The sequence below is a fragment of the Choloepus didactylus genome, chromosome 1, assembly GCF_015220235.1.
Source record: "Choloepus didactylus isolate mChoDid1 chromosome 1, mChoDid1.pri, whole genome shotgun sequence".
Lineage (NCBI taxonomy): Eukaryota > Metazoa > Chordata > Mammalia > Pilosa > Megalonychidae > Choloepus > Choloepus didactylus.
The window spans coordinates 144,593,244-144,665,332 of NC_051307.1; the positions used below are offsets into that span (position 1 = coordinate 144,593,244).

Below are 72,089 nucleotides of genomic sequence, written 5' to 3' on the forward strand. Positions count from 1 at the left end.
CGACAATAGTTTGTGACCTCAAAATTCCACTTTCAATAATGGATTGAAAAACTAGGCATCAGATAAATAAGGAAATAAAAGTCCCGAATAACACTATCAACAAACTAGACCTAACAGATACCAACAGAACACTCCAACCAACAAAAACAGAACACACATTCTTCTCAAATACACAAAAGAGCATTCTCTAAGCTAGACCATATGGCAGACCATAGTACAACTCCCCCCCAACACACACACAAAAGTAAAAGGATTGAAATCATACAAAGTTTGTTTACCAACAATGGAAGTAAATTAGAATAAAAAGAAATTTGGGGAACTTAAAAATATGTGGAAATTAAGCACACAATTCTAAATAAGCAATAGGTCAAAGAAATCACAAGGGAAATTAGAAAATACTTCCAAGATAAATGAAAATGAGAACACAACATACCAAAATTTATGAGATTCAACTAAAGCAGGGCTTAAAGGAAATTTTTAGCTATGAATGCCTATAATAGAAAAGAAAAAAGATCTTAAATAAACTAACCGCCATCTATAGAAACTAGAAGAAGGAAGAGCAAAGTAAATCCAAAGCAAGAAGATGGAAATAATATAATAAAGACTAAAGCAGAAATAAAGAAAACAGAAATGATTGAAAAAAAATTAATAAAACCAAAACTTAGTTCATTGAAAGGATCAACAAAATTGACAAACCTTAATAGATTGGCCAAAAAAAAAAAAAAACCAAGAAGACTCAAATTACTAAAATCGGGAATAAAAGAGGGAACATCACTATCAACCTTACAAAAATAAAAAAGAATTATAAGGAAATACTATGAATAATTTGTATACCAATAAATTAGACAACTTAGATGAAACAGGCACATTCTTTAAAAACAAAAATAAAGAGAATGGCTAAAGAAGAAAAAACTTTGCTAATTCCATCATCTTTGCCATTTCTGGTTTGGTTTCTATTTACTAATTTTTCTCCTGACTATATTTTCCTGCTTCTTTACATGTCTAGTAATTTTTTATTGGATCAACAATGCAAATTTTACATTGAGGAGTTTTTAACTGTTGTTTTCTCTCAAAGGATGTAGGACTTTGTTTGATGAGACAGAGATTACTTTTGGACCATTTTGAGCCATTCTAGGCTTGTTTTTAAGCTTGGTGGTGTGAGTTTAAGGTAGTTTTTATTCCGTGCTGGTTAAGCCCTACTGCCAAGGTGTCACCTTTCTGGAGCCTCTACTGAATGCTCACTGGCAGCTCAGAACACAAACGCCTCCTAGCCCTTTGTGAGCTCTGGGAATTGCTCAGCTTTTAATTCCCCAGTTATTCTTTGTCCAGCCTCATGGGACTTCAGCAATACACACCATATGCAGAATTGTAGAGCTCCTTCATTGCTTAAGTCCCTTCTTTATGGTTGTCTGCCTTACAAATTCCACCACCTCACTTCTCGAACCCTAATCTCTGCCTCCTCAACTCAGTGAGATGAATACACTGTGCTTGGGATTCCCCTGCCTGCACCTTAGTCTGGAAAGTAACTCTAAGCAGAAAGCCTGGACTAGAGTAGGTAGTTCCTTGTGTTTTCTTTCTCTCAGATTTGATATTCTTATCATATCAGGTCCTATGCTACCTATTTTCAAAGTTCTGAAAACAACTGTTTCATAGATTTTGTCCAGGTCTAACTGCTCCTATCAGTAAGGTTAGATGAGTCTCAGTGACTCCATCATAATCAGAAGTAGAAGTCCTTATAACCTTTAAACGATATTCAGATTTTTCTGGGGAGAAAAAGAATCACAAATACATCGAGAGGGACCCTTCTCCAAGAAAAAGGTAAACAAACCTATCAATATCAACTTGGTTGGGTAGGACTGATAATCATATATATACAGGCATCCAAGCACGTGCCTAGCAAGATTTCAGACAAGCCTTTCTAGGTCCTACTCGCACTTGTTTGAACATGAAAGTCCTCATTCAGTCCAGGAGGATAATCAGTTTAATTTCCATCATAAAATTTTCCTTGGAATTAATAATATATAGTGAACATATAGACCCAATGTCCTTCCTGAAATCAATACTCACAAGGACATATCGTGTATTATCCCTGGAGATTAAAGCCAAGACTATATCCTGGACTCAACGTTTAAAAGGGCAAGGACAATTTCTCAGAAAAACAATAAAGAATAATCACACTAAATATTAGGCACCTTAAGTGCAATGAATTTCATGTTCTCAGGGTAAGAACGGAGGGTCCTTAGCCAATGAGCAGAAAATAAATGCCAAAAGGAATTTAAATGATACCCACTCAAGAGTTAAAAGCAATTTAGTGTGAGATTTCTTATTTAAGGATAATTCTAAAGGAGTGTAAATTTCAGCACGATGCTGAACTCTAATGTAAAAGAAAACTCAAGAAGACAAAAAGGAATGTGAGAGACCACAAATAAGGTGGTACTGATAATTAAAAAAGAAAAGTGAAGGAATAACCACAAATTATAACCAAGGTCAATGCTATGAGGACGCCATAATAATGCTTTTGTTAGTGCCCAAAGAAAATTCAAGTCTCTTTACTGTATGCCCTGTCCCCTGTCCCTGGCCATCTCTTCTTCCTCCTCCTCCCACACACCCCACCCTCCTCACCTCATCCTCTCCACAGCCAGAATAATCTCTTAAAAACCAGGTCTGATCTCACCACTCATCGGCTCAAAACCTTTCCTCGACTCATCATACACAGAATGTAGCCCAGTTACTCAGCTCAGGCTCTCAAAGCTCTCAACCATCTATCTAGCCCCAATCTACTTTTCCAGCCTATCTCCCACCGCCCCCCATCCCTACACCCACTCCACATACTCCAGTTACCTTCCCCTACTGACCTTCTACCCTTGTGCTTCCTCATCTCTAAAATGCTTTGTCCCTCCTGTCCCCACCCCCATTTATTGAAAATTCTATCTTCAAGGGTCTAGATTCAATGCCCCCTCCTCCTACTCCTGTAGCACTGTTGGGCTTCTTTTGCCAGGACCTACCACATTCTGCAGTAACATTTTTGTGTGGTTGTCTCTTCTGCCAGACTATAAGCTCCTTGAAGGCAGAACATGTGTTACTCATCTTCACCACTGTGTTATCTCCCTTGTATCTGGCATATAGAAACCCATTAAAAAATGCTTGTTAAGCAAGAAACTAAATGGAAATGTTATTTTGGAGAAGTTGGAAAACTCCAAGAATAGTATTGACTTTCAAGTTGGGGATTTGCTTGGCTCTCAGTGCAGATCTCAAAACTACTTTTCCCACCGTCAGTCAGCCTAAGGAAAGGTGGATGCCCAGAGGGTTAAAACACAAATTATTTTAGTTGTCAGAAGAAATTTCTGGAGTCCACTGGTCTGAGATGTTAATCACCTCTGACTATTCAATTAATTAATACAAATGTCTTGAAAGAATATAACTCCTATACTAAAGCCTTTTTGTCATATCATTCAAAGATGCTTCTGACCACAGCTTCATTTTCCCACACAAATTCCAAGGAAACAGGAACTTCCTAAAAAACACACCAAAGCCTCTTCTTTCTACAGCCTTTTCTCTAGCGTGACCCATTACAACTTCAAGCCCCCAAAGCTTTCCTTTTTTCTTTAATCAAAAAGAGATGGATCAAATAAGAGCCATTTCCCATTGTTGGCTTGTTATTCTTAACCTTCCAGGGAGGCAAACCATACCTTTCAGGCTTGGCTAGGAAAGAACAGCTCCCAACTCCTAGCCCAGATATGATCATCCAGGGACTGATTGGACTGATCAGGGTAAGGCTGTTCCACAACAGGTCCCAGCTTAAGGCTGTGGTTAAGAGACTCCATTCCAGGACCCAGAGGTACACTGCATGAGAATGTGTCTGTTGACCAGTCTCTGTCTCCCATAGTCCTTTTCTCCCTTCCCATAACCTCTCTCCCACCTTTACCTCCTCTCTTGTTCTTAACCCAAGATTTCTCACAAGCAACTCTACTGACTTCTTGGACTGGATAATTCTTTGTTCTGAGAGGCTGTCCTAGGCACTGCAGGGTGTTTAGCAGCATTTCTGGCCTCTACATATTAGATGCCAACAACATACCATCACAACCCCCTCCTGCCCATGATAATTAAAAATGTCTCCAGATACTGCCAAATGTCCCCTGGAGAGAAAAATTCCCCCGGTTGTGAACCAGTGCCTTAACCAAACCCAATCATTCTTTCATTTATTCACAGGCAACATTTATTGAACACCATTTTTGCCCACCTCAAGATTCCCAGAGACCTATGTTTCAGTATCTCTGTCATTACTTTTTTTAGTCCAGTATTTATTTTTTTGGATTGTAACTCTCTTTATGTAACACTTTGAAACTCACAGCTGTGTTTTCCATATTATTTCTACTTCTGGATACAAAGTTCCTGGAACACATCCTCTTCAGTTACTGTAATAATTACTAAGCATGACGCTATACTGCAACTACTCTATAGTGTAGATAAATGGGAATACTTTGGACTTCCTAACTCTTCAGATTTACTATATCAATAGTAACAAAACGGATGCAGATCACCCTCTTTCTTAAGATGGAACACATACACATACACACACACACACACACACACACATACAAGCAAGGGGGATAAGAGGTAATGGCAGAGGGGTTACACAAAGCCTTTGGGGAAATACAACTTCCTAGAGTAACAATTTTGCTTAAAGATTTAAGGAAGAGGTAGATCAAATTTTTATATTAAAACCAACACAAACATTTTGGAGTGAAATGAATTTTTGCATGAGTTTTAAAATAGAAGATGCCAACAAAACTGTGATTTTTGCAGTATACTGAGTCAGGGCATAGACCCAGGAAGACCAATGCTTCAGCAGAAAGGTTTAGTGTGTCTAAAGAGAGCATTTTCATTGAACTAAAACTGCTAGTATCTTGGTAGATGTGCTCTAAACTCCAGCTCAGAGGCAGGTGTAATATTTTAAAACCCATTTTATGGATGAGTTAACTACCTTGCCTAGGACATCTAACCTGGTAATCTCTACAACAGGGTCCATATGCTTTGCAATTTTCATCATATACATTTGATGAGGATAAGTGGTGGGAAAAACAGCAATTTGTGACCCACTTCCTGGGGAACAGTCTTTCTATGTGGGGAAAGGGGTCCAGTCAATCTGCAGCTTGAATTTCACTGTTAGAATAAGAAATTACAATGTAAATTTGCCTTCTCTTCTATAGAAGCTCCAGCTCTCCATCCCAATCAAGGGGGATAAGAGGTAGTGGCACAGAGGGTTACAAAAAGCCTCAGGGGAAACACAATTTCCTGGAGTGTCAATTTTGCTTCAAGAATTAAGGAAGAGGTAGATCATTTTTTTTTTTTTTAATTCCAGCTCATCTTAGCTAAAGTGAGTAAATAAAATAAAAATAAAAATAAAAGTTGTGAAGTAAAATCCTGGTTGTAAATTTTAAGTTCGCTTTGTTACTGCCTCTTTTACCACCTGGAGTAATTCCAGGCAAAGTCCTCTGCTTATACTCCTGTTTCCCCTACTTCTCTTTTCTTTTGCTCGTTTTAGCACTGTCAGAAGCTATATAACCTGGGCAAGATACTCAGTATCTTAATATACTTAATAAAATGAGAATATTAAGAACTAGATAATTTCAAAATCTTTCATAATGGAGAATTTTACTGGAAAAATTACATACTTGTAGGTAACCAAAATGCTTATATATAACATATATTTCAATATTTTAAAAATAGTCACTCAAGTCTAGGTTTTAAATGGGCTATTAAAAGATAAAATTCAGCAGCACTTTCCAGTACATTTTTACAAGAAAAGTGTAGGGGAAAATGTCATAAACACGCTTTTACCTGCAAACAAAACTGCTCTCAGCAACTAGAGAATAACAATAAACAAAGTAGTAATTGCTTTTTCCCTAGTAAGAGTTGCCTATACAGGCAGCATATGAATAGTGTCAGTGGCCCAAGGGAATGTTGGTAGCAACCTGTTCTCCAAACGCCAACAATTTTCTTTAACAACCAGCGCTGGCTACATTTATTTCAGGTAACTTCCAATCAGGTTAAATAAATAGCTGAACACTTGATCTGAGCAGCTTAGAATTACAAAGCCATAAAATTGTCTTAACCAATTATGATCCTGAACAAGAAGGAAGTTGGGTGGGGGGAGAAAAGTCAATAAGAGGAAAGGAAAAGTTAACAGAAAACAAAAACGGTCAGGCTGTGGGTATCAAGTGAGAAAGGATCCAGAGAAATGTAAGAAATGAAGGGGAAGAGAGACATTTAGGGAAATAAAGCAGGATACAACAGATAAGGATTACAAGCAGGTACATGTTTAGCCAAATGTAAATATGAATTTAGATCACTGCAAATTTGGGAAAACTGTCTTCCAATAAAACTTGCCTTGCTTAATAAAGAAAAAAGTGTCAAAATATATCTACCGGTGACAACACCAACCTTCAAAGAGTAAATGTAAAACAGATATTTGAACCATTCACGCAAATCAATAACAGTTTTTGCCATTTTATCTGTCATAAGTCTACTGCACTGCACTGTAGAATTATGATTGTCTGACCATGTGTTAATACTGCCAGGGCTAAATATATTTTTAAGCAGTACTTTCCTAGCTCTCAAAGAAAAAGTAAAAATATAGCAATATCATAGAAAATGATTTACCAGTAAGCAGATCCACATCAAATTTTCCCTTCGAAAGTGAGTTAGTTTTAATAAAATACCATAATACCAGTTTTCATAACCTATTAATTAATCTCATCACATAAACCCTCAAAAGCTCTAAAAAAGACTTCAATGTATAGATCTGTACCAATATGTACAGACTGCTAAGTTATCTTCCCTCACAGTCAATATCCTTTCCTTTCTCCTGTAATAAAATAACTTTACCCAATTAAAGATATTTTCCAGTTTTCCTTACAATACATTTAACAATGTGACTTCTGGACAACAGCATATAAATGGAAGTAATGCATGAAACTTTCAGGTCTTGCCTTTAAAAAGAGCATCACCTCTGCTGCTTCCTGTCTGCTGGCAGCAATGTGGATCTGACAGGAATAGAGCAGCTATCTTGTACCAGTTTGGAAGCTACAAGTTGAAAATGACAGGAAAACAAGAACAAATTTGGGTTCCAACATCCAACACCACTATATCCACCTTGTACTCCACTGTTACTTGAGAAAAAGGAACTATCCTACGTAAGCCACTACTTTGGCCTTTGGTATAGCAACCAAACTGGTATCCCAATAAGCAGACTTTTAGAAAATAAAGACATTCTGAGGCATATTGTTCATTTGCTTAGCATGGTTTCTGAGGAAGAAACTGCCTCTTTCCTAGTACATGAAACTCACGTGCGGTATTAGTGAGCACCTAGAGTTAGAGAAGTAAACTAAGCCTAGACGATCAATTTTCTATTTCCTTGGCTTCAGTAACTGGCCCCAAGAGAAGCATATAACCCAAGTTAGACCAGAGTATTTCTCTGGAACTATATAAATGGATTGTAGGGGAAAACATATTCTCTTTTTTTCTAGGTTGCTAATCTGGGCTGTTTGAAGCCCAAACTATCTGTAGTCATGCTCTACTCCCTTCCTTCCCACCCCTGCTCTTCTCTTCCCAATAACGGTGGATGCTTATAAAGAAAATAAGGTCTACATAGATGGAGACAGGTCTGATAACCCCACTTGAATCCCTGAAGCTAACCTTACTTTTTTTTTTTCTTTTGAAGAACCTAGTTCAGACTTAGTTTCCATGGCAATTTAAAGAGTTCTAAGATGGTTAATTATTATAACAATAAAGATAATAACAACAATAATAATATAATAAACTCTCTACTTGGAACTATAAAAATTGAAATAGAATGTTATGTTTTACATGAAAATTAAGATCAGTTATCAATATAAAATACAGGCATAATGCAAACATGATGTTGACTGCTTTGCTCTCTGACAATCTGGCAATTCATAATTGAAACAGATTGTTTAAAATTATATTGGAAAATTTAACATTTCCTTTTAAAACACAGTCAACCAAGAAGTTTTAAAATGTTAACCCAATATACCAATAAGAAAGGATAACAAATATGTTGCATGGATAAAACAAGATTAAGTGGGACAATGAGCTCCTCTATTTGTTTTCTCAGAAATACTCTTCTCATCTCATCCTGTTGTTTGATCTTGAGTTCCCATTTTGCTGAATTTGTGTTATTAAGTCATTATGTGAACATAGAGCAATTGTGTGAAATACTCAGCTACATTTTCTTCTAGGTTGAGTCAGTCTTTTGCATTCATCTTTGCAGTACAGCTACTCAGTGTGTGGACCACCGACCACAGCATCTGCATTACCTGGCAGCTTGTATGAAATGCAAATTACTGGGCCCCATCTCAGACCAACAGAATCTGAATCTCTAGGGCTGGTGTCCCAAATTTCTGTCAATGATTCTTATACACACTAAAGTTGTAAAACTACTGCTACAGTATTTTTGCATGGTTTCCATGTTGTTTCTTTTTTATTTTGTTCATGCTCAACACAGGCAGACATTCTATTAATATTGCTTAGGAACGGATGACTTAACCCTCTTCCCAACTGTATCTGAGACCAGTTCATGTTCTCTTCAGGACACAACTGTCAGGGTAGGGGTGGGGGGTGGGGTGGGGAATATTTAGATCTGCTTGCTTTTCTGAAGCCCAGGGTAAAGCAGCCAGGGATCATGAAGAAAAAGGCTCAGTCAAATTATAAATATCTGAACTTTGTTCTTTCTTCTGAGATTTTGTTAAATGGTCGTTAGCAGCAAAAAGAGGGAAAGTATTCATTTTATTTTCCTCCAGATTTGGGGTGTGAGAATTGCTCAGGAATTCAAGAGGCCAAGGTTTGTCAAGTTTGACAATAATAAGATGCTTCTAACTGCTCCACTCCAGAAAGCACAGAATACATCACAAAGTTGTTGTTCTGTTCCAACATGGAAGCACAAGTGGACAATAAGGCTTGAGAGGTAGTATAAGGTCTAAGAGAGATAAGTAACCATTAGAAGGTAAACATAGTATTTAATGAGACCAACTGTTACATTGCCTATCCTGGGAAAATTCCCTAAATAAAGTTAACAAATAAAGCATAATAGTACAGAATTAATTCAGCAAAGTAGGGAGTTCTTTCACTTCAGCTTAATAAAAGTTTACTTTCAAAATGTTGAGGTAAGTCCCCAAACTTTACAATTCCTCACTTATTTTCCTCAAGAGATTTTTTTTAAAAAGCTTTAGTATTAAATATCAAATCATATGTAAAAATCCTGTATGCTATTTTTTAAAAATCTGAATTTTAAATTATGAAATGATAAAATATTTGCAAACAGTCAAGGTCCCAAAGCAATTAACATTCAAAGAAAGATAAAAGCTTCATTTGGGTCCTGTTATACCTTAACAGTTGTGGAGGCTGATCTGCTGTCATTTAATAAGTATTAGTGCCAAAAGTAAATAATGTACTTATATTCTGAAAGCATATGTGTTTTGTACATCTTGCATACTAAAGTATGAAGCCTTGTTTTGCCAACATTTTTTAATTAATCTAACAAATAATTTCTTCCATAATGGCAACAAACATGAAAACCCCAATAACATTTAGCCTACCTGCTTTCATATTCTATGGTCTTCTAGTTAATATAATGCATAGATATTTACAAACTTGACAGCCACAACAATTTACAAACAACTAAGTTTTAGAATGTTATGAATAAAGCTATATTTTAAATATTCTTTTTTTACTTTTCCTTTTTCCTTATAGTATTCTGCCTTTTTATATTCATGCTTTCCACTAATTTTTTCATTAGACTCTATAAATTCTAGATTTAAATATGGCCAAACATAAAACAACAATATTGAGATGGGTTTCAACAAAATAGCTGAATTAAATCAGCATCTCAGTCATTTAAAGTTATTCTCCAAAAGACAAGTTATTCAACCAAAGGTGAACACAGAGAAAGGTAGATCCAAGCCCTCAATTGTGAAAGTCTAAATGCCACAAGCTTAACTAAGACACAAGTAAAATGCCCATCAGCTGAGGAAAGATGCCTAGACAAATTCAGCAGTATATTCAAGAAGATGGGTGTGGGGGTGGTGTGGATGTGTTGTACACAAACAGACCAACAAGATTTTAGTCAAAGATAACAAAATGTTATGACATCTTGCTAATAATCTCTAAAGAACTTTTAGCTTGAATTGTATTGACTCTTTCCATTATAAGAAAAATTTAGGTTAAAAATTTTGTATCTTAATTAAAAGGATGATCCATTTAATCAACTTCCTACAGTGAATTATCAGACTAACTTCCTGTTAGCTAGAGAATATGGTATGTTTAATCTTCAAGCTGTCACAATCAGGATCATTATATGACATTTACTCAATAAATATTCAGTGACAAACTAATTTAAAGGTGCTATGCTGAAGTGTTAGGTAGACCCAATGCTGAACTATCTCATAATTTCACTTCAAACCTCATGGCTTCCCCTAACAAATCAAGACCTATTTTTGGCTTAACCACTTCTATTCCTATAGGTTACTGAAGTGTTACGACTATTTTTCTATGTTATGGTCCTATTTTAGCTAAATTACTCTTACAGTCTTTATCAATTTAAGCTTTTAAAAAAGCTGCCTTTTTTAGAAATTGGTATGTGAGACAAGTTAAAGTATCAGATAAGTGCTCTCCATTCACCTAATATCAAAGTTGTAAAAGACGTCCAACTGTACTTATCCTCAGTGAGGTAAGTTTCAATTATTCTAAAACTGGTAAATGAACCTATTATTTGCATGTGAATCTAAAGTGTGTCCCTTACCAAATTATCTGTAAGTCAAAAACAAAAATATAGGCAGACGATAGTTAAATATGTTAACAGGTACACTGCACAATAAATTGAAACTTTTTAATTTAACTTATATCTCCTTAGTTTTTTATTTAGTTACGTATAAAGGCCCAGTTAATCAATTCATTAGATGGGTCAAGGAAGACACTTGAACTACACGAAAGGATTTAAAAAGCGATGGTCATTTAGTAGTTCTCTTGTAATCACACACACACATACACACACACACGCACATTGGGAGAGCACTCTGGATATAGGATTTTCCTCCATAATCTTGTAGAATGCACTGTGCACTGTTCACAATCTGCAATATGTTGTAAACTATATGAATTGGGCATGACCAAATTAGAGATGTCTGATAAACTCTTATAAAGTATTTGGGAACTTCAGTTGTATTCCCAAAAAGACAGGTTTTAAACTATAAAAAAGAAACATTCATATAAAATCACAACAGATTTAACAGACATCTTTGAAAAAAATCAAACAATAACTCAATCTTCTACTTTTTCAAATACGACTAAGAGAAAAAGTTGCAAGTATTATTTATATTTTTAAAATTATTAACTGGCTAAATTAAAAAAAATGCTATACAATATTATTATTGCACTCCACGGATGTGCAGAATTCCAAAATGAGACAGCACTGAAAAACTGTCTTGCATTGAGGTTTTCCAAGAGGTACAACGAGCCTGCCAAATGCATCTGGTCTGTACTAACAGCTTGCTGTCTTCAGTACAGGCCTTCATAATGTCAGTCACGCTGCTCTTGCAAAAATCCCTTAATGTCTGAAAGATACACAAAAAGAGAACATTTTATTTCAAAAATCATTCTTCTAGGTTCACTCTTTCAGAAAGTCAGCTTATTAATCAGAAAAGAACTGAGAATGTCTCTGTTAAACAAAAGTTTAGTAACTGACACGCACCTCTCCGTGTTCACATGTATTTTATCATACACACTTTCCCTTATAAATATTTATCCTGAGCATGTTAAAGAATTTGCATCCTCTTAGGATCTAAGCATTTGAAGGTGAGGAGAGGATATATGTATATACATACACACAGTCTAGCATAATACATCAGCTCTCCCCATTTTGGAGTTCACAGCAAAAAAAAAAAAAAAAAAGTGTTAAAGGCCCAATTATTAAGCATTGAAGATAAAATTATAAATGCAACCTTACTTTAATTTGGCAGGTTCAAACCCTCTTGATATACTAATAAATTTTAATGAAGAAGACATCTATCTGTTAAATCTTAAATTGGAAACTCAGGTGACTTGTAATTTAGTAACACACTGATTTGTGATGAGAATTAACTGAAACCTACACATAGTAATTATATTTTTAAACTACTTACAAAAGAGTTCTCAGTGCTGATAGGTGGGGCTATGATCGATGATGAGGGAGTGAATCCATGTGAACATTGAGCTTCATTTCATTGTCAAGAATTTGAACAAGCTGTTGCATGGATGGAAGGTGACCAGATTCCAGCTTAGACCACACAGGTACATCTATAAAAATAAATGGCACCCCATCCCCCCAAACAATTAAAGATATTTCTATAATAGACATTCCAAAAACACTTATTCAGTGTCTATGCACAGAGACGGATACAACAGTGAGCAAAAGGGATAAGTTTCTTGCCCTTACAGAGTTTATATTTGGTTAGGGGAAACAGAAAAAGAACTACACAAATAGGTACAATACTACAGTTGTGCTAAGTAGTAAGTATTATTAAAACTAGAAGGTGCTAAGGTGCTATGTGAGAGGTACACACACAAGCCTCGACCCTGACTGCTCAGAGACATAATTTCCTTTAAATTGAGATCTAAAAGATAAAAAGAAGTTACCAAGATATAATGGGAGTTCATGGGAGTGGACAATCTTCAAGGCAGAAGGAATAATAACTAAAAAGGCTGGAAAGGAAATTGGCACATTAAAAGTGAAAGGTGGTCAGCGTAGCCGAAATGTAGTAGAAGAGGGTTAAAAGAAAGACTGGGGGATGGGACAGGTTGACAAACTGAAGGGCCAGAAGATTAATATTTTAGGCTTTGGAGAAGATAGTCTCTGTCACAGCTATTCAACTCTGTTGTAGCCTGAAAGCAGCAATAGGCATACATAAACAAATGGGCATGGCTATTTTCCAGTAAAACTATTTACAAAATGGGCAGTAGAGAATATAGCCTATAGAGCCGTAAGATTGCCAGCCCCTAAACCAGACCTTGCAGGGCCTTTTGGCTATGTTAAATATTGTGGGCTTTATCTTGAGAACGAAGTAAAGACCTTTAATGAATATCAGATAGGCAAGTGGCAAGATGAAATTTGCATTTTAGAAAATCACTTTACTCCTTAAAGCACAAGTCAGCAAATTTTTCTGCAAAAGGCCAGGTAGTAACTATTTTAGGCTTTATGGACCAAGAAGCAAAATCAAGGCTATTATATGGATACTTATATAAGCAAAGAGAAAACAAATTTCCGTAAGTTTTTCAGTGATGAAATTCAAAACTTTATTTATGGACTCTGAAATTCTAATTTTATATAATTTTCACATGTCACAAAATATTCTTTTGAATTAGGGTGAATGGGAATTACAGGAAGCAGAAGTGATCAAGAGTTTATCTTGGAACAGGTTGTATTTAAGATTCCTAGGTGGAACACAACAAAGAGAGGTCTAGTACGGATTAGAGCTATACATTCAGTGATCAACATCACACAGATGTTATTTTAAAGCCATGGGCGATATATATTTAAAGAGAGAGAATTTAACATGAAGAAGGCTAACTACCCTAGTATTCCAAAACGTAAAGTTCAAGTAGAGGCAAAAGATATTAAGTTGAATTTTCCTAAATTTTTATATTTCCTAAAGTTTCAAGCTTCTTTCAAATATACCTCTTATTTTATATGAACATTAAAGAAGTTTCTTTTATTATGAAAAATAGAAAAAAATGCATGATGCTCATTAGAAATCATTTATCAGAAAATGCAAACTACTCAAGACCTACCATTTAAAGTTATCTCAAATGCACCTGTTGACATACACAGATTCTCAAGCATGCTGCTCAAGAAGAAAACCATCATACATGCATAGACCTAAAAGAAAACATAATTAGTACAAAAGGCAAATCATTTTGAAGTCAAAACACGGCAACTGATAAATATAACCAAAAATTGCTCCTGGGATTTCTCAGAACCAACATAAGTTAGACTCCCCAAACTAGCATAGAATTATGTGAAAGACATTCTCTTCAGAAAGTCCCTACCAGGACACTCAACCCCCAAAAGCCAATTAAGCCCTGAGTGAAGTACACCTAACCCAGTTAAAAATAAAGCCTTGCTTACACTTAACCCACCCCTATAAGTCTACTGGGTCCTGGCTACAAAAGCCAACTTCCTTTTTTCTGTTCGTAAAACTGCCCACAAATTCCCCAGCCTCAAAGCTGCTTTCACATATGCAGACAAAAGATTTCCTTGCCGTTGTAGCAATCTTGGTGTCCTGAATAAAATGTAAACTTCAACTCAACTCTGATTTGTCTTTTGACAGTAATATTAGAAAGAAATACTTAAAATATATATTCTAATTTTTATTTGGGACATGCTTTTTAAATCTACATTAAAAGTTTCCACACGAACTATTTTACTGCTACCTATAGGTTCAAATAATATACACAGAACAAGAAAAGTTCAACACTAATTCCCAGATCTATACATGCTGAAGAACTTGTAAATGACATTCACCATTAGATATTAAAGTTCTAAGACATCTTGTAACAATCTGAATAAGTTAAATAAAAGGATACTAGCATAAGTAGAAGAGTTCATCTTCCCAATTTTACAGTGTATGAATTCACAAGACTAGTGATGCAATAATCAGCAACTCCAGGTAGATGCCTCATTGTTATTAATAGTGTATTTTAATATTCAATACAAATTAAGCAAATCATTTTTAAAAAAAAGTAGGCTAGAGAGCACTGGTAAATTAAAGTGCATTCATTCATTCACTTTTTAAGGCAAAGCTATACCCTTCCAAATGAAACTAGAAGCTCCTTTGAAAGAAAGGTTTTAATTTAACAAAATCACCAGACTAAAGGTATGATGTAGTAGGGATCTCAATCCACAGTGACCTGTTTCAGAAAAATAAGTCAAAATGCTCATAGCAGATGAGAAAGATTTCCCAATGCTCTTCTGAGCTGGGTAGATTTTGATTTCATAGGGGTTTACCGAAGCATTTGAAAACATAATTCTACAAGGTTCTTAAGCATATTTATACTGGTTCTTTCAGGCAATTTGTCAAACAAAGGCAATTACCATGAAAGCTACAGCTTTCAACGTACATTCCAATTCTACAGAAAATCAACAATGGCATATATTGCCATTGTTAAATGCACTCAAGATAATTTGTTATCAATAGAATTAACAAATGTAGCACAAGCATTATCAATAAGTACTCAACTTCCAATTCTTAATCTTTTGCAAATCAACATTTTGTTAATAATAAAATTATTATTATTGTGAATTAGAGGTAGCACTTGAGGATGTTTACGTTAAGAAGCCTTGCCTATTAGTGGAAATAAGCCATTCCCTAAGAGAAAGAATTAATGCTAGGTAAGAGTCTGCTAAAGATAAGTCTTAACCTAGAACAAGACCAGATAGAGAACAGCAAAAGAGAATACTTCATAGAAGGAAACACAAGCAATCATATCAAAAGAAATTAAAATTAGCCCAAGTCTCATAGAACAGATCATTTTAAGCAAGACAGACAAAAATAAGAGATCTAAAAAGAATGTACGATGTAGCAAGCACCTACATTTATACTGATTCTTTCAGAAAGTCTGCCAAACTCCAAGAACAGAAAAATCAAAGGACAAATAAATAAATAAATAAATAAATAGATAAATAAATAAAAATAACGAAGAGAGAGTAGTTTTGGCAAAACAATCACTGCAACCCCCCTTTTATATGTTTATAAACCCACTAATACCCAAGTTAGTTGGTATAAAAGGCCTACACTATATATATATATATTACGTCTTGCTGGATACAATTTGATCTAAGCTGTATAATCAAAATCAAGCGATAAATTATTTTGTATGCAGATTCTACTGAAGTACCACCCACCACCACCAAAAACATAAAACCTCATCATTTGTCATACACAGAAACTGAAGTCCAGGGAAGTTAAGTGACTTGCCGAGAGATTAAAAAGTAGTTTAGAAGTTGAAATAATAGATTTAAAAAGGTGAATCAGTAGCAAGAAAATGAAAAACAAATACAATAAAACATTTTCATTGACAAGCCTAAAAACCTATAGCTACAAAAGCTATTAAATTACATACCTTATTTTCTTGGCCCCACTGCCAGATGCTAGGAGCTTGCATGCCAAAGAAAGCAAAAGGATCCTTGCCAACAATTATTAAGCCTATTAATACTAGTTTGAAGACTGACAGGAAAGATGCTATGTGTCTAGCAAAAGAAAAGAAATACATTCATCAGAATTCACAATTTCTCTTCTACTTCAAGATGACAATTCAAGTGTATGTGTACAGACATTTTTCAAGCTACCAAAGCTTAAAGTGACTAATCACAACTAGAGAAAAAGATAATAATGAAAGTTTCCTTCGCAGTTTTAAAAAATAAAAAATAATTAATATCATTTAAATCAATCCAAAAATTTACTCACAATATTATATGGGATTGGCCTGTAAAAATATTATTCTTTTAATAAATTAATACATTGACTTTCCTAAAGATTTGAGAGTTCTTGGTCTATTTCCACAGTAAAAGGAACACAGAATGCCAATTTTAGAAGGGCTGCCACCTCTAAAACAACACTCCACTTCACATGCTGTCTTTTATATTTGGGTCAAATAAAATTACCACTTAATAAAGCAGCATTCTATGTATATTATTATAATCAACTAAGTAATTATAATAATCCAAAAAAAGTTAATTTAACCAATTCACAAAAGTTTATAAAGTTAAATATTTTCCTTTTTTTAAAATTTATTTTCCTTTTAAGTTAATGGAATTTACTTACCTATATATTGGTTGAGGGAGGTAATTCTCTCCTTCAATGCGGATGTCTGGGTACCTCTGGCTAATAACCCGCATGTACTCCTCAAACACCCGCCTATAACCTCAGGAAACACTGCAAAAAAATAGAAGTGTTCCCATGAAATGTTTTAAAACACACCTAGATTTATTTTATAGCTAACAAAACCTAAAAATTATCACCAATATTAAAAATAAATGTTTCTTAATCCCACGTCTAGGTATATACCCAAAAGAATTGAAAGCAAGGTCTCAAACAGTATTTGCACACTGATATTCACAGCAGCATTATTCAAAATTGCCAAAAAGATGGAAGTAATCCAAGAGTCCATCAACCGGTGAATGGATAAACAAAACGCGGTATAAATATATATATATATATATATAATGGCATTTTATTCATATAGTCAGTCATACAATCAAATATTAATTCAGCCATAAAAAGGAGTGACATTTTGGTACATGTGACATGGATAAGCCTTGAAGACATCATGTTGAGTAAAATAAGCCAGACACAAAAGGACAAATATCAGATGATCTCACTGATACAATAATCAGTGAGAAATAATCAGAACAAGCAAATTTTATGGATTCAGAAAGTAGAATACAGGTTACTAGGGCCAAGGTGGGTTAGAGAATAGTGAGTTAATGCTTAATTGGTACAGAGTTTCTGTTCGGGGTGATGGAAAAGTTTTGGTAAATGCATGATGGTGTTGGTAACAACACTGAATGTAATTAACAGCACTGAATTATAAATTTGAATACTGTCAAAAGGGAAACTTTTAGGTTGTTCACCTTTTACTAGAATAAAAATTTAAAAAAAAAGTAGGACTGTACAACACAGTGAATCTTAAGATAAACTATGGATTATAGTTAATAGTATAATTATAATAATATTGTTTTATCAGTTGTAACAAAGGTACCACACTAAGGCAAAGGGTTAATAATAGGGAAAACTGTGTGTATATGGGAACTCTGTGTTTTCTGCATGATTATTCTATAAACCACGACTTCTCTAATTAAAAATAAAATACATATATATATAGAAACAAATAAACGTTTCTCAAGATCATTCACAAACTAATAATGATTGAAGATGGATGATGGGGTACATTGAAGTTTCATACAAGTTTGAAATTTTATATATGTAAGTAACCTACCGCTCAAGTAAAGCCTTACATAATAATTTAAAAAAACCATAAAGTTTTATAGATTTGTATTACTGTTGGCCCATGGCAATTACACACCTATGTTCGCTCAATCACAATAAGAGGAACTTCAATTAAGTAACTCGTAGATTCCTTCTGATTCTAAAATTTGATTCTACTTTGCCAAAGGATAAAAAACAGGGAAGATAATTTTCAGCAATATGACAGAAAACCCATATCATTACTCCAGAAAATTAAGTCAATAACACGCAACCTCTCCATCACTAGAAATAGGTCTCTGGATAACTGACCTGCAGATATATGTTGCCCTCACAAGAAAAGGGAAATAATGCCACCAGAATGCACATATAGAGATAAAAGAAGGTGGTCACACTGTATCAGCAGAAGAGCTTACAAATTCAGGTAAGATCATTGAGCACACTACTAAGGGGCACATATATACCATAAAGCAATGAAGGTACCACTTGGTGGGACCAGTAATTAACTTATAGTAAAACCTGAGGTGCCAGCTTTGTTGGTCACACAGAAATCTGTGGTCATAAAGGAAAAAAAAAAATACCAACCACCAGTTTATATCTGAGAGGGTAAAACAATCCAAATATTAACAGTCCTCAATTTAAGAAAACCCACTTCTAAAAAAGAGAAATTCACCAGTTTTTCTTTGTAGCTAATACTTTACATTTATAATGAAATGTTCCCAAAAGATTAACTGCCTAAGAAGTACGAATCTTTTGCACAGTGAGACAAATATTTATGGTTATATACTTAAGAACTTACAAATCCATTTACCTTATCTTTACTTAACTTTCACCTTACCCAATATTTTAATCTAGGCATTCAAGCTGGCCAATTTGACACCTAAAATGATCAGAGACATTTACTACACCCATCTCTTGAATACTTGTTATATGGGATATCAGAGTGAATGAGCTCTCAGAGATAATCTCTCTGGTCCAATGTTTCTGAAAGGTAGTCTCAAATGCCAACGAAGTTCTCTATGAGAAATTTTATTATTATTGCTGTATTGCTTATTCTTTCTGATGATCATGTTCAACACTTTTCAAATTTATATTTCTAATTTTATGATTTCCCATTTACAGGGAAGTTGCAAGAATAATATAAACTCTTCACCTAGATTCATCAAGTATTACTATTTGGCCACAATTATTTTCCCTGTAAGACATTTAATTCTGTTTTGAAGATATTATAAAAAATAATCTAGATCATCTATACGCCTATCACTCTTAAAACCAAGAAATACCAACTGATTTCAATGCCCAAGTATGCATTTGCATTTTATAATGGAGGCGATTATCTAAAATGATATTATCTGACTTTTAATACTATATTTTAAGAACTGGAGACCATAAACTAATATAGTTGAAACTGTTTTTTTACAGATGAACAAAATGAAGTCCAGAAAGATCAAATGACTTTTCCAAGAAATACATTCATTATCTATTCAATTCATTCATTCAAATATTTGTTGAATGTCTACTACACATTAAAAACTAAATATAAGGCAGACATGGTCCCTGCTCTTAGTGCCAGGGCTGGGAGTAGAACACAGACTTAGTAATTCGTGATCCTACGTCTTTTCAATTAGACTCCAAAGAGAAGAGCTACAGCTAGATGACGCAAGTCCAAATCCTTCCCTATGTCCTAGTAACACATTCCCTTTGCTTATGATGCCACAATCCTATATGTACAATTGGCTTCCTGGTGGCAGATGTCTCTGAGGTTCTTAGCACTGAAGTACTTTTATGAGTTAGCTCTTCACTCTGGGAGAACCAACCCTGTGAACCCCAAGATGTTCCTAACATTTGCTTCAGCAGTTCCAATCCTTCAAGTGGTCAAGGGAAGCCCTAGGAGGCCAAGCTGGATAGGCGTGTCTATGCGTGGGCAACACTATTGGTCAGATTCCTCCTTTGGCTATTTTGCTTAAAAGCCTGAATCTACCCATGGTTCTTCCCATCCCAAGTCTTCAAATCATCTCAGACCTTTGTGTCTAACTCCAAATAGACTCAGCCCGTAATGGCACAGTCAAAAAAGACTTTATAAGTATACTTCTTTTTCATTTATGAAAAATCAAGCAGTTAAAAGACTGACACAACATTTTTAAGACAGGTTTACCTATGCATTTTTCCTCCCTATATTTGCCTCCAGACTTGCAAACTTTTTCTTATGTAATTATTCTCTGCAAAACAATTTTTCTGTTTTGAAACAGCAATTACTACCGGCAATAGATGCTTTTCAAAGGGAAACATGCCTCGTGTTTATCAAAGTGGGAAAAATGTCAAATTAAAGGCAAACATGGTAAGGAGCTAGTAATCATTCCACCTCTGCACCACACCCAGTTCTTTCAAATTACTCCACTCTTTTTGGATCAATGAGAAAAATTATCAGAGTCCCAGTGTGCCTCTGATAAATAAACAGGCTAAAATATTTTGCAGCAGTTGCCTGTTCTCTCTGCCCCTGGACCAAAAGTGCTTACGCAGTAAACCTAATCTTTGAAAAGAAATCTTAAACGTAAACATCAGGTCCCAAACATTTTGCAAATCCTTTTTCCAGTAAGACAGGGTTTGTATATAATATATCCCCCAGAAAAAGCCATATTCTTTAATGCAGTCTTGTGGGGGCAGACAAATTAGTGTTGATTAGGTTGGAATCCTTTGAGTGCTTCCATGGAGATGTGACTCAATCAACTGTGGGTGAGACTTTTGATTGGATAATTTCCATGGAGGTGTTACCCCACCCATTCAGGTGGGTCTTAATTGAATCACTGGAGTCCTATAAAAGAGTTCACAGACAGAAGGAGGTGCTGCAGCCCAAAGAGACACTTTGAAGAATGCACAGGAGCTGAGAGTGGAGCTGGAACACAACCTGGGATCAGCAGGCGCCAGCCATGTGCCTTCCCAGCTAACAGAAGTTTTCCGGATGCCACTGGCCTTCCTTCGGTGAAGGTATACTTGTGTTAATGCCTTCATTTAGACATTTTCATGGCCTTCAGACTGTAACTTTGTAACCAAGTAAACCCCCTTTATAAAAGCCAATCCCTTTCTCGTATTTCGCATTAATGGCAGCATTAGCAAACTGGAACAAACAGAGATTCCTCACTATATAGAGTCAACTATTGAGATTCCTCAATTTAAAATATTCTCCGCACCAAATTACTTTTCTACAAGATCTATGTCTAATGAATAGAAAGGAAATTTGGGAAATACAGAAAAATCCCTTGTCCATTTAAATATTTCAAATAGATTCTGTGCATTTTTAAGTCCATCATATGTTCAAAGTTTCCCAATTCCTGGTGCCAACCATCCCACTTTTCCCTTCACTCAATCTAATTGTAGGTAAATGCCCACTTATATCAAACCCCAATCTGTCACATCCTCTTTATTAAAAGGTAACATGGGGAGGCGGGGCAAGATGGCAGACTGGTGAGCTGTAAGTTTAGTTACTCCTCCAGGAAAGTAGGTAAAAAGCCAGGAACTGCGTTGACTGGACACCACAGAGCAATCTGACTTTGGGCATACTTCATACAACACTCACGAAAATGTCGAACTGCTGAGATCAGCGAAATCTGTAAGTTTTTGCGGCCAGGGGACCCGCGCCCCTCCCTGCCAGGCTCAGTCCCGTGGGAGGAGGGGCTGTCAGCTCCGGGAAGGAGAAGGGAGAACTGCAGTGGTAGCCCTTCTCGGAAACTCATTCTACTGATCCATACTCCAACCATAGATAGACTGAGACCAGACACCAGAGAATCTGAGAGCTGCCAGCCCAGCAGAGAGGAGACAGGCATAGAAAAAAAAAAATAACACGAAAAACTCCAAAATAAAAGCGGAGGATTTTTGGAGTTCTGGCGAACACAGAAAGGGGAAGGGCGGAGCTCAGGCCTTGAGGCGCATATGCAAATCCCGAAGAAAAGCTGATCTCTCTGCCCTGTGGACCTTTCCTTAATGGCCCTGGTTGCTTTGTCTATTAGCATTTCAATAACCCATTAGATCTCTGAGGAGGGCCCTGTTTTCTTTTGTTTTTTTTTTTTAAATCCTTTTTTCTTTTTCTAAAACAATTACTCTAAGAAGCCCAATACAGAAAGCTTCAAAGAATTGCAATTTGGGCACGTCAAGTCAAGAGCAGAACTAAGAGAGCTCTGAGACAAAAGGCAATAATCCAGTGGCTGAGAAAATTCACTAAACACCACAACTTCCCAAGAACAGGGGGGTGTCCGCTCACAGCCACCATCCTGGTGGACAGGAAACACTCCTGCCCATCACCAGCCCCATAGCCCAGAGCTGCCCCAGACAACCCAGTGTGACGGAAGTGCTTCAAATAACAGGCACACACCACAAAACTGGGCGTGGACATTAGCCTTCCCTGCAACCTCAGCTGATTGTCCCAGAGCTGGGAAGGTGGAGCAGTGTGAATTAACAAAGCCCCATTCAGCCATCATTTGAGCAGACTGGGAGCCTCCCTACACAGCCCAGCAGCCCAGAACTGCCCTGGGGGGACGGCACTCACCTGTGACATAGCACAGTCATCCCTCAACAGAGGACCCGGGGTGCACAGCCTGGAAGAGGGGCCCACTTGCAAGTCTCAGGAGCCATACGCCAATACCAAAGACTTGTGGGTCACTGGCAGAGACAAACTGTGGCAGGACTGAACTGAAGGATTAGACTATTGCAGCAGCTTTAAAACTCTAGGATCATCAGGGAGATTTGATTGTTAGGGCCACCCCCCCTCCCCGACTGCCCAGAAACACGCCCCACATACAGGGCAGGCAACACCAACTACACACGCAAGCTTGGTACACCAATTGGGCCCCACAAGACTCACTCCCCCACTCACCAAAAAGGCTAAGCAGGGGAGAACTGGCTTGTGGAGAACAGGTGGCTCGTGGACGCCACCTGCTGGTTAGTTAGAGAAAGTGTACTCCACGAAGCTGTAGATCTGATAAATTAGAGATAAGGACTTCAATAGGTCTACAAACCCTAAAGAACCCTATCAAGTTCAGCAAATGCCACGAGGCCAAAAACAACAGAAAATTATAAAGCATATGAAAAAACCAGACGATATGGATAACCCAAGCCCAAGCACCCAAATCAAAAGACCAGAAGAGACACAGCACCTAGAGCAGCTACTCAAAGAACTAAAGATGAACAATGAGACCATAGTACGGGATATGAAGGAAATCAAGAAGACTCTAGAAGAGCATAAAGAAGACATTGCAAGACTAAATAAAAAAATGGATGATCTTATGGAAATTAAAGAAACTGTTGACCAAATTAAAAAGATTCTGGACACTCATAGTACAAGACTAGAGGAAGTTGAACAACGAATCAGTGACCTGGAAGATGACAGAATGGAAAATGAAAGCATAAAAGAAAGAATGGGGAAAAAAATGGAAAAAATCGAAATGGACCTCAGGGATATGATAGATAATATGAAACGTCCAAATATAAGACTCATTGGTGTCCCAGAAGGGGAAGAAAAGGGTAAAGGTCTAGGAAGAGTATTCAAAGAAATTGTTGGGGAAAACTTCCCAAATCTTCAAAACAACATAAATACACAAATCATAAATGCTCAGCGAACTCCAAATAGAATAAATCCAAAAAAACCCACTCCGAGACATATACTGATCACACTGTCAAACACAGAAGAGAAGGAGCAAGTTCTGAAAGCAGCAAGAGAAAAGCAATTCACCACATACAAAGGAAACAGCATAAGACTAAGTAGTGACTACTCAGCAGCCACCATGGAGGCGAGAAAGCAGTGGCACGATATATTTAAAATTATGAGTGAGAAAAATTTCCAGCCAAGAATACTTTATCCAGCAAAGCTCTCCTTCAAATTTGAGGGAGAGCTTAAATTTTTCACAGACAAACAAATGCTGAGAGAATTTGCTAACAAGAGACCTGCCCTACTGGAGATACTAAAGGGAGCCCTACAGACAGAGAAACAAAGACAGGACTGAGAGACTTGGAGAAAGGTTCAGTACTAAAGAGATTCGGTATGGGTACAATAAAGGATATTAATAGAGAGAGGGAAAAATATGGCAAACATAAACCAAAGGATAAGATGGCCGATTCAAGAAATGCCTTCACGGTTTTAACGTTGAATGTAAATGGATTAAACTCCCCAATTAAAAGATATAGATTCGCAGAATGGATCAAAAAAAATGAACCATCAATATGTTGCATACAAGAGACTCATCTTAGACACAGGGACACAAAGAAACTGAAAGTGAAAGGATGGAAAAAAATATTTCATGCAAGCTACAGCCAAAAGAAAGCAGGTGTAGCAATATTAATCTCAGATAAAATAGACTTCAAATGCAGGGATGTTTTGAGAGACAAAGAAGGCCACTACATACTAATAAAAGGGGCAATTCAGCAAGAAGAAATAACAATCGTAAATGTCTATGAACCCAATCAAGGTGCCACAAAATACATGAGAGAAACACTGGCAAAACTAAAGGAAGCAATTGATGTTTCCACAATAATTGTGGGAGACTTCAACACATCACTCTCTCCTATAGATAGATCAACCAGACAGAAGACCAATAAGGAAACTGAAAACCTAAACAATCTAATAAATGAATTAGAGATAACAGACATATACAGGACATTACATCCCAAATCACCAGGATACACATACTTTTCTAGTGCTCATGGAACTTTCTCCAGAATAGATCATATGCTGGGACATAAAACAAGCCTCAATAAATTTAAAAAGATTGAAATTATTCAAAGCACATTTTCTGACCACAATGGAATACAATTAGAAGTCAATAACCATCAGAGACTTAGAAAATTCACAAATACCTGGAGGTTAAACAACACACTCCTAAACAATCAGTGGGTTAAAGAAGAAATAGCAAGAGAAATTGCTAAATATAGAGAGACGAATGAAAATGAGAACACAACATACCAAAACCTATGGGATGCAGCAAAAGCAGTGCTGAGGGGGAAATTTATAGCACTAAACGCATATATTAAAAAGGAAGAAAGAGCCAAAATCAAAGAACTAATGGATCAACTGAAGAAGCTAGAAAATGAACAGCAAACCAATCCTAAACCAAGTAGAAGAAAAGAAATAACAAGGATTAAAGCAGAAATAAATGACATAGAGAACAAAAAAAGAATAGAGAGGATAAATATCACCAAAAGTTGGTTCTTTGAGAAGATCAACAAGATTGACAAGCCCCTAGCTAGACTGACAAAATCAAAAAGAGAGAAGACCCATATAAACAAAATAATGAATGAAAAAGGTGACATAACTGCAGATCCTGAAGAAATTAAAAAAATTATAAGAGGATATTATGAACAACTGTATGGCAACAAACTGGATAATGTAGAAGAAATGGACAATTTCCTGGAAACATATGAACAACCTAGACTGACCAGAGAAGAAACAGAAGACCTCAACCAACCCATCACAAGCAAAGAGATCCAATCAGTCATCAAAAATCTTCCCACAAATAAATGCCCGGGGCCAGATGGCTTCACAGGGGAATTCTACCAAACTTTCCAGAAAGAACTGACACCAATCTTACTCAAACTCTTTCAAAACATTGAAAAAAATGGAACACTACCTAACTCATTTTATGAAGCTAACATCAATCTAATACCAAAACCAGGCAAAGATGCTACAAAAAAGGAAAACTACCGGCCAATCTCCCTAATGAATATAGATGCAAAAATCCTCAACAAAATACTTGCAAATCGAATCCAAAGACACATTAAAAAAATCATACACCATGACCAAGTGGGGTTCATTCCAGGCATGCAAGGATGGTTCAACATAAGAAAAACAATCAACGTATTACAACACATTAAAAACTCGAAAGGGAAAAATCAATTGATCATCTCAATAGATGCTGAAAAAGCATTTGACAAAATCCAACATCCCTTTTTGATAAAAACACTTCAAAAGGTAGGAATTGAAGGAAACTTCCTCAACATGATAAAGAGCATATATGAAAAACTCACAGCCAGCATAGTACTCAATGGTGAGAGACTGAAAGCCTTCCCTCTAAGATCAGGAACAAGACAAGGATGCCCGCTGTCACCACTGTTATTCAACATTGTGCTGGAAGTGCTAGCCAGGGCAATCCGGCAACACAAAGAAATAAAAGGCATCCAAATTGGAAAAGAAGAAGTAAAACTGTCATTGTTTGCAGATGATATGATCTTATATCTAGAAAACCCTGAGAAATCGACGATACACCTACTAGAGCTAATAAACAAATTTAGCAAAGTAGCGGGACACACGATTAATGCACATAAGTCAGTAATGTTTCTATATGCTAGAAATGAACAAACTGAAGAGACACTCAAGAAAAAGATACCATTTTCAATAGCAACTAAAAAAATCAAGTACCTAGGAATAAACTTAACCAAAGATGTAAAAGACCTATACAAAGAAAACTACATAACTCTACTAAAAGAAATAGAAGGGGACCTTAAAAGATGGAAAAATATTCCATGTTCATGGATAGGAAGGCTAAATGTCATTAAGATGTCAATTCTACCCAAACTCATCTACAGATTCAATGCAATCCCAATCAAAACTCCAACAACCTACTTTGCAGACTTGGAAAAGCTAGTTATCAAATTTATTTGGAAAGGGAAGACGCCTTGAATTGCCAAAGACACTCTAAAAAAGAAAAACGAAGTGGGAGGACTTACACTCCCTGACTTTGAAGCTTATTATAAAGCCACAGTTGCCAAAACAGCATGGTACTGGCACAAAGATAGACATATAGATCAATGGAATCGAATTGAGAATTCAGAGATAGACCCTCAGATCTATGGCCGACTCATCTTTGATAAGGTCCCCAAAGTCACTGAACTGAGCCATAATGGTCTTTTCAACAAATGGGGCTGGGAGAGTTGGATATCCATATCCAAAAGAATGAAAGAGGACCCCTACCTCACCCCCTACACAAAAATTAACTCAAAATGGACCAAAGATCTCAATATAAAAGAAAGTACCATAAAATTCCTAGAAGATAATGTAGGAAAACATCTTCAAGACCTTGTATTAGGCGGCCACTTCCTAGACTTTACACCCAAAGCACAAGCAACAAAAGAGAAAATAGATAAATGGGAACTCCTCAAGCTTAGAAGTTTCTGCACCTCAAAGGAATTTCTCAAAAAGGTAAAGAGGCAGCCAACTCAATGGGAAAAAATTTTTGGAAACCATGTATCTGACAAAAGACTGATATCTTGCATATACAAAGAAATCCTACAACTCAATGACAATAGTACAGACAGCCCAATTATAAAATGGGCAAAAGATATGAAAAGACAGTTCTCTGAAGAGGAAATACAAATGGCCAAGAAACACATGAAAAAATGTTCAGCTTCACTAGCTATTAGAGAGATGCAAATTAAGACCACAATGAGATACCATCTAACACCGGTTAGAATGGCTGCCATTAAACAAACAGGAAACTACAAATGCTGGAGGGGATGTGGAGAAATTGGAACTCTTATTCATTGTTGGTGGGACTGTATAATGGTTCAGCCACTCTGGAAGTCAGTCTGGCAGTTCCTTAGAAAACTAGATATAGAGCTACCATTCGATCCAGCGATTGCACTTCTCGGTATATACCCGGAAGATCGGAAAGCAGTGACACGAACAGATATCTGCACACCAATGTTCATAGCAGCATTATTCACAATTGCCAAGAGATGGAAACAACCCAAATGTCCTTCAACAGATGAGTGGATAAATAAAATGTGGTATATACACACGATGGAATACTACGCGGCAGTAAGAAGGAACGATCTGGTGAAACATATGACAACATGGATGAACCTTGAAGACATAATGCTGAGCAAAATAAGCCAGGCACAAAAAGAGAGATATTATATGCTACCACTAATGTGAACTTTGAAAAATGTAAAACAAATGGTTTATAATGTAGAATGTAGGGGAACTAGCAGTAGAGAGCAATTAAGGAAGGGGGAACAATAATCCAAGAAGAACAGATAAGCTATTTAACGTTCTGGGGATGCCCAGAAATGACTATGGTCTGTTAATTTCTGATGGATATAGTAGGAACAAGTTCACAGAAATGTTGCTATATTATGTAACTTTCTTGGGGTAAAGTAGGAACATGTTGGAAGTTAAGCAGTTATCTTAGGTTAGTTGTCTTTTTCTTACTCCCTTGTTATGGTCTCTTTGAAATGTTCTTTTATTGTATGTTTGTTTTCTTTTTAACTTTTTTTTTCATACAGTTGATTTAAAAAAGAAGGGAAAGTTTAAAAAAAAAAAAAAAGTTGTAGTGCCCCCTTGAGGAGCCTGTGGAGAATGCAGGGGTATTCACCTACCCCACCTCCATGGTTGCTAACATGACCACAGACATAGGGGACTGGTGGTTTGATGCGTTGAGCCCTCTACCATAAGTTTTACCCTTGGGAAGACAGTTGCTGCAAAGGAGAGGCTAGGCCTCCCTATATTTGTGCCTAAGAGTCTCCTCCTGAATGCCTCTTTGTTGCTCAGATGTGGCCCTCTCTCTCTGGCTAAGCCAACTTGAACGGTGAAATCACTGCCCTCCCCCCTACGTGGGATCAGACACCCAGGGGAGTGAATCTCCCTGGCAACGTGGAATATGACTCCTGGGGAGGAATGTACACCCAGCATCGTGGGACGGAGAACATCTTCTTGACCAAAAGGGGGATGTGAAAGAAAATGAAATAAGCTTCAGTGGCAGAGAGATTCCAAAACGAGCCGAGAGATCACTCTGGTGGGCACTCTTACGCACATTTTAGACAACCCTTTTTAGGTTCTAAAGAATTGGGGTAGCTGGTGGTGGATACCTGAAACTATCAAACTACAACCCAGAACCCATGAATCTCGAAGACAGTTGTATAAAAATGTAGCTTATGAGGGGTGACAAAGGGATTGGGAAAGCCATAAGGACCAAACTCTACTTTGTCTAGTTTATGGATGGATGTGTAGAAAAGTAGGGGAAGGAAACAAACAAAGGTACCCAGTGTTCTTTTTTACTTCAATTGCTCTTTTCCCTCTAATTATTATTCTTGTTATTTTTGTGTGTGTGCTAATGAAGGTGTCAGGGATTGATTTAGGTGATGAATGTACAACTATGTAATGGTACTGTAAACAATCGAAAGTACAATTTGTTTTGTATGACTGCGTGGTATGTGAATATATCTCAATAAAATGATGATTAAAAAAAAGGTAACATGGGCAAAATCTCAGATATTTACTATTATGAAATAAATGTTTGTGATTTCTTCTATTCTCACCATTTCAACCTCACTGTCCCCTTTTATTCACAATGAACTTTCCACCAATTGCCCTCTTACTCACACATAGGATTGGATTCTGGCAGCTATATTTACACAATGAGACACAACCCCTTGCCATAGCTGATATCCAGAAATAAGAAGTAGTCACAAGAAGGCCCACAGATCCTTCTCTAGGAATGAAGTGGGATTTTAAGTGACTTATTCTCTTCACTCAGGGAAAACATTTAACACCAGAACTGGGGGAAGGAGCATAATCATTCAAAGGGACTAAGAAGAGGAGCTAATCTTTAAAGGAAGAGAGAACAATAAAGTATATTTTACTGAATCAGAGAAAGACTGACATTTTTCAGGCTTTCCAGTTCCCTATTTCAGCCCCTCCCAAGGCCATGATGCATATTTTCTTTGTACTTTTTAGCATTCTCATATTACATCTTTCCTTATTTCAATGGCTCCTGTAAACCAACATTATCTTTTCCTGGCACTATTGTGCTACTACTCAAAATTATTCAACAACTCTTTCTCTTGATCCCAAAACCTTCAAGGACCCCCCCCCCTTTTTTTTTCTGGTGAACCTGAAATACCCATTGGTAGTTAAATGGATAACTGCATGTGTTTTCTCCTCTGACCAGGTTGATCTCATTACCATTCTCCTTTTGCATCTTGCAACAAAACCAGCAAAATACCGTTTGTACTTTCAACTACTGCCAAAATATTCAAAAGTGGAAAAGCCATCCTGCCAAGATCCTCTCTCTAGAAAACCTATGACTCAATCAAGTTGTCAACACACCAAGTATAGAGGATCTCAGGGAACCTAATGAGACAAACGCATCAACACATTAATTACAATGAATCTGTCAATCACCTGAGTCTTGTTCTCTTAAAATTTTCTTATCTTCTACACACTTAAAGTGCAGAGAATGACCCTAGGAATCTTATCTTTGCAGCATCAGATTTTACAAGTACCTTCCTCTTTCATTAGCTTTTGTGAAACTGCCATTTACATCAATTAACATTCCACAAAGAAAACAAAGCAAAAAATCTATGAAAACTTCTTGTACTATATCCACTCCTTATATTTTTCTTCAGAAAACTACCTTAAGTTTATTAAAATGGGCAATGCATTCCATGAATGATTTCCTAATGTAAGACAGAAGCATGCTGTAACAGTGATATAAAATTTAAACTCGTATGTCCATTATGTCTAATTCTGCTTTCAAAAATTTTTGAAACTTCGCTCTTCTTGACATTGCAACTCAAGGAAGAGAAAGAATGAGAGTGAATGCTACCCAGACTTTAACATTGGTCTTGAAAAATAGATAAGCCAGAGTTTTCTGGTTGTTGGGGGTGGGGGAGGGCAGGGGTAGGGAGGGAGACAGTCTGGCAGGAAGGTGCAGAGGATTCTGTCTAGTAAAAAAAAAAAAAAAATCCTAATGAGAAAGGAAAAGTATCTTTTTTAAAAAATCTACTTCAGAGACAAAAGACTTAAAGAGACCTACCATTTTTAATTCTTATTTTTCTTCTGACTTATTCATTAAGAAAAAAGATTAAAATTTATCTAACACCTTTGTACTAGATCTATATATATTCTTATTTACTTCTCAAGACAAACCTGTGAAATTTTATCATCTCCACTCTGTAGATGAGAAAACTGAGACTTGAGAGGTTAACTTGTTTATGGCCGTATAATTAGCAGGTGGCAGAGCTAATATTGGAATCCACATTATAGATGACACTTGAAAAGTCCAATTCTCCTCAGTAAGAGAAAAGATCTTCAGGTTAGAAAGAATGACCAGCATTAAAAGAAAATTGTGGCCCATGATGCAAGAGTACACCTGTGGCAAAACCATTAAATAGTCAGGACATCAGTTGGCTCACTGACCAACCACAATATCAAGTCAATTACCTCCCTTTGTCATACTATCACCCTTGTATAATGAAGAGGATAATAACTGTGATATCAACTCCCATGGTACTCATGAGCTAAGGCACGTGAAAGTTACACAATATGTGGGTAGGTTATTAACAACATTATTATAAGTAGGTTAACAATACTTAGACATTTCACTTTCTCCTTTCCTAAACAAGTTTACCATCTAGTTTCAAAGACAAATATATAGCAAACTCTGGGGAACAATTACAAGGTAACATGTAAGCAAGCCCACGTAGTAGTGTAGTACAAATTATAAACACAGGTGTCAAAGTAAAAGGGCAAGGATAGAGTGAATTGTAATTTCACTGGTCTTTTTATCATACAACTTTTGTCACCTGCATTCTATTCTTTTAAAAAAATAATCTTCATCCTTTCTTTTTCTCTACAAGTAAAATGGGAAAAATAAAGCATGGACCAGTCTACAAAATTGGTCTAATATTAAGACTTGACTTACCTACCAGATGCAAACTGGAAAATAAACCAAATACAGGGTGACGTCTAGGATTGATAGTGTTGAGGTAACCAAATCAAGTCAACCATAAGTAGCTCTGGTCAGTGACACAACTACTTCCCAAAAAAACCACTGGTCAAAATGAAAAAAAAAAGAGTAACTGATTCCTAAGGAAAACATTGTTGTGCTTGTGGTGCCAATGTTAGGCTTCACAATGCCAAACCATAACAATACGAGTTAAGCCATCTTCAAGCAAAACTGCAATGTCAGACTAGAGAACAATCGTAATTAAAACAGTTGGGTTCCACTTCCATTCTTACACCAACTGCTATAGGAATCTGATACCATCAAATATTTCTCACTTTTTTTCTGCCATCCATAATGACCTTTTTATTAAACATTAAACTGCTGAAAATCTTTAATACTCTTTAGTTCATAGCCTCTCTCAAATTCTCACTCAAATTCTGAAATCACAGAAACTGACAAAATATGACACACCAAATACTGACACTACCAACAGTCTGATAACACAATGTAGGAGAAAATGATATTCATTATATTGCAGACAGGAAGGGCAGAATTAAGAAAAACTATCTAAACTCTGCTTCAGGAAAATTCCCATCTGAAAGCTAATAGATATAAAGCGTATCTCAAAGGGAGAATTGGGCAGTTTTCTTCACATTCAAGGAAGGGTGTAAAGTACTATAAATGCTTCCATCCCCAACATTCTACATTGGGGCAGAGGTTGCTCAAGAAAAAAGAAAAGAAAAACAACAACAGGGTCAAATAGTAGGTTAGGGTGGGTGGGGAATCAGGCCAGCAGGAAGAAGACTGGCAGCAGCACAATGGATTCTGGAAGTTTACCTCCACCAGAAGAGCACAGAGGCCAAGCCAAGAAGACTACTTATAGCAGAGTGTGTTCAAATTTAAGTTTTACATGTCTTACATCTTATGCATAACAACAAACAAGCTGAAGCAGAAGACAGCCAAGCAAAAAACTATCAGAAAGGAGCTGTACCGGGAGCTATCAATCTACACTCCAATTAGAAACGTAAAAGGGAGGGGGAAAGAGGAATAGGCTACCACAGGGTCAACCACAGACTATCACAAGGCATGCACTCATTTTTTGCAATAAATATTAACCGATGACAGGTGCTGCTCTAGGATCTAGGGATACCTCAGTGAGTGCAAATTAGACAAAAATCTCTATGCCTTCTTAGAGTTCTCAACATTCTAATGGAAATGATACAGTTCATCAGTTGATAATACCTAAAGCTTTTTGTCTTGTTTGAGGAACTGTAAGGAGGGAAAAAAAAAAGAAATTGAGACACTGGAAAAAATATCACAAAAAGAAAGGAAAGAAACAGCAGTAACGGTAATCAAAAGATTCAATATAACAGCCTATATCCAAAAATGGTGTGCAAGTGGCAGAAGAAAAAGATGATAGAAAAGATAAGGGAAGACTGCAAGAAACAAAACCCACAAGAATTAAGACATACTTTGAGATCTTAAAGAAGAAAATTATTGTTGTGGAAAACTGAATCAAAGATAGACTAATGATAAACAAAAATTACAGATAATCTACATAGTATTTTTAATAAGATGGATTTCTGAAATTAGATTTTTTTTTCCTATAGAAAATACCTTCTTTCTGAAAGCCAATGAACATTTACAAAAATTGACCATTTATATGTTAGGTCACAAAGAAAAGAAACAAACAGAAAATATCACATTCTCTGATTACAGTGCAGTAAAACTAGAAACTTTTACAAATCCAATCTATTCGAGGAGTATTAACTAATTCAACAACTTCAAAATTTTAAATGTGACATATTTTACTTCTGTGGATTTATTTTATGGAAACAACTGGACAAGTGCACAAAGAAATTTGAGGGTATTCATCTCAGCACTGTAATTTTGTGAAAAATTAGGACCAACCTAAATGTTAACCAAAAAGGAACTAGTTAAATAAATAAAGGCATACCTATATTATGGAATACTATGCATGTTGATACAGACCTGCATTTACTGACATGAGAAGATAAGTATAGGGAAATCCATCTTATTACAAATACTATTTAGATTATTTATAATATCTGCTAACTTTATCTCCTAAAGATCTCTCAAACCTCTCCCTTTCTCTCTACTTCTACCACTACAGCTATTAAGCTCCATCATCTCTTGCCTGGACAAATCCAAGAGTTCCCTAAATGGTTTCCCCCAAATCTATTCTTTGTCCTCTGTGATGTCTTCTCCACTATGCAACTAGCTGATCTTTATAAAATGCAAATCAAATCACAGTTCCCCACCCCCACCTCATCCCACATTAAACAATCAAGGGTTTTTACTGCTAGAAAGACCAAAATCCTTAACATGACCTACCAGACCTTGCAGGATCTTGTGCCACCTTCTCTTTGGTCTGAGAACAGCAGCTTCAGTCTCTTCTAGTAAACTATGTTCTCTCCCGTTAGAAAGCCAATTCAAATCTCAGTTCAAAGTTCATTTCCTCAAGACCTTCCCTGTTCCCTGACTAGGATCCTTTTATACCACCATATCAAACTTCCTTCACAGCATGTAACACAATTGTAATTTTACATGCATATGACCAATAGATAAATAGCTGTCTCCCCATGCCCCCCACCTATAAAGTCCATGAGAGTAATGAAATGAATTCCCAACACCAAGCGAAGTGCTTGCCCATAGTAAGTGCTCAAATATTTCTTGAATATGTAAATATTACATTGATAGAAACTAACATGATCTCTATAATTAATTCAATATTTCTCAGTTTTCTTCATTTCAGTATTTTACTAATTTTAATCAGTATCAGCAAAGGTCTCAGGTCTAATTTTCTTGCCTCCACACTATGGAAGCAAAGGTTTAGCTGGTATAAATTTAAATAAAGATCTGTTTTTTTTAAATCACTTACCTCTTAAAACTCCATTTAGGAATTATCCTAAAATTTTAACAGTTGATCCTTAAATTAACACAAATTGAAAATGCTGCTATATTCTGCTCATGCCTTAAAATTTTAACTTCATTTAAACTAATCAAATATTCTCAGTAAATTAACTGTCAATTGTTCAGACAAGTATTAACCATAAAGGGTTGCAGCTAGTAACCTTTCATAAAGCAAAAACTGGTTAAATACTGCAGACTTGACTACAGATACATGAGGAACGCATACAAACATCATGCCAAACAGAAGTTGTCAAAGTCTCTGGTAAATAAGCCAAATTGCTCACCTCTCCCTACATCCTCTTCATCCAAACATCCTCTCCTCAATAATCCCAAATTCACATAATACATTTGCACTTCAATTTTTGTTCAATGTTTAAAAGCCCAAATAAGCAAGAACATCTTTTTCCCAAATATGTAATCAATGTCATCAAAATTATCTAATCTATTGCTTAGTCAACTGACATAGTAAGTCAAAATAGAGTAATACTATGCTGGTTTTATAGGCTTCATGAGGTGCCATATCGCCTTATTCACCATATCTTTAACCCCCAACAGATAGCAGGTACTGAATGAATATTTATTGAAAAAGATACATAATGTAGAATAGGAAAGTTTGTTTTAAGGTATTCTGCATGCTCTTCTACAGGCTGTTCTCTCTCCCTTTAATTCCATTTGTGCTTGTGTTACTATTTCGTCCTATTAGCAACAGCAGAAGTAGCACAATTACCAGGTGACATGTCCTATAGTTATTTAAAGAAAAAGTACTTATGCTAAATATAAATAAGAGACAAAAGCAACTAAAAGGAAGGTAAAAAATACTTCTCTTTTGATGGTTAACAATGGCAATTAATGATAAATTGGATTTTACAGCACTTATATCACAATTTTCACATATTTATCTTCAACTGCCTCAACTTCTTCCTTTTCCCAAATAATCTAGAGATTCTACCAAAATCAAAATCCTAATATTCAATTTATTACATACAGATAATCCCTGGGAGAAAAAAAGCAACTAATGATAACTAAATTTACCTGTATTTGGTAGAGCATAATAACAGTTATTTCCCATCTACAGATAAAGAAAAACACAAAACCTGAGGAACTTTTGTTATGTAATATGCTCAGGGTGATTGCAAAAGAAAACTTAGACTTTTGGGACAAATCTATACTTAAAAGCAAAAACACAGAAACAAAAACTAAGCATCCAAGCTTCAACTAAGTACTTATGACTTTAAAAAAAAAAAAAAGTTTAATTTGAGGCACTGAATGCCCTTCTGTACATTTCTTTACACATTTTTAAAATGAAAACCTTGTGATGAATATACTTCGTGTACCTCAGTGGAAGGTACGCCTGTTAAATTATTGTGACACTACAAGTAATTGTAAAAGAAGAGTAATTTGGAAAAACAAAAGTGAAACCAAGAAATAAGAAGGTAGGAAACAGAAAAATCACATAACTTGGAAACTGCAGTCTTAAAAGCATCTCACTTAATCCTTAACAATCTTCAATAGGTTGGCAAAAAGTCCACTTTCTAATAAAAAAATCATGGGTAAAAAGGCAGGATGGTCAAGTCATGATTCCCATTTGTGGTATTATATAAGATATTTGCCAGGTACATAGTAAACAGTGCAAGATTTGTTTTTTTTAATCAGGAAGAAACTGTAAGCTTTTTACACTTCACTTCATAAATAAAATTTTATCATCTTATTTTCTGACTCTCCAGCTTAAAGATCACCTTAAACTGATTTTTTTTTTAACTTTAAAGATAAAGGAGAAAGCTAGTTGGAAAGGTAGAAACTTAAAATTTATACTTTATTTGAGAAGTTATTAGAAACTGCTTTTTAAAATACATTGACTAGGGCAAACTGGGCCAAAGGGTAAAAATTGAAACTGACTGTGTTTTAAAACTTCAACTTCCATGTGAGACCAAGGGAAGAGATGTCTATTTGGTGCAGGATCAATATTTTCTAAACAGTGTAACTCTACAGTCGGTTCGTTCAAACACCATAATTACATGGAACTTTGAATAGGAAGTGAGATATGGTAGGTTAGTATCGGTTAGAGTGAAATAGTGACACTTCCCAAAGTAATTTGGGCAAAGAATAAAAAATATATTTACAGCCTCCCACCCCCTCCTACCCCAATGAGCTGGAGGAAGGTGCAGAAGTGTTGGACTTCCTCACCTGGACTGGTGGTGTTGTCACAAACATTGGGACTGGCGGTTTGATGTGCTGAGCCCTCGATCCTGAGACTTGCCCTTATGAAGCTTGTTACTGCAAAGGAGAGGCTAAACTTGCATATAATTGTGCCTAAGAGTCTCCCCCTAAGTACCTCTTTGTTGCTCAGATGTGGCCCTCTCTTTCTCTAACTGAACCACCTCGGCAGGTGAAATCACTGCCCTCCCCCCTACGTGGGACCGGACTCCCAGGAGTGTAAATCTCCCTGGCAACGCAGGATATGACTCCTGGGGATGAATCTGCACCCAGCATCATGGGATTAAGAATATCTTCTTGACCAAAAGGGGGATGCAAAATGAGACGAAATAGTTTCAGTGGCTGAGAGATTTCTAATGGAGTCGAGAGGTCACTCTAGTAGACATTCTTATGCACTATATAGATAACACCTCTTAGGTTTTAATGTATTGGAATAGCTAGAAGTAAATACCTGAAACTACCAAACTCCAACCCAGTAGTCTGGACTCCTGAAGACGATAATATAATAATGTAGATTACAAGGAGTGACAGTGTGATTGTGAAAACCTTGTGAATCGCACTCCCTTTATCTAGTGTATGGATGGATGAGTAGGAAAATGGGGATAAAAACTAAATGACAAATAGGGTGGGATGGGAGGGATGGTTTGGGTATTCTTTTTTTACTTTTATTTTTTATTCTTATTCTGATTCTCTCTGATGTAAGGAAAATGTTCAGAAATAGATTGTGGTGATGAATGCATAACTATACGATAGTACTGTGAACAGCTGATTGTATACCATGGATGATTGTATGGTATGTGAATATATTTCAATAAAACTGAATTTAAAAAAAACACATTAAATTTTAAAACATTTTAACATAATTATGTCCAACATCAATATTCCAAAGCATCAGGACTTACTAATCTAACCATCCTATCCTGAGAAAATGTCATATTTTGGAGTATGGGATTCTCATTTTTTCAATTTCACAATTTTATTTATTTTTTAATCTTTTGAGCTTTTCAAACCCTAACTCCACTTACCTTATTACAAGCACTAATGCCCTGCTTCTAGTACTTAACTAGGTAACAATAAAATCACTAACAGAACAATGTCGAAAACTACCGAGTTTCTTTCTCCCTCTGAATGCACAAGAGATTTGAAAGGTAGAAAAGACATGCTAGAGCAGGCAAGCCTTGGAAGGCGGGTACGCGGGAAGTGTGGCAGAATACCCAGTTGTTCGGAAGCGAATGGTCAAAGTTTAGGAGGGCACCGCTCTCCTTTTCTGACACTTGGAAATCGCAAACTGAGAACTAGTACCCCTAGACCCGCTCTCTCCTCTCCTCCCCGCGGCATCTGGCCGTCAGAAGCCCCATTCCCTGACTCAACAGTCGTCCCTGCAGTCGAGAAAAAGGTGCCTGTCACTCTCGCGTCTCCTCCAACCCCCGAATTGCCTCACCCAGCCGAGCTACGAGGCCGCCCGGCAGAGGCCCGGGAAAAGGGAGAGTAAGAGTGAATCCAACGGGAAACGCTGGGACCTCCTCCGCCGATGCTGCGCCGACTCATTCCTACCTCCGCAGACAGCCGGGGTGGCCATGGCGTGACGCCACCGACCCGTCCGCGGTAGTGACAAGTGGCCCCCCGTCCTCGCCTTTCTGTGTTTAACCTACTCAGTCCCTGCTTCCCCCATTCTCGCCATTAAAAGAGCCAAACAAAATGAGTTGTATGAGAAGGAAGGGAGGTTGGACAGACCATCTCGGGTAAGGGTTCGGAGAGGGTAGGCTGCGGAAGGCTGTTCCTTCAAGCCAGGGGAGGCGCAGCGGGCTAGGCCGCAAAGCCGGGGCTTCGAGTAGCGAGCGGCACCGAGCAGAGGCAAGGCGAGCGGCTGGACGCCCAGGGCCAGCGCACATACTCACCAAATCTGGAACTTGAGCAGCGGTCCCGTGGCATACTGCATCTTTAATCTCTTACTAGGCACACCGCCCAGGTTAGCCGAGGCCTCGCTCTGGACCACGGCCGACGCTGCCACCAGAAGTAGCAAAAGCCTCATCTTGAACGAGCCGAGAGTTTCAGCCGCCGTCAGACTCAGGAGACTGCAGCCAGCCCGAAGCCGAGCAGGAGCCTAGCGCTTCTCTCTACTGCGCAGGCGCGATCCACCAAGGTCGGGGAGGGAAGCAGGTATGCGCCTGCGCGGACCGGTTCCTGCAAAGGCTGTAGGAGGGAGCTGACCCGTTTCACTGTCCTGACCTACCATCTTGGTTCTGTTCGGAGGCAGACTGGGATTGAAAGGGGTAAAGAGGAAGCCAGGGAACACGTCGAATGCCCGAGGCGTCTGTAAATTATAGCTTCAGGCAGATCTGGGTTCTACATCCAGTTTCATTAATTCAGATATTTTTCTACCTAAGACACTTAGGAACGCCTAATATTTGACAGCCATATTTCAGGTGTGGTAGGCAACAGAAGAGAAAGCCCTGGCTCTCTAAACGGTAATGCCCAACTCTTTTGGGTGCCACTCTATGGCCTTTTCTTTGGTTTTACAATATTGCTGTCTACTAGAAGAATATTAAGAGAAAAAAAAACTTCTGAAAATTTCAAACATATGCAAAAATAGAGTAGTGTATAGAACTCTGTTTTGACCATCACTGAGCTTTAACAGTTACTGACATTTTGACAGTCTTGATTCATCCAGTCTTCTAACCACTTCTTTCTTCCGCAAGGATTAATTTGAAGCAAATTAATCATTTCATTTCATCTATATTTTAGCAGATAGCAATAAAAAATATTCTCTGAAAAAAATTACAATACCATTAACCCACCTTGAAATAGTAATTGTTTAAATATCAAATATCCAGTCGCTCAAATTTCTCCTATTGTCTTTTTTTTTACTGTTCTTTTGTTCCTATTGGGATCAAAATTAAATTCATTTGTTGTAATTGGTTGATTAGGTCCTGTCAAAGCCCTTAAGACCAGGAATACATCTGTAGTTAAACAAACTGAGTTTATTACTTCTTGCAACAAACAACATGGGGAACCACAGAGAATCTCACTAAATAAGAGGATGTTAGAAAAAAATCTATAATAGGATTGACGCCAAACAAAAGTAGAGTTCTGCCCAGTTGACTTAACAGCTAATCTATGACACTGGAGTTTCAAAGAAAGAGTTTATTGCTAAGCACAAAACAGAAGATCAGATGGCCCCTCAGCCTTAAAAAATCTGTCTCCTTGAATATAAGGAGTTTAAGGTTTTTATGAATTCAAACAAGGGGAGATAGAGTTGTTACCATTACAATAACGAGTATAAGCAGCTACAATTTACAAAGGTAAAGGAGTGGACCTAGGCTAGAAATAAGCTAACCATTACAAGAACAAGTCCATGGTTAGTTCTGAGCTGACTCAATTTCCTTCATTAACATTAGGAGGTTGCCTTTGTGATTATAAGACTATAAGGGGTCCAAGACAGGGCCAGTCCTGAGGTTTTTACAGTTTGCAATTCAGTGGGTTTCAGTAATTTCAGGTATTTAATTTTGGCTATTCTACAATATACTAGAAAGTAAGGAAAAGACATCTACGATACTGAACAAATGCAGGGTTTTCTGCCCGATGTGCATAACAGCCAATCTATGATACTGGGGTTTCAAAGAGAGAAAGAGTTTACTTCTAAGCACAAAGCAGGAGATCAGATGGTCTCTTAACCTAAGAATCTGTCTCCCCAAACTGCAGTAACTCTGATAGTTTTACAGTATTAAAAGAGAATCTAAGGAGTTTAGGGGTTTTATGGTTTGAGACAAGGGGAGATGGAGATATTACCATCACAATTGCAAGTATAAACAGGGCTAAGACTAGGCTAGAATAACAATTACCTTAGTAAATATACACAAGGCTGAAACTAGTTGAGTTTCAGTAATTTCAGGTATTAACTTTTGGCTATTCTCCAATAGAAAGAAAAAACACCTATTTAATGATTCAGTAATCATCATTTACTAATTCCTAATTTCTTGGTAACTGTAACAATTGTAACTGTAACAATTACTCTCTTTTGTTTTTGTTCATTCCTCAATCTTGAGGGATAACTGAGTGACGACCTTTCCAACTTCATGCTGGAAAGGGGCATTAGCTTTATGGGATAGATGAATGAAACTGGGTGTTGCTCCTGGAGAAACTGGTATCTCTGGGTTTCAGGGCTTAACTGCTTAGAAACAATCCAGAGGCTTTAAGTCTCTGTAAAATAAATGTAATAAATAAATTGAAAATTGTAAGTTTAAATAAAAGGAGTAGAAGGATTATGATTAGGTGATTTATAACTATGTTACATTGGGGAAATAACTTTATATAGATTTCTAGATAGAATACAGGGTGTTCCTTAGTGCTTTCAGGAATAGTATTGGCAATATCAGGCTGAGTTCTGCATAAGAGTAACCCCCAGAATGACCTCCCAATTCTATTTGAAATCTCTTAGCCATTGAAATTTTATTTTATTACTTTTCCCACTTTTGATCACAAATCCATTGCTAATCCCACAGTGTCAGGGAGGCACCCCTGGAAGTCATGTCCCATTGGTGTCAGGGAAATTTACCATTGGAAGTCATATCCCATATAGAGGGAGAGGTAGTGAATTTATTTGCAGAGTTTGGCTTAGAGAGAGAGGAGCCATATTTGAGCAACCCAGAGATTTTCAAGGGGTGACTCTTAGGCATTATGCCATTACAGAAATAAGTTTATAAGTTACAAGCCTCAAGATTGAGGACTTGCCTTATCAGCATATTTCCTTTTATTAGGCAGGGTTGATGTATTTTAGAGTTCATTTTATAGATCTCCCTGTTACAAGATCAAATGGGGAGAATTTATGTTTTTCAAAAAGAAGTAGCTCTTATGCTGGGGGGAAAAAAGGGGAGTAGGTCTTAGATTTGGAGTTTGCATAGTTCTTTGATTACAGTTTTGGTAAATTAGGAACCCCTACTGCTTGAGAGAATATCAGGAATTCCCCAGGTGAGGAAGTTTAATAATTCCAAGCTTTCTTTCCCCAGTCCTTCAAGGGAACTTGCAAATACTTTTTTTTTCATTTTATGCCCAAAATACTCCAGAATGCATCATGGTATTACATTAGCCTGTACGGAATACCAAGATCTATTTCTTATTCTAGGTCCCATGTCAAAAAAAGCTGAATTGCTGAATTAGGTTGTTCAAATAAACTGACCAGACAGGTTAAGTCAGATAGTGTGCTATGGAAAGTTTAAATTTTTTTATGAAATATATTTATCCTTCTTTAGTCTCTCATAGAAAATGAAGTTTTAAAATATAGTTAAAAGCACCATTAGCCTTGTATTCTTTTTTTTATCTTCATTTTATTGAGATATATTCACATACCATGCAGTCATACAAAACAAATCGTACATTCGATTGTTCACAGTACCATTACATAGTTGTACATTCATCACCCAAATCAATCCCTGACACCTTCATTAGCACACACACAAAAATAACAAGAATAATAATTAAAGTGGAAAAGAGCAATTGAAGTAAAAAAGAACACTGGGTACCTTTGTCTGTTTGTTTGTTTGTTCCCTTCCCCTATTTTTCTACTCATCCATCCATAAACTAGACAAAGTGGAGTGTGGTCCTTATGGCTTTCCCAATCCCATTGTCACCCCTCATAAGCTACATTTTAATACAATTGTCTTCGAGATTCATGGGTTCTGGGTTGTAGTTTGATAGTTTCAGGTATCCACCACCAGCTACCCCAATTCTTTAGAACCCAAAAAGGGTTGTCTAAAGTGTGCGTAAGAGTGCCCACCAGAGTGACCTCTCGGCTCCTTGTGGAATCTCTCTGCCACTGAAGCTTATTTCATTTCCTTTCACATCCCCCTTTTGGTCAAGAAGATGTTCTCCGTCCCACGATGCCAGGTCTACATTCCTCCCCGGGAGTCATATTCCACGTTGCCAGGGAGATTCACTCCCCTGGGTGTCTGATCCCATGTACGGGGGAGGGCAGTGATTTCACCTTTCAAGTTGGCTTAGCTAGAGAGAGAGGGCCACATCTGAGCAACAAAGAGGCATTCGGGAGGAGGCTCTTAGGCACAATTATAGGGAGGCCTAGCCTCTCCTTTACAGCAACCGTCTTCCCAAGGGTAAAACCTATGGTAAAGGGCTCAACCCATCCCTTTGACATAACCAGTCCCCTATGTCTGTGGTCATGTTAGCAACCACCGAGGTGAGGTAGGCCAATACCCCTGCGTTCTCCACAGGCTCCTCAAGGGGGCACTACATATTTTTTTCCTTGTATTTTTCTTTTTTAACTTTTTTCTTTTTTAAATCAGCTGTATGAAAAAAAAATTAAAAAAAAAAAAAAACATACAATAAAAGAACATTTCAAAGAGACCATAACAAGGGAGTAAGAAAAAGACAACTAACCTAAGATAACTGCTTTACTTCCAACCTGTTCCTACTTTACCCCAAGAAAGTTACCTAATACAGCAACATTTCTGTGAACTTGTTCCTACTATATCCATCAGAAATTAACAGACCATAGTCATTCCTGGGCATCCCCAGAATGTTAAATAGCTTATCTGTTCTTCTTGGATTATTGTTCCCCCTTCCTTAATTGCTTTCTATTGCTAGTTCCCCTACATTCTACATTATAAACCATTTGTTTTACATTTTTCAAAGTTCACATTAGTGGTAGCATATAATATCTCTCTTTTTGTGCCTGGCTTATTTCGCTCAGCATTATGTCTTCAAGGTTCATCCATGTTGTCATATGTTTCACGAGATCGTTCCTTCTTACTGCCGTGTAGTATTCCATCGTGTGTATATAACACATTTTATTTATCCACTCATCTGTTGAAGAACATTTGGGTTGTTTCCATCTCTTGGCAATTGTGAATAATGCTGCTATGAACATTGGCGTGCAGATATCTGTTTGTGTCACTGCTTTCCGATCTTCCGGGTATATACCGAGAAGTGCAATTGCTGGATTGAATGGTAACTCTCTATCTAGTTTTCTAAGGAACTGCCAGACTGACTTCCAGAGTGGCTGAACCATTATATAGTCCGACCAACAGTGAATAAGCGTTCCAATTTCTCCACATCCTCTCCAGCATTTGCAGTTTCCTGTTTGTTTAATGGCAGCCACTCTAATCGGTGTTAGATGGTATCTCATTGTGGTCTTAATTTGCATCTCTCTAATAGCTAGTGAAGCTGAACATTTTTTCATGTGTTTCTTGGCCATTTGCATTTCCTCTTCAGAGAACTGTCTTTTCATATCTTTTGCCCATTTTATAATTGGGCTGTCTGTACTATTGTCATTGAGTTGTAGGATTTCTTTATATATGCAAGATATCAGTCTTTTGTCAGATACATGGTTTCCAAAAATTTTTTCCCATTGAGTTGGCTGCCTCTTTACCTTTTTGAGAAATTCCTTTGAGGTGCAGAAACTTCTAAGCTTGAGGAGTTCCCATTTATCTATTTTTTCTTTTGTTGCTTTTGCTTTGGGTGTAAAGTCTAGGAAGTGGCTGCCTAATACAAGGTCTTGAAGATGTTTTCCTACATTATCTTCTAGGAGTTTTATGGTATTTTCTTTTATATTGAGATCTTTCATCCATTTTGAGTTAAGTTTTGTGTAGGGTGTAAGGTAGTGGTCCTCTTTCATTCTTTTAGATATGGATATCCAACTCTCCCAGCCCCATTTGTTGAAAAGACCATTATGACTCAGTTCAGTGACTTTGGGGGCCTTATCAAAGATCAGTCGGCCATAGATCTGAGGGTCTATCTCTGAATTCTCAATTTGATTCCATTGATCTATATGTCTATCTTTGTGCCAGTACCATGCTGTTTTGACAACTGTGGCTTTATAATAAGCTTCAAAGTCAGGGAGTATAAGTCCTCCCACTTCGTTTTTCTTTTTTAGAGTGTCTTTAGCAATTCAAGGCATCTTCCCTTTCCAAATAAATTTGATAACTAGCTTTTCCAAGTCTGCAAAGTAGGTTGTTGGAATTTTGATTGGGATTGCATTGAATCTGTAGATGAGTTTGGGTAGAATTGACATCTTAATGACATTTAGCCTTCCTATCCATGAACATGGAATATTTTTCCATCTTTTAAGGTCCCCTTCTATTTCTTTTAGTAGAGTTATGTAGTTTTCTTTGTATAGGTCTTTTACATCTTTGGTTAAGTTTATTCCTAGGTACTTGATTTTTTTAGTTGCCATTGAAAATAGTATCTTTTTCTTGAGTGTCTCTTCAGTTTGTTCATTTCTAGCATACAGAAACGTTACTGACTTATGTGCATTAATCTTGTATCCCGCTACTTTGCTAAATTTGTTTATTAGCTCTAGTAGCTGTATCGTCGATTTCTCAGGGTTTTCTAGATATAAGATCATATCAACTGCAAACAATGACAGTTTTACTTCTTTTCCAATTTGGATGCCTTTTATTTCTTTGTCTTGCCAGATTGCCCTGGCTAGCACTTCCAGCACAATGTTGAATACCAGTGGTGACAGCGCGCATCCTTGTCTTGTTCCTGATCTTAGAGGGAAGGCTTTCATTCTCTCACCATTGAGTACTATGCTGGCTGTGGGTTTTTCATATATACTCTTTATCATATTGAGGAAGTTTCCTTCAATTCCTACCTTTTGAAGTGTTTTTATCAAAAACGGATGTTTGATTTTGTCAAATGCTTTTTCAACATCTATTGAGATGACCATTTGATTTTTCCCTTTCGAATTTTTAATGTGTTGTAAAACATTGATTGATTTTCTTATGTTGAACCATCCTTGCATGCCTGGAATGAACCCCACTTGGTCAAGGTGTATAATTTTTTTTAATGTGTCTTTGGATTCGATTTGCAAGTATTTTGTTGAGGATTTTTGCATCTATATTCATTAGGGAGATTGGCCGGTAGTTTTCCTTTTTTGTAGCATCTTTGCCTGGTTTTGGTATTAGATTGATGTTAGCTTCATAAAATGAGTTAGGTAGTGTTCCATTTTCTTCAATGTTTTGAAAGAGTTTGAGTAAGATTAGTGTCAGTTTTTTCTGGAAAGTTTGGTAGAATTCCCCTGTGAAGCCATCTGGCCCTGGGCATTTATTTGTGGGAAGATTTTTGATGACTGATTGGATCTCTTTGCTTGTGATGGGTTGATTGAGGTCTTCTATTTCTTCTCTAGGTTGTTCATATGTTTCCAAGAAATTGTCCATTTCCTCTACATTATCCAGTTTGTTGCCATACAGTTGTTCATAGTATCCTCTTATAATTTTTTTTAATTTCTTCAGGATCTGCAGTTATGTCACCTTTTTCATTCATTATTTTGTTTATATGGGTCTTCTCTCTTTTTGATTTTGTCAGTCTAGCTAGGGGCTTGTCAATCTTGTTGATCTTCTCAAAGAACCAACTTTTGGTGATATTTATCCTCTCTATTGTTTTTTTGTTCTCTATGTCATTTATTTCTGCTTTAATCCTTGTTATTTCTTTTCTTCTACTTGGTTTAGGATTGGTTTGCTGTTCATTTTCTAGCTTCTTCAGTTGCTCCATTAGTTCTTTGGTTTTGGCTCTTTCTTCCTTTTTAATATATGCGTTTAGTGCTATAAATTTCCCTCTCAGCACTGCTTTTGCTGCATCCCATAGGTTTTGGTATGTTGTGTTCTCATTTTCATTCGTCTCTATATATTTAGCAATTTCTCTTGCTATTTCTTCTTTAACCCACTGATTGTTTAGGAGTGTGTTGTTTAACCTCCAGGTATTTGTGAATTTTCTAAGTCTCTGATGGTTATTGACTTCTAATTGTATTCCATTGTGGTCAGAGAATGTGCTTTGAATAATTTCAATCTTATTAAATTTATTGAGGCTTGTTTTATGTCCCAGCATATGATCTATTCTGGAGAAAGTTCCGTGAGCACTAGAAAAGTATGTGTATCCTGGTGATTTGGGATGTAATGTTCTGTATATGTCTGTTAAATCTATTTCATTTATCAGATTGTTTAGGTTTTCAATTTCCTTATTGCTCTTCTGTCTGGTTGATCTATCTATAGGAGAGAGTGATGTGCTGAAGTCTCCCACAATTATTGTGGAAACATCAATTGCTTCCTTTAGTTTTGCCAGTGTTTCTCTCATGTATTTTGTGGCACCTTGATTGGGTGCATAGACATTTATGATTGTTACTTCTTCTTGTTGAATTGCCCCTTTTATTAGTATGTAGTGGCCTTCTTTGTCTCTCAAAACATCCCTGCATTTAAAGTCTATTTTATCTGAGATTAATATTGCTACACCTGCTTTCTTTTGGCTGTAGCTTCCATGAAATATTTTTTCCATCCTTTCACTTTCAATTTCTTTGTGTCCCTGTGTCTAAGATGAGTCTCTTCTATGCAACATATTGATGGTTCATTTTTTTGATCCATTCTGTGAATCTATATGTTTTAATTGGGGAGTTTAATGCATTTACATTCAACATTATAACCATGAAGGCATTTCTTGAATCAGCCATCTTATCCTTTGGTTTATGTTTGTCATATGTATTTTTCCCCTCTCTCTATTAATTTCCTTTATTGTACCCATACCGAATCTCTTTAGTACTGAACCTTTCTCCAAGTCTCTCTGTCCTTTCTTTGTTTCTCTGTCTGTAGGGCTCCCTTTAGTATCTCCAGTAGGGCAGGTCTCTTGTTAGCAAATTCTCTCAGCATTTGTTTGTCTGTGAAAATTTTAAGCTCTCCCTCAAATTTGAAGGAGAGCTTTGCTGGAGAAAGTATTCTTGGTTGGAAATTTTTCTCACTCAGAATTTTAAATATATCGTGCCACTGCCTTCTTGCCTCCATGGTGGCTGCTGAGTAGTCACTACTTGGTCTTATGCTGTTTCCTTTGTATGTGGTGAATTGCTTTTCTCTTGCTGCTTTCAGAACTTGCTCCTTCTCTTCTGTATTTGACAGTGTGATCAGAATATGTCTCGGAGTGGGTTTATTTGGATTTATTCTATTTGGAGTTCGCTGAGCATTTATGATTTGTGTATTTATGTTGTTTAGAAGATTTGGGAAGTTTTCCCCAACAATTTCTTTGAACACTCTTCCTAGACCTTTACCCTTTTCTTCACCTTCTGGGACACCAATGAGTCTTATATTCCGACGTTTTATATTATCTATCATATCCCTGAGGTCCGTTTCGATTTTTTCAATTTTTTTCCCCATTGTTTCTTTTATGCTTTCATTTTCCATTCTGTCATCTTCCAGATCACTGATTCGTTGTTCAACTTCCTCTAGTCTTGTACTATGAGTGTCCAGAATCTTTTTAATTTGGTCAACAGTTTCTTTAATTTCCATAAGATCATCTATTTTTTTTATTTAGTCTTGCAATGTCTTCTTTATGCTCTTCTAGGGTCTTCTTGATATCCTTTGTGTCCCGTACTATGGTCTCATTGTTCATCTTTAGTTCTTTGTGTAGCTGCTCTAGGTGCTGTGTCTCTTCTGGTCTTTTGATTTGGGTGCTTGGGCTTGGGTTATCCATATCGTCTGGTTTTCTCATATGCTTTATAATTTTCTGTTGTTTTTGGCCTCGTGGCATTTGCTGAACTTGATAGGGTTCTTTTAGGATTTGTAGACCAATTGAAGTCCTTATCTCTAATTTATCAGATCTACAGCTTCGTGGAGTACACTTTCTCTAAGTAACCAGCAGGTGGCGTCCACGAGCCCCCTGTTCTCCACAAGCCAGTTCTCCCCTGCTTAGCTTTTGTGGTGAGTGGGAGAGTGAGTCTTGTGGGGTCCAATTGGTGTACCAATCTTGCGTGTGTAGTTGGTGTTGCCCGCCCTGTATATGGGGCGTGTTTCTGGGCAGTCAGGGAGGGGGGGTGGCTCTAACAATCAAATCTCCCTGGTGATCCTGTTGTTTTAAAGCTGCTGCAATAGTTTAATCCTTCACTTCAGTCCTGCCACAGTTTGTCTCTGCCACTGACCCACAAGTTCTTGGTATTGGCGTATGGCTCCTGAGACTTGCAAGTGGGTCCCTCTTCCAGGCTCTGCACCCCCTGGTCCTCTGTTGAGGGATGACTGTGCTATGTCACAGGTGAGTGCCATCCCCCCAGGGCGGTTCTGGGCTGCTGGGCTGTGTAGGGAGGCTCCCAGTCTGCTGAAATGATGGCTGAATGGGGCTTTGTTAATTCACACTGCTCCACCTTCCCAACTCTGGGACAATCAGCTGAGGTTGCAGGGAAGGCTAATGTCCACGCCCAGTTTTGTGGTGTGTGCCTGTTATTTGAAGCGCTTCCGTCACACTGGGTTGTCTGGAGCAGCTCTGGGCTATGGGGCTGGCGATGGGCAGGAGTGTTTCCTGTCCACCAGGATGATGGCTGTGAGCGGACACCCCCCTTTTCTTCGGAAGTTGTGGTGTTTAGTGAATTTTCTCAGCCACTGGATTATTGCCTTTTGTCTCAGAGCTCTCTTAGTTCTGCTCTTGTCTTGACCTGCCCAAATTGCAAGTCTTTGAAGCTTTCTGTATTGGGCTTCTTAGCATAATTGCTTTAGAAAAAGAAAAAAGGATTAAAAAAATAAAGGGCCCTCCTCACAGATATAATGGGTTATTGAAATGCTAAGAGACAAAGCAATTATGGCCATTAAGGAAAGGTCCACAGGGCAGAGAGATCAGCTTTTCTTTGGGATTTGCATATGAGCCTCAGGGCCTGAGCTCTGCCCTTCCCTTTTCTATGTTCACCAGAACTCCAAAAATCCTCCACTTTTATTTTGGAGTTTTTCATGCTGTGTTTTTCTATGCCTGTCTCCTCTCTGCTGGGCTGGCTGCTCTCGGATCCTCTGGTGTCTGGTCTCAGTCTATCTGTGGTTGGAGTTTGGATCAGTAGAATTAGTTTCTGATAAGGGCTGCCACTGCAGTTCTCCCTTCTCCTTCCCAGAGCTGACAGCCCCTCCTCCCACGGGACTGAGCCTGGCAGGGAGGGGTGCAGGTCCCCTGGCCACAAAAACTTACCAATTTCGCTGATCTTAGCAGTTCCACATTTTCATGAGTGTTGTGTGAAGTATGCCCAAAGTCAGATTGCTCTGTGGTGTCCAGTCCACGCAGTTCCTGGCTTTCCACCTACTTTCCTGGAGGATTAACTAAAACATACAGCTCACCAGTCCACCATCTTGTCCCGCCTCCAGCCCTGTATTCTAATTCACTTTAGTTCTCAAGTAGATCAGCCCCATTCACCTCTGTAATTGAAGTCTGATTCTTCCTTTATTCCTTTTAACAGCTGTTGTATGGAATCATCTTTTTAGAATTAATGCTGCTTCTTTTACCTTAGAGCTGGAGAACTTGAACTTTGCCTCTCAGGTGTCATACAGACACCCAAATTTCTAGGGAGCTACCAGGTTATACACAAAGAGTAAAGAACCTCGGCATTTAGAAATAACAGTTAATGTTCAGGAATAAATGTCACTGTTGAAAGAGCTTACAATCTAGGCCCTATTATTTTTATAAGCATTTTCTAAGTGAAGCTATTTCCAGAATCTAGGCCCTATTATTTTTATAAGCATTTTCTAAATGAAGCTGTTTCCAGAAATAAAAACATTTGACAATTGACTTATGGTTTGGTCATCAATCAAAAACCATAGCAGAAGTTTTATCCTGTCTCACCTTTACACTTTTACCAAGGTTATGTTAATTAACAGGTAGAACATAATTTATATACTTGCCTTGCCCCCCCACACACACTCTTTGCCTTCAAGAGCATGTTTATTGTGCTTGAGATGATACATCAAGTGCTCTCTGAGCTACAAAGGGTAAAAGGAAATCCTCTCATTGCAAACTGACAAACATAAAAGATAAAACATTTTTCACTACTGCATGTACCACATACTCAGAAGTAGATCTGGGTTTAATACAAATGACATAATTCCTAGTCATCTACAGCTACTTTTATAATTTCATACATATAATGAATTAAGCTAAAATGCACTATAATATTTGGTACTCTTCAGGACCAGTGTCCTTAGTACATCACAAGATACATTTTGATACCCCAAAGAAGCAAGAGTTGCAAGCAGGCATTTTAAACATAACTAATCTACAGCTACAAAGTTCTACTCTTGATAGCATTTACATTTTGGGGGAGCTTCCCAGTCTCCAAAGGATAAAAGCAAAGAGTAAAATCAGCATATCATATACACAGAAGTCCATATTGTAAAGTCTATAAAGATTGCAGCACAGTGAGAAGATGTGTTCTATTCCCTCATGCTGTGTAGAAATTATGTGAATTATGTTGCTTATCTCTTGGTCCACTGTCTGGCTATCCTGTCATGTTCTGCTCTGTTCATCAAACACTGAGTGGCTATGCTTCCTACCAGAGGATCTGCAGGATTGCAGTCTGTCAAAAGGGAACAAATAGACAGAAAAACCTTTGAAATAGTCAAAGTGGGATTCCAGTTGTCTTTAAGAATGTCCAGACAGATGACTCCCTGGCTGTTGATGTTGCAGTGATAGATTCTGGTGTGAAAAGTATTCTTTGGTGGCTTAAATGGATAATCTGATGAAAATGTGATATCCAGAAAAAACCCACCGCCTTTATATACAGAACCTGATAGGCCAAGTATAGTCGATCTCCATTCTCAGCACTGCAGTTAGGAGGAGGGTAAAGGGTTATTTCAACTATCTCCCTCTGAATTCTTTTTGTGCTAGTGGATAACTTTGCAGTGGTTTTGCTAGGGAGTTTTCTTCTGCTGAGTAGCAGAAGGTTTTCTTTCTTCTTGTTTATCAGGCTCTGGAGCAGCTGGGTCTCACTGATCTGCATCTGAACTACCACTGCTGGTGCTGGGAATCTCATCATCAGACTTTTACCTATCTCTAGACATCTTGATGAAGTTATTTCTTGGAATTCTCAGCCAGCTGCCCAGCCCACTTGCACTCCACTACAGTGTCCTTGCTTCTCTTCTAAAGTCCCTTTTTTGTTGACAATGAAGTACAGCTGACTACATGTACTTTTAGAGAAGCATTAGAACAAAGTAGTGTAACTGACAAGGAAATCTGGTCATTTCCATGGTCTGTAACATTCTTCTAAGAATCACTAAAACTGTGACAAGCAACAGCGTGCAGATCAGTATCAGGATATAACATGGACAGTGAGAACATGGTCAAGTCTTTAGGAATTTTATATAATCTCAATTTATGAATTACATTTCACCCAAACAAATTTAACAATAGAAGGTTAGAAAACCCCTTTTAATTTTGATAACACTTTCCAAACACCTCTCATGTGTTGCTGACAGGGCGACACTGAAATGAGACACAGACACAAAGTTAAGATTTAAGGGAGCAGGGGACCCACTGCATCTCGTGCTAAGTGGGTGCTGATGCACCTGTGCTCCAGTTATTTATTCGTTTGTTACACAAAGCTAGACTACGCTATGTGATCAAAAGCATTCAGGGTCTCTCAGATATTAATCTTTACATCCTGCTGTGGATAAGAAGGAACAATCTGGGGTCAATGGTTAACGCTGCTGTCATAGTCACAAGACACACATCTTTACAGAGCGTGCCTACACGGCGTTCCACGCAGGCTTGTGGCCCAGTGTTCCAGGCCACCGCCCTGGACATGGTCTAAGTGACATGAAAAGCTTGGTTCCCCACACTCATGTAATATATTAAACTATCTTTACCACCTCACTCTTACAAGTTGAAAGAAAAAGTCCTTTGCGGCAGTTTGAAGTAAAAAGACATTCTTTAGGGTTTGATTTGGGGAGGGCAAAATGTCAAAAATTGGTAGGTTTCAACATTATGTTAAAAAGGAAAATAGTGTACTGTTAAACAATATTTGGTTCCTTATTTAACCAAAGTGAGAACAAAAACTAAAACAGGAGTTTATATGATTGTAAGAAAAAGACAGTTCCTTTAAAAGTGAGACGACATCTTCTAAAATAAAGGTGATAAGATCAACATAAACATCAACAAGGATATTCTGATATTACATAGAATCTTTGTCTTCTAGACAGAATACTCAGATAAGACAACCTTTTATAACCTTTGTAACCTTTTATAACCTGTTTTTCATACCCACCCCACCCCCACTGCCAAAGCAGCTCACTCTCTAAGTGGGTCACAAAAGTTTCCATTTCTCTTTTCTCCAAAGTTCACTCCTACACACTCCATAGATAAGTTCTTGCTTTAACATTCTAACCAGATAACCCTTAATTAGCTTTAAACCAGACTTCAACTTAAAGTGACCCTAGAACATAAAATACCCTGCAAACAAAATCAAAATGACCAGAGACAACAGGAAAAAGTAATACTGGGCCTGAAAGAAAGCAAGAGGTCTGACCATTACAAATCCTTGCTATATCACAAGCCCATTCTCAAGATAACAGAACTCATCAGTCAATGATAACCAATTTGCAATCCTAAATTTAAATTTTTTCTAGCCAATCCCAATTTTCCAATAGCCTTAACATCCCTAACCCCTTCTCCTTGTGTTTAATCCAATAAATATCCCTCACCTTATGTGCTCAGGGAGACAGATCTGAGAAACTATTTACCTCCTGTCTCTGCAAGGCTAACCTTTCCTAAATAAACTTTTTCTCTTCTCAAAACCCCAGTGTCTACTGATTGATTTTGTGTACATCTGGCAACTTATTTTGAACAGTAACACTTTCCTTAAGAGTAGACCAACACAATAAAAAGTATTTGAAAAGCCCCCTTGGGGGACTGGGGAAAATATGGAAATATTAAACTTCCCCAGCTGGGGAATTCCTGATATTCTTGCAAGCACAAGGGACTACCAGTTTAGTAGGCTGAGCTCTCGATCTTGTGGCTTGCCCTTACAAAGATTTTACTGCAAAGGAGGGCTAAGCCTACTTATAGTTGTGCCTGAGAGTCAACCATACAGAACCTCTTCTGTTGCTCATATGTGGCCTCTCTCTCTAAGCCAACTTGGCAGGTGAACTCACTGCCCTCACCCACTACATGGGACATGACTCCCAGGGGTGCAAATCTCCCTGACAACATGGGATGTGACTCCTGCGGACAAGCCTGGATCCATCATCATAGGGGGAAGATAAGTGAAACAAAAACAAAATAAAGTTTCAGTGGCTGAGAGATTTCAAAAGGAGTCAAGAGGTCATTCTGGAGGTAACTCTTATGCATTATATAGATATCCATTTTTGGTTTTTAGTTTATTAGAATAGCTAGAAGAAAATACCTGAAACTGTTGAACTGCAACCCACTATCCTTGATTCTTGAAGACGATCATATAACTATATGGCTTATATGGTATGACCGTGTGATTGTGAAAACTTTATGGCTCATGCTCCCTTCACCCAGTGTATGGACAAATGAGTAGAAAAATGGGGACAAAATGTAAATGAATAATAGGGGGAGAGGAGGGGTATGGGATGTTTTGGATGTTCTTTTTTACTTTTATTTTTATTCTTATTTTTATTTTTGTTTTCTAGAGTAATGAAGATGTTCAAAAATTGAATGATGAATGCACAACTATATGATGATACTGTGAACAATTGTACACTCTGGATGATTGTATGGTATGTGAATATATTTCACTAAAATTGCATTAAAAATTTGAAAAAAAAAAGAGCAGACCAACATCCTGCATTATTTTAACAGAGAAGAAACTAAATTACAGTTTTTTTATGAATACACAGTTTAAGACAAAAGCTCTTAAAAATATTATAAACAAGTCTAACAAATTTTTGTTCAGCATTGACTAAAATAAACAAAATTTACTTCCACAAACTTCTACAACTTTCTATATTCATCCAGGCTTTGTCTTACATTCTTGAGGACAAAATTACACTCCTTTCTTTAACAAAGCACATCCTGCATACTTTATATATTCACATACTTTAAGCTACCAAAAGGATCTTTGATACTGTTAAACATCCTGTAAAACATAATTATTCTTAAAATAAAGTTTGTCAAAATAATAACAATTTCATTACACAAACTTCATTTTTCGCCGTCTTAAAGATCTAAAAGATATAATGCTAGCTTATTTTGCCAGTAAACTTGTATAAACTTAGGGAGAACATACCCAAGTAGAATAAAAGTGTGTTTGCTTCAAAAGTCATCATAAAAACAGCAATAGGACTAGAATTTAACACTGCATTTTTTGCAGCTATTTGCTTTTTCTTCTTTCTATTTGAGATTTAAAAAATCTATTTGTTTTCATAAAATCCTAAAATTATAAACAACCTCAAAAGCATACTATCAAACTCTGGAAAATAGACTAAGATTGTTTAATTTGTCCTAAGCATAAATCTAGGAAAACTTCTCCAGAGCTCTCAAGGACATTTTCCTTTACTTACTGAAATTTGGCAATTAGTTTTTATTCAATTACCTGCATCCCAAGGCTATTTATATTTTAATAGTGATTTGTTCCCTATGGCTATCATTGCAAAGTTATTATTGGAAAAAAAATTTTTAATTGGATAGTTCTCTCAGAACAAACATGGGCTATTCCACAACCTTTCTCCTGTACCTACCATTTCTAATCTCCAGGCCCAGTAGAAAGAATTCTAAATGAAGCCCACTCTTCCCCCATAGCTGCCTTAATTGGTTCATTCATATTTGGTCAAGGTTTAAGAGGCCCTGGAGGCAGAGATATGTGAGATAGAAAGAATGAGGCCTGGTCTGTTGAATTTGTTTTAAAAGTTTTAAATGAGGGTGGTGGGATTTAAGACCAATAAGGTGACTCTAGTATTGATGAGAGCTACTATGCCCTTCTTTTAATTGTTTCCAATTATTAGCCCTATTTCACTTAAAGATATGACCTAGACAATTGGAGAAGTCTTTGCCATTTCCCAAGGCAGTCTCTGCTGCGTTTGGGAAATTCGAGGTGGCAGTTTCTTTCCAATGTCCAGGCTTGTTTACAGTAAGTACAAGTACTAATGCCCTGAGCCACTTAGAGGGTCCCCCCACCCCTGGGACTCCAGGATTACTTGTTTCTCTTTAAGCAATTTGAATAGAGCCATTGTAAGAATTTCTGTTTGCTAATTTAGTATTACCACCCAGCAGTAGGAAAATATACATTGAACAAACAACAGACACAAATAGGAAGTTAGGCACAACAAACAGTAACACAGAATTATAAAACTCACTAATTTGAACCCTACTTTTTCATTCTTTTCTGGTATGCTTGAATTTAGTCCAATTTGGGTTATAGGTTGCTACTATTGAAGTTACTGAGCTTTCTATTTTCTTTGGGTGTTCTTAACAGAGTGGGATATTATTTTCCTAGTTATGTAAATGTGATGTGGAGAACAGAGTATGCATATACACAAATCTTCTTGGACCTCCCTGTTTGTCTACTCCTGTAAGCACTTTCTGGAGGGGTAGAAATTTTGCTGGTGGCTCAGCTGCTGGTTTTAGAGAGCAGCCCTGACTGAACCGGGTATCCTTATGGGTATGAGAGGGGGAGACTATTTCTATCTCTGGCTCTTTTATCTCTGGTAATAAGGTATACAAAGGAGGAGTTAATAAAGGCTCTATTGGAACTTCCATACTAAATCAGGGAGGACATTTTTCTTTTCTCCACTAATATTTGGAGGTAGAATTTTGTATTTTCTCATTAACATTGACTTTTGAAAGACACAAATAAGGATTGAATATTCATTATCATTTTCCATTTCTGCTTTCTTTTGCAGAAAAAATCTAATTATAATACAATGCTTTTTCTATAGAACCATTTTAAGGCCATTTCTCTCCTGATTCTAAATCATACTGAGGCCAAACTGCATAAGAGAAATAAAATTTTTGTGTGTGTTTTCATAGGCTCACAACTAAAACCTTTCCAATTTTTCAAAACACAGCTCAAAGGGCTACATTCAGGAATGCTGTTAGAATTAGAATTTCCCATTTTAAAGAGTTTCAGTAATTAGTAACTAATTAGGAACAACTGAACAATATAAATGCAGTAACACAGCAATTAAAAATTTAAACAGAAACTTAATACTTACTATAATCTAAGAAACACACCAATTAACAGTCATTAAACACATACTTAGTTTCATTTAATACCAATTAATTGTTGGATTCCTTATTTTACAATATATTTCAGGTATTTATTCCAACAGACTCAGGCCAGGGCCTTGAACCCCATACAGAAGAGCACTTAGAAAACAGAGAAGTGTAGAGGTCAGAGTAAGGGGAATCATTCTGGAAGCCCAGGGGACTAATGCCCCAGTATGAGCTTCCTAGTCCACTTCTATCTTGGTGACCCACTCACCTGGTCAGATTTCTGGACCTGGAACTGGAAAACTGTTTCTCGCTTTGAAGTTTTAAAGCACTGAGGAACCTGAAGTGGGGGCAGGGCAGAAGAAAACCTAGTTGCCAAGCCATTAGACTTAAAGAGTCTAGTGGCTGCAAATGGCTTGATTGCCATGCTTACCTGTCCTGCTGGGGCTCCAGAACTTTGGGCAATTGGACTCTTTACTCTATGGATATCCATGTCCCACCAGAGTTGCTAGATGGATACTAAACAAAAGTAGTGTTCTCTTCCCCATGTGTGTAACAGCCAATCTACAACATCAAGGTTTCAAAGAGAGAAAAGAGTTTATTGCTAAGCATGAAGCAGGGCATCAGATGGCCTCTCAATCTAAAAAAATCTGTCTCCTTGAGTATAAGGAGTTTAAGGGTTTTATGAATTCAAGCAAGGGGAGATAGAGTTGTTTACAATAACGAGTACAAGCAGCTACAATTTACAAAGGTAAAGGAGTGGAGCTAGGCTAGAAATTAGCTAACCATTACAAGAACAAGTCCATGGTTAGTTCTGAGCTGACTCAATTTCCTTCATTAACATTAGGAGGTTGCCTTTGTGATTATAAGACTATAAGGGGTCCAAGACAGGGCCAGTCCTGAGGTTTTTACAGTTTGCAATTCAGTGGGTTTCAGTAATTTCAGGTATTTCCTTTTGGCTGTTCCACAATATACTAGAAAGCAAGGAAAAGGCATCTATATAATGATTCAGTCATCATAATTATTTGTTAAATCTTAATTTCATGGTTACAGGATCTGGGCTTTGGATGATTTGAGGGAGGGTACTGTCAGGAAGTGGGGGCAAATCTGTAACTGGGTATCTCAGTAAAATTTATCTTTAGAGCAAGCAAGGTGACTATGGCAAAGATAAAGCTTTAATGGTTAAAGAAACAGCATTCTCTCTTGTGCCCAAGTGAAACGGTGTTTTCTGTGGATAGCACCATGACCTTGTTTTTCTCTGTGCTTAGACAAAATTAAATATTTTTTTCTTTCTTAGTCCCTTCTAACCTGTATGCTCCCACTCATCACCTTTCTCCTTTTCCCTTGCAATTCATTTGTCTAAGAAACCATGTGTTTGCCTGTATAGTTTTCTACTACCTGGGTGTTGCCGATTACAAACTCATTGTATACTGTAATGTGTATCTCTGTCCCATATGTTTCCTAATTGGTAGTTGTGTCTAGAGGCTTGAACATTTTTAAGTTCAATTTTTGGGACAAGACTATAAAAGAGGTGTTTTAACTTCATGATTTATAAAAAACTTCTACATGATTACAAGAATAGACAAATACTATTGCCATTTGGTACAACCCATGTTAATAACACATGAAAAGTTACTGGTAAATTATCATCAACATGATTATAAACAAAAAGTAAAACTCTGGCACTAAGATGACATAGTAATAAGTCCACATTCTATTCCAGAATATGCTCATGTCAGTGTTTTCTTAGATTATCACAGAAATGAAAAACATGAAATAGAAAAAGTGGAAACCTTTGAGATTTTCTAGTGACTACTGATTGTATCAGCCTTTATTATTCCAATATGCTATGTTATCTTTAGGTACTAAAGTACTGCAATTTTTTGTTATAATTGTCATTATTTTAGTACTGACATAAATTTGAATTTTGATTTATTTACATCTTGATATGTACCCGAAAGATATATGCTAAATCAAAATTCTAACAAAAATCCAGCAAAACTGAACTTCTTTAGAATACATTCTTTTTTTTTTTTTATCTTCATTTTATTGAGATATATTCACATACCACACAGTCATACAAAACAAATCATACTTTCGATTGTTTACAGTACCATTACATAGTGGTACATTCATCACCCAAATCAATCCCTGGCACCTTCATTAGTACACACACAAAAATAACAAGAATAATAATTAGAGTGAAAAAGAGCAATTGAAGTAAAAAAGAACACTGGGTACCTTGGTCTGTTTGTTTCCTTCCCCTATTTTTCTACTCATCCATCCATAAACTAGACAAAGTGGAGTGTGGTCCTTATGGCTTTCCCAATCCCATTGTCACCCCTCATAAGCTACACCTTTATACAACTGTCTTCGAGATTCATGGGTTCTGGGTTGTAGTTTGATAGTTTCAGGTATCCACCACCAGCTACCCCAATTCTTTAGAACCTAAAAAGGGTTGTCTAAAGTGTGCATAAGAGTGCCCACCAGAGTGACCTCTCGGCTCCTTTTGGAATCTCTCTGCCACTGAAGCTTATTTCATTTCCTTTCACATCCCCCTTTTGGCCAAGAAGATGCTCTCCATCCCACGATGCCAGGTCTACATTCCTCCCCGGGAGTCGTATTCCACGTTGCCAGGGAGATTCACTCCCCTGGGTGTCTGATCCGACGCAGGGGGGAGGGCAGTGACTTCACCTTTCAAGTTGGCTTAGCTAGAGAGACAGGGCCACATCTGAGCAACAAAGAGGCACTCGGGAGGAGGCTCCCAGGCACAACCATAGGGAGGCCCAGCCTCTCCCACGCAGCAACCGTCTTCCCAAGGGTAAAACCTGTGGTAGAGGGAGAATACATTCTGAATGCTTCCTTATTTTAAAGCCATTCAAGATTTTAGCCACTATTTTAAACACTTCCCTATTTTCAATCCTGTCTTGTACCTGAATGTTTTATTTCCCATTCCCCAGACTACTGAGGTTGAGAAGCTTTTTTAAATGTTTATTAATTATTTGTATTTTCTTCAGAGCTAATTTGGAATCCAGCCTACTACAGAGGTATATGAGAAGCAGATTTTAAAGGGACAGGGTTTATACCAGGAAATGGGACTGTTAAGTGTCAGAAATAAAGCGGTACCTGTAAGGGAATAAACACTCACTTGGTTCTGGAGGAGAAAAGAATTTATTTACGATCTTGCAAGTTAGGGCGCCCAGCCAAACACGTGGTAGGCTGGCGTGCCAGAGGAAGAGAATGGCGATCTTTAAATCTCCTACTCCTAATTCGCAAGTCCCTCCCGTTTCCCCATTGACTGGGTACTACAGAGGTTACAGCTATCCGAGAACACTAACTAATTCATCTTTTGAGATTTTAATTTGTACAGCCAATCCCAGAGAGCCGACTAGCTCATTATTGAGATTTTGAACTGATCAGCCTATCTAAGAGAGTTCATTTAGTTAAATTTCTTTTTTTTTCTTTTTTTCTTTTTTTTTTTGCTGTGAGTTCCCACCTCTGATTTTACCTCATATCTCTTTACATTCCAGTAACCATGGTTACTTTTCCATATAAGGAGCTGGCAGATTCTCTCTTTCTTCTCTTTATCATGGGGCTTGTTTAAACTGGTTTTGCCTCCATTTCCCTTACTGCATGCTGTCTCTATGTGAAAGCTAAACTTATCCCTTTCTTACATAAGGAAAATAGGGGAAGGGAAAGGAGAGGAAAGGATAGGGAAGTGAGATTCCTAAATCCATTTTCCAACCCTTCACCAGAAGCCAGAACACTTCCCACCCACCAGGGCTAAGTTTCTTTCAACCCCACACCCCTTTCTCCTAAGAAACCAATTAATTTTCTTGAGGCAGAACTTCAAAATATTTGATTTTAAGCCATTGTCCTCCCTGAAGAGACTCAGAAAACAGAGAACCTGCAGTACTGGACCTACCTGGCCCCCTCTCAGGTGAAACAGTGTTAAAAGACAAAGGTGAGGAGGCACTGGCTAATTTGGTCATACTTTTTTTTTTTAAAAAAAAGCATCAGTATTAATAAATAGTGGTTATTCTGTATAATGTTGCCCAGGTATTATAAGCATGAAATACATCAAATATGAGTTTGAGGGAAAAGTGGCATATAGTAGTTCTCAATAAATGTATGCCCTATAGTTTCTCATATCCAATGGCTTGAATGTAGCAAATGATCAAAGTATTTTTCCTGATTTAATAGTGCAGTGAAAGTCTGAAAAAATTTTCACAGCTGTTCATTTCAATTCACTTTTTTTAATAAATCAATTTTATTGAGATATATTCACATACCATGCAGTCATAAAAACCATACAATCAATTGTTCACAGTACCATTACATAGTTGTGCGTTCATCACCAAAATTAATTTTTTTATTCATTTTATTGAGATATATTTACATACCGTGCAGACATACAAAACAAAGCATACATTCAATTGTTTACAGTACCATTATATAGTTGTGCATTCATCACCAAAATTAATTTTTGACATTTTCATTACCACACACACACAAATAATAAGAATAAAAATTAAAGTGAAAAAGAACAATTAAAGTAAAAAAGAACACGGGGTGCCTTTTTTTTTTCTTTTCCTTCCCCCATTTTTCTACTCATCCATCCATAAACTAGACAAAGAGGAGTGTGGTTCGTATGGGTTTCCCAATCACATTGTCACCCCTCACAAGCTGCATTGTTATACAATTGTCTTCAAGATTCAAGGGTTCTGGGTTGTAATTTGATAGTTTCAGGTATTTACTGCTAGCTATTCCAAGTCATTAGAATCTAAAAAGGGTTATCTATATTGTGCGTAAGAGTACCCACCAGAGCAACCTCTTGGCTCCTTTTGGAATCTCTCAGCTGCTGAAACTTATTTTATTTCATTTCACATCCCCCTTTTGGTCAAGAAGATGTTCTCCATCCCACAATGCTGGGTCTAGATTCCTCCCTGGGAGTCATATTCCATGTTGCCAGGGGGATTTACATCCCTGGGTGTCAGAACCCACATAGAGGGGAGGGCAGTGATTTCATCTGCCAAGTTGGCTTACCTAGAGAGAGAGGGCCACATCTGGGCAACGAAGAGGCATTCAGGAGGAGACACTTAGTCACAATTATAAGCAGGCCTAGCCTCTCCTTTGCAGTAACAGTCTTCCCAAGGGTGAGTCCCATGATTGAGGGCTCAGCCCATCAAACCTCCAGTCCCCAATGTTTGTTAGCACATCAGCAACCACCAAGGTGGGGAAGCCCAACACCCCTGCATTCTCCCCCAGCAATGTTCACCTTAGTGGTAGCATATAATATTTCTTTTTTGTGTGCTGGCTTATTTTGCTCAGCATTATGTCTTCAAGGTTCATCCAAGTTGTCAAATGTTTCGCGACGTTGTTCTTTCTTACTGCTGCATAGTATTTCATTGTGCATATATACCAAATTTTATTTATCCACTCATCTGTTGAAGGACATTTAGGTTGTTTCCATCTCTTGGCAATTGTGAATAATGCTGCTATGAACATTGGCGTGCAGATATCTGTTCTTGTCACTGCTTTCAGATCTTCCAGGTACATACCAAGAAGTGCAATTGCTGGATCGAAGGGTAACTCTATATTTTTTCTAAGGAACTACCAGAGTGTCTTCCAGAGTGGCTGAACCATTATACAGTCCCACCAACAATGAATAAGAGTTCCAGTTTCTCCACATCCTCTCCAGCATTTGTAGTTTCCTGTTTATTTAATGGCAGCCATTCTAATTGGTGTGAGTTGGTATCTCATTGTGGTCTTAATTTGCAGCTCTCTAACAGCAAGTGAGGCTGAGCATTTTTTTCATGTGTTTCTTGGCCATTTGTATTTCCCCTTCAGAGAACTGTCTCTTCATATCTTTTGCCCATTTTATAACTGGGCTGTCTGTACTATTGTCATTCAGTTGTGGGATTTCTTTATATATGCAAGATACCAGTCTTTTGTCAGATACATGGTTTCCAAAAATTTTTTCCCATTGAGTTGTCTGCCTCTTCACCTTTTTGACAAATACCTTTGAGATGCAGACTGAGGAGTTCTCATGTATCTATTTTTCCCTTTGTTGCTTGTGCTTTGGGTAGTAAGGTCTAGAAAGTTACCTCCTAATACAAGGTCTTGAAGATGTCTCCCTACATTATCTTCTAGGAGTATGATGGTACTGTCTTTTATATTGAGGTCTTTGATCCACTTTGAGTTAATTTTTTGTAGGGTGTGAGGTAGGGGTCCTCTTTCATTCTTTTGGATATAGATATCCGATTCTCCCAGCCCCATTTGTTGAAAAGACTGTTATGTCCCAGTTCAGTGGCTTTGGGGGTCTTATCAAAGATCAGTCAGCTGTAGATCTGGGGGCCTATCTCCAAATTCTCAATTCAATTCCATTTATCTATATCTCTTTCTTTGTGCCAGTACCATGCTGTTTTGACTACTGTGGCTGAATAATAAGCTTCAAAGTCAGGGAGTGTAAGTCCTCCCACTTGGTTTTTCTTTTTTAGAGTGTTTTTAGCAATTCAAGGCATTTTTCCCCTCCAGATAAATTTGATAACTAGCTTTTCCAAGTCTGCAAAGTAGGTTGTTGGAATTTTGATTGGGATTGCATTGAATCTGTAGATGAGTTTGGGTAGAATTGACATCTTAATGACATTTAGCCTTCCTATCCATGAACATGGAGTATTTTTCCATCTTTTAAGGTCCCTTTCTATTTCTTTTAGTAGACTTATATAGTTTTCTTTGTATAGGTCTTTTACATCTTTGGTTAAGTTTATTCCTAGGTACTTGATTTTTTTAGTTGCCATCAAAAATGTTATCTTTTTCTTGAGTGTCTGTTCACTTCATTCATTTCTAGTGTATAGAAACATTATTGACTTATGTGCATTAATCTTGTATCCCGCTACATTGCTAAATTTCTTTATTAGCGCTAGTAGCTGTGTCATTGATTTCTCAGGGTTTTCCATATATAAGATCATATCAACTGCAAATAATGATAGTTTTACTTCTTCCTTTCCAATTTGGATGCCTTTTATTTCTTTGTCTTGTCTGATTGCCCTGGCTAGCACTTCTAGCACATTGTTGAATAACAGTGGTGGCAGCAGGCATCCTTGTCTTGTTCCTGATCTTAGAGGGAATGCTTTCAGTCTCTCACCATTGAGTACTGTGTTGGCTATGGGTTGTTCATATATGCCCTTTATCATATTGAGGATGTTTCCTTCAATTCCTACCTTTTGAAGTGTTATTATCAAAAAAGGATGTTGCATTTTGTCAGATGCTTTTTCAGGATCTATTGAGATGATCATTTGATTTTTCTCTTTTGATTTGTTAATGTATTGTAACACATTGATTGATTTTCTTGTATTGAACCATACTTGCATGCCTGGAATGAACCCCACTTGGTCATGGTGTATGATTTTTTTAATGTGTCTTTGGATTCGATTTGCAAGTATTTTGTTGAGAATTTTTTCATCTATATTCATTAAAGAGATTGGCCTGTAGATTTCCTTTTTTGTGGCATCTTTGGTTTTGGTATTAGATTGATGGTAGCTTCATAAAATGTGTTAGATAGTGTTTCATTTTCCTCAATGTTTTGAAAGAGTTTAAGTAAGAGTGGTGTCAGTTCTTTTTGGAAAGTTTGGTAGAATTCCCCTGTGAAGCCATCTGGCCCTGGGCATTTATTTGTGGGAAGTTTTTTTGATGACTGATTGTATCTCTTTGCTTGTGATTGGTTGGTTGAGGTCTTCTATTTCTTCTCTAGTCAGTCTAGGTTGTTCATATGTTTCCAGGAAATTGTCCATTTCCTCTACATTATCCAGTTTGCTGGCATAGAGTTGTTCATAGTATCCTCACAATTTTTTTAATTTCTTCGGGATCCACAGTATAGTCACCTTTCTCATTCATTATTTTGTTTATATGGGTCTTCTTCTCTCTTTTTGATTTTGTCAGTCTAGCTAGGGACTTGTCAATCTTGTTGATCTTCTCAAAGAACCAACTCTTGGTGTTATTTATTCTTTATCCCTCTCTATCTCTTTTGTCTATGTCATTTATTTCTGCTTTAATCCTTGTTCTTTCTTTTCTTCTACTTGGTTTAGGATTAGTTTGCTATTCATTTTCTAGCTTGTTCAGTTGCTCCATTAGTTCTTTGATTTTAGGTCTTTCTTCCTTTTCAATGTATGCATTTAGTGCTATAAATTTTCCCCTCAGTACTGCTTTTTCTGCATCCCATAGGTTTTGATATGTTGTGTTCTCATTTTCATTTGTTTCTATATGTTTAGCAATTTCTCTTGCTATTTCTTTTTTAACCCACTGATTGTTTAGGGGTGTGTTGTTTAACTTCCAGGTATTTGTGAATTTTCTAAGTCTCTGATGGTTATTGACTTCTAATTGTATTCCATTGTGGTCAGAAAATATGCTTTGAAAAATTTCAATTTTTTTAAATTTATTGAGGCTTGTTTTATGTCCCAGCATATGGTCTATTCTGGAGAAAGTACTGTAAGCACTAGAGAAGAATGTGTATCCTGGTGATTTGGGATGTAATATTCTATATATGTCTGTTAAATCAAACTCATTTATCAGATTGTTTAGGTTTTCAATTTCCTTATTGGTCTCCTGTCTGGTTGATCTATATTTTGGAGAGAGTGATGTGTTGAAATCTCCCACAAATATTGTGGAAACATCCATTGCTTCCCTTCGTTTTGCTATGTTTGTCTCATGTATTTTGTAGCACCTTGATTGGGTGCATAAACATTTATGATTGTTATTTCTTCTTGTTCAGTTGCCCCTTTTATTAGTATGTAGTGGCCTTCTTTGTCTCTCTTAACATCCTTGCATTTAAAGTCTTTTTTATCTGACATCAGTATTGCTACTCTTGCTTTCTTTTGGCTGTAGAGTGCATGAAATATTTTTTCCATCCTTTAACTTTCAATTTCTTTGTGTCCCTGTGTCTAAGATGAGTCTCCTATATGCAACATATTGATGGTTCATATTTTTTTTTACCAGTGCACACAATTTTGCTATCAATTTTATCTACACAAATACTGTAATACACAACTATGCATTTTAAAAATATCAGTGATTATATATAACACAGGAACATTAATATCTAGTTTCATGGATTTTTGAGTTCCAAGGTAATTGGACTTTAGTAACAGGAAACTTGTCATTGACTACAACAGAGAACTCAATTATTTTAAAAGAAATAATGGGTATACATTTATCTGTTTGAGTACTTTTACCAACTTCAAATAATCTATTTTACTTAAATATATATCATGGATGAATTGTTATTTTTTTCTTCTAATGTATAAAACCCAAAACAATCTCTCTTTAGAAATATATTTAACTCCTGTCTTAATTCATTTATTATTCGAAATTGTTTTCATTTTGGTGTTTTCTGAACCAGCAACGAATGCAAGGTTTTTTTGAAGAATATTACATAAACACTTATCTTCAAATTCTTGCATTTAAGAAAAAGATCATACAATTTAGAAGAGTTGTAATTCTTAATTTTCTCTTTAAAATAGTTTCACTAGTATTAGCCATGTGCTGGATTAGCCAAAATGAGGAGAAAAATCTCTGCACACCTCTGATCTAGACTTGTGACTACCATTTATGTTATGGATGTATGGCTTTTCAAGAGACTTGAGAGTTAGTCCTCCAATTTCTTCAGTTTCCCCAGTTCAAGTGCTTGCTGCTTCTTGGGCTACAATTCCAGAAGAACACTACATTATTAAGAGAGCCTTCACAATGACTTTAAATCTAATATCACTTTGATCTAAATTTACACTATTTGTTCCTTTAATGGATCAATTAAATATTCATGAAGATGAATACAAAGAAGTTACCACCTCTTCATTATTGACCTGGCTCACTCATAATTAAACAGAATGACATTCATAGTTTGTTTTGATTGAAAACTGTGAAAACAGAAGCCACATTTTCTCAGTGACGTTACCGTTGTCAAGAAGAAAATTAAGGTCATAAGATTTTTCCTAGATTGTATTAAGAAATTAGTGTAGTTTAATCACAACTAATTTACTAATTTACTTTCCAGGTTAATGAAGAATATGAAGAGGTGATACTTTTTCTTTGAAACAATCTCTACATACATGATTTTAAGAATAATTTCATATGTTAACTTCAACATTCAACTATATTCTAATGTCATCATTTTAAATTTAAAGAAATGGTTCCTTACAAGACCAAAATAACCCACAGGCCATGAAGTTGGTTTTTCCTTTTTCCTTTTTTTATTTTGTTTTTTCTTTGTTTAAACAAATGTGCACCACGATGTTTCAACAAGTAAGGCAAATGCCATGAATATGAAAGCTGCAGTTTGCAATATATCACATCTAGTATCTAGGGGATGTGAATCACACAGAAGTGCTATTCATTCTAATTAAACAATCAGGTAACATTATGACAATGTAGTTTGCAGCATCAAAATTGTCCATTTAAATTTCTTTTTTCTTAATGATCAGAGGTCCCACGTTGTCTCCAGTTTCCTCATTGTGTTTTGTGTGAGACCCATCACAGAGTGGAAACTTTTTGGACCTCCAACAACGGCAGTACACAGCTTTATCTCCCAAATCCTCCATGTCAAAAGCATGCACTACCTTGGGGTTGTCTTTCTGGATGTGAAGGTTTACCATAGCTTTGTTGCGATGATCTTTAATATAAAATCTTTTGTATGCTAGATAACCAATTGCAGCTGTTCCAGCAGCAATGGTAACTGCTGCAATCCATTCAACCCAGCTCCAGGGAATGGTGGAGAGAAGCAAGTTCAGCATAGTCTGGTTAGCCTCAGCCTCTGAGGAGAGTTGTCTATTCCCAGCATGGAGTGGGCTCGTATGCTGGAATTGGAAGTCAAACACATGGCGTGGTTACTTGCAAGGCGTGTGCACAGGATACTGAGCACAAACGGGGCTCGCGAGGACAACCGGAGTCAAGGTACGAGAGGCGTACTCTGGTTCATATTTTTTGATCCATTCTGGCAATCTATATCTTTTAATTGGGGAGTTTAATCCATTTACATTCAATGTTATTACTGTGAAGGCATTTCTTGAATCAGCCATCCTATCCTTTGGTTTATGTTCGTCAGATATATTTTTTTCCTCTCTCGATTATTGTCATTTAATCAACCAATACTAAATCTCTTTAGTACTGAACCTTTCTCCATATCTCTCTCTCCTTTCTTTGTTTCTCTGTCGGTAGGGCTCCCTTTAGTATCTCAAGTTGGGCAGGTCTTTTATTAGCAAAATCCCTCAGCATTTGTTTGTCTGTGAAAAATTTAAGCCCTCCCTCAAATTTGAAGGAGAGCTTTGCTGGATAAAGAATTCTTGGTTGGCAATTTTTCTCTCTTAGAATTTTAAATATGTCATGCCACTGCCTTCTCGCTTCCATGGTGGCTGCTGAGTAGTCACTACTTAGTCTTACTTTCCTTTGTATGTGGTGAATTGCTTTTCTGTTGCTGCTTCCAGAACTTGCTCCTTCTCTTCAGTATTTGACAGTCTGATCAGAATATATCTCAGAGTGGGTTTATTTAAATTTATTCTATTTGGAGTTCACTGGGCATTTATGCTTTGTGTATTTATGTTGTGTAGAAGGTTTGGGAACTTTTCCCCAAAAATTTCTTTGAATACTCTTTCTAGACCTGTACTCTTCTCTTCCCCTTCTGGGATATCAATGAGTCTTATATTTGGATGTTTTATATTATCTATCATATCCCTGAGGTCCATTTTGATTTTTTTTTTCCCCCATTCTTTCTTTTGTTCTTTCATTTTCCATTTTGTCACCCTTGAGGTCACTGACTTGTTGTTCAGCTTCCTCTAGTCTTGTACTATGAGTATACAGAATGTTTTTAATTTAGCTGACAGTTTCTTTTATTTCCATAAGATTGTCTATTTTTTTATTTATTCTTGCTATTTCTTCTTTATGCTCTTCTAGGGTCTTCTTCATTTCCTTTATGTCCTGTGCCATGCTCTCATTGTTTATCTTTAGTTCTTTGATTAATTGCTCCAAGTACAGCATCTCCTCTGATCTTTTATTTATTTTTATTTTAATCATCATTTTATTGAGATATATTCACATACCACGCAGTCATACAAAACAAATTGTACTATCGATTGTTTACAGTACCATTACATAGTTGTACATTCATCACCTAAATCAATCCCTGACACCTTCATTAGCACACACACAAAAATAACAAGAATAATAATTAGAGTGAAAAAGAGCAATTGAAGTAAAAAAGAACAGTGGGTACCTTTGTCTGTTTGTTTCCTTCCCCTACTTTTCTACACATCCATCCATAAACTAGACAAAGTGGAGTTTGGTCCTTATGGCATTCCCAATCCCATTGTCACCCCTCATAAGCTACATTTTTATACAACTGTCTTCGAGATTCATGGGTTCTGGGTTGTAGTTTAATAGTTTCAGGTATCCACCACCAGCTACCCCAATTCTTTAGAACCTAAAAAAGGTTGTCTAAAGTGTGCGTAAGAGTGCCCACCAGAGTGATCTCTCGGCTCGTTTTGGAATCTCTCTGCCACTGAAGCTTATTTCATTTCCTTTCACATCCCCCTTTTGGTCAAGAAGATGTTCTCCATCCCACGATGCCGGGTCTACATTCCTCCCCGGGAGTCATATTCCACGTTGCCAGGGAGATTCACTTCCCTGGGTGTCTGATCCCACGTAGGGGGGAGGGCAGTGATTTCACCGTTCAAGTTGGCTTAGCCAGAGAGAGAGGGCCACATCTGAGCAACAAAGAGGCATTCAGGAGGAGACTCTTAGGCACAAATACAGGGAGGCCTAGCCTCTCCTTTGCAGCAACCGTCTTCCCAAGGGTAAAACTTATGGTAGAGAGCTCAACCCATCAAACCACCAGTCCCCTATGTCTGTGGTCATGTTAGCAACCATGGAGGTGGGGTAGGCGAATACCCCTGCATTCTCCACAGGCTCCTCAAGGGGGCACTACATCTTTTTTTTTTTTTTCCTTGTTTGTCTTTTTTCTTTTTTTTTTTTTTAACTTTCCCTTCTTTTTTAAATCAACTGTATGAAAAAAAAAGTTAAAAAGAAAACAAACATACAATAAAAGAACATTTCAAAGAGACCATAACAAGGGAGTAAGAAAAAGACAACCAACCTAAGATAACTGCTTAACTTCCAACATGTTCCTACTTTACCCCAAGAAAGTTACATAATATAGCAACAGTTCAGTGAACTTGTTCCTACTACATCCATCAGAAATTAACAGACCATAGTCATTTCTGGGCATCCCCAGAACATTAAATAGCTTATCTGTTCTTCTTGGATTATTGTTCCCCCTTCCTTAATTGCTCTCTACTGCTAGTTCCCCTACATTCTACATTATAAACCATTTGTTTTACATTTTTCAAAGTTCACATTAGTGGTAGCATATAATATTTCTCTTTTGTGCCTGGCTTATTTCGCTCAGCATTATGTCTTCAAGGTTCATCCATGTTGTCATATGTTTCACCAGATCGTTCCTTCTTACTGCCGCGTAGTATTCCATCGTGTGTATATACCACATTTTATTTATCCACTCATCTGTTGAAGGACATTTGGGTTGTTTCCATCTCTTGGCAATTGTGAATAATGCTGCTATGAACATTGGCGTGCAGATATCTGTTCGTGTCACTGCTTTCCGATCTTCCGGGTATATACCGAGAAGTGCCATCGCTGGATCGAATGGTAGCTCTATATCTAGTTTTCTAAGGAACTGCCAGACTGACTTCCAGAGTGGCTGAACCATTATACAGTCCCACCAACAATGAATAAGAGTTCCAATTTCTCCACATCCCCTCCAGCATCTGTAGTTTCCTGTTTGTTTAATGGCAGCCATTCTAACCGGTGTTAGATGGTATCTCATTGTGGTCTTAATTTGCATCTCTCTAATAGCTAGTGAAGCTGAACATTTTTTCATGTGTTTCTTGGCCATTTGTATTTCCTCTTCAGAGAACTGTCTTTTCATATCTTTTGCCCATTTTATAATGGGGCTGTCTGTACTATTGTCATTGAGTTGTAGGATTTCTTTGTATATGCAAGATATCAGTCTTTTGTCAGATACATGGTTTCCAAAAATTTTTTCTCATTGAGTTGGCTGCCTCTTTACCTTTTTGAGAAATTCCTTTGAGGTGCAGAAACTTCTAAGCTTGAGGAGTTCCCATTTGTCTATTTTCTCTTTTGTTGCTTGTGCTTTGGGTGTAAAGTCTAGGAAGTGGCCTCCTAATACAAGGTCTTGAAGATGTTTTCCTACATTATCTTCTAGGAGTTTTATGGTACTTTCTTTTATATTGAGATCTTTGGTCCATTTTGAGTTAATTTTTGTGTAGGGGGTGAGGTAGGGGTCCTCTTTCATTCTTTTGGATATGGATATCCAACTCTCCCAGCCCCATTTGTTGAAAAGACCATTATGGCTCAGTTCGGTGACTTTGGGGGCCTTATCAAAGATCAGTCGGCCATAGATCTGAGGGTCTATCTCTGAATTCTCAATTCGATTCCATTGATCTATATGTCTATCTTTGTGCCAGTACCATGCTGCTTTGGCAACTGTGGCTTTATAATAAGCTTCAAAGTCAGGGAGTGTAAGTCCTCCCACTTCGTTTTTCTTTTTTAGAGTGTCTTTAGCAATTCGAGGCATCTTCCCTTTCCAAATAAATTTGATAACTAGCTTTTCCAATTCTGCAAAGTAGGTTGTTGGAATTTTGATTGGGATTGCATTGAATCTGTAGATGAGTTTGGGTAGAATTGACATCTTAATGACATTTAGTCTTCCTATCCATGAACATGGAATATTTTTCCATCTTTTAAGGTCCCCTTCTATTTCTTTTAGTAGAGTTATGTAGTTTTCTTTGTATAGGTCTTTTACATCTTTGGTTAAGTTTATTCCTAGGTACTTGATTTTTTTAGTTGCTATTGAAAATGGTATCTTTTTCTTGAGTGTCTCTTCAGTTTGTTCATTTCTAGCATATAGAAACATTACTGACTTATGTGCATTAATCTTGTATCCCGCTACTTTGCTAAATTTGTTTATTAGCTCTAGTAGGTGTATCGTTGATTTCTCAGGGTTTTCTAGATATAAGATCATATCATCTGCAAACAATGACAGTTTTACTTCTTCTTTTCCAATTTGGATGCCTTTTATTTCTTTGTGTTGCCGGATTGCCCTGGCTAGCACTTCCAGCACAATGTTGAATAACAGTGGTGACAGCGGGCATCCTTGTCTTGTTCCTGATCTTAGAGGGAAGGCTTTCAGTCTCTCACCATTGAGTACTAT

General features: G+C 37.2%; 1 protein-coding gene and 1 pseudogene across 1 annotated transcript; both read right to left on the minus strand.

Annotated features, from left to right (window-relative positions):
- Nucleotides 1-7,272: 7,272 nt before the first annotated feature.
- Nucleotides 7,273-39,007, minus strand: SELENOT (selenoprotein T). The gene is made up of 6 exons (XM_037842744.1): nt 38,791-39,007; nt 16,875-16,985; nt 16,174-16,300; nt 13,843-13,930; nt 12,198-12,351; nt 7,273-11,630 (listed from the first exon to the last, which is right to left on the minus strand). The coding sequence occupies exons 1-5, from the start codon at nt 38,922-38,924 to the stop codon at nt 12,227-12,229; spliced, it is 585 nt and encodes a 194-aa protein (XP_037698672.1). The 5' UTR covers nt 38,925-39,007; the 3' UTR covers nt 7,273-11,630; nt 12,198-12,226.
- Nucleotides 39,008-51,093: 12,086 nt separating this feature from the next.
- LOC119527443 lies at nt 51,094-51,687 on the minus strand (annotated as a pseudogene).
- Nucleotides 51,688-72,089: the final 20,402 nt, after the last annotated feature.